Genomic DNA, 72,089 nt, shown 5'->3' with positions numbered 1-72,089 from the left:
CAAATGCTACCAAGAAATACACAGCAAAAAGGCACCTGACGCATGTTCTTTCGAAGGAGGAAGCCCCGGCCTGTGACCGTGATTTGTTTTGCTGAGTGTCAGTATGAGCAGCCAGTGCAGAATACTTACGTAATTTTACGACCTTCACAATGAGCCCCATGCCAAGGCCTCAGGGCACACAGGTAAAGGACATTCAGAAAGGAATTAATAAGGGTAAGGCCTCCCCTAGGTGGCCGGTGATCCTCCCTGTGTCAATCAGATGAAAGCACTGAATTAACTGCTAGGTCCTGTCTACCCTGCAGGCTAAGAGCGGTTTTGAAAGGGTCTGTTGGGAGGTTTCGAAAACTTAGGTCCTGCCACTCGGTACGCTGATGCTGCAAAAGAAAAAGGGTCATCTTTACAGGAAGTGCCATCCAAAACGGCACAACCTGACACAAAGGGTCAACGCTGTGAATTCCCTGTAAGTTGATCTGAGCTGCCTTCCTCAGAATTTACACCTCTCAAGTCAAAAATGCTCAGATACAGAGACCTACCTTCCATAGCAAGGTAGTGCGCGCTCTGTGATTAAAGAACGATTACAACTGTGGTCTTAACTTTGGAAGCACATTAGGATCTCCTGGGGATTTCAGAAAGAGGCAGACATCCATGCCACACCCCAGACCAACTAAATATGAATGTCAAGTTTCCTTTGCGATTTCGTCACGCAGCGGAAGCTGACAAGGACTGCAGGAACTCGAGGAGCCGCACAATTATTTGACACTAGCAATCTTCCCTGAAGTATGTTTAGATGCTCAAATTTTTTTTAATTGTTATTTCCCCAATACAATTTTTTTTTCTGCTATACAGCATGGTGACCCAGTTACACATACCTGCATACATTTTTTTCCCTCACATGATCCTGCTCCATGTAAGTGACTAGACACAGTTCCCCAGTGCTACACAGCAGGACCTCATTGCTAATCCATTCCAAAGGCAACAGTCTGCGTCTATGAACCCCAAGCACCCCATCCATCCCACTCCCTCCCCCTCCCCCTTGGCAGCCACAAGTCTGTTCACCAAGTCTATGATTTTCTTTTCTGTGGCAAGGTTCCTCTGTGCCGTATACTGGATTCCAGATATAAGTGATATCATACGGTATTTGTCTTTCTCTTTCTCTTTCTAACTTACTTCACTCCGTATGAGAGTCTCTAGTTCCATCATGTTGCTGCAAATGGCATGATTTTGTTCTTTTTTATGGCTGAGTAGGCTTTCAATTTTAATTAACAGAACTCTGCTGCATAAAGCAAGAAAACACTGATTCCGTGATTTAAAACTTAGTATTCTGTTTTAGAAGCTAAACAGTATTTTAAATTATCAATTCACTTTTGCCATTAAATTTGTTTCATTACATTTCATTAAGTTTGTTACATAATTTAAAAACGATAAATCTTTATTCCACAGAGTTTGATTTTCCAATTTATCCATAATCTGCCTTCTGTCTGTATCTCGTCTATAGCATTATTCCACCACATTTCAACCAAAAGAAAGGCAAAGGAGACAGAAAACAGGGAAGGAGGTAAAGCGTCCAAACCTCTCCATCTGTTTTTACCTCAAACCAAACAGAATTCAGGAAAGACTGTGTGTTTCCACTCCAAACCTACGAAAGTCCAACTTTTACTCGGGAGCACCCACAGCAGGTGAAGAAACTAAACAGGTACCGCCTGAGTTCTGGGAGCAGAGCCTGAAGCTCCCTGCTCTACGAGCTAACACGGCAGCTCTAGTTTTTAAGTTCATACACGCACACACACATAGCTTATTTACCCTCTGTTCCGGGACACGTCTGTATCGGCGCCAGCATGAGAACAGACTTCCCGCCACCATCCCTTGCGTGCACAGCCTGGCAGAGCACCGTGTCCCCAGCTCCAGAGGCACACAGTTCGGTTAAGTGGAGACGGATGAGCATGGAGTTGGGTGGAGACGAAACGGCCTTGCGACGGCGCATCGGAAGACTCCGTTTATCTGCGCTTTTTGTATCGCGCAGACAGCATGGTCACTCAAGAGACCATGATGCGAAGAATACCACGCTGCCAGCCAAAAACAGCTGCCACAGCAGCCGACGCGAGCAACACGCGTAAAACCTGGAAGAGGCCACCGGCTGTGGGAACACTGCGGATGACCAGGAAGAGCCCAGACGCGGGTGTCCCCGGGCCACAGTGACGGTGCCGTGCACGTGTGTTTACCCTGAGGCGTCTCAGAGTCTGCAAAGTGGGGGTAACAGCGGTGTCCACCCCCACCCCGCCCGAGTCATGAGAAGGGAGGGAGCCGCTGTCTGCACAAGAGCAGTCGGCTAACAGCAACACAGCGTGACTCCTGCCCTTCTCATCGGATGCCCTGTTCCAGGTCAGGAAACGAGAATCCCAAACGAAAAGGAAGCCTCTTCTGTAGGAGGTGACAACTTCAAAACCATTTTTGACAAGCAGAAGCCATGCGAAAATGATGACGATGAAGAGAAAGAAAAGCAAACTGAATGCTTTGATTCTTTTATTTGTTGGTTTTGGATTATCCAAAATAGTGACCCAAAGCAGCTGGGCTTTTTTCTCAAGTTTCTCTCATTTAATAAATTACTTATTCTCGAACACAGCAGGAAGAAACCACATCCACCCAATACAGATGTTGATGAAACCCAATCAATTTTAAGAAGATGATTCAACCAGTGAGGTGTCCAAAAGGCTTCAGGAAATCTTTTCGACATCCTTCTCACACGTAACACAAAGCCTGAAGGAACGGTGACCACCCCAACAACAACGGCCAGTGGCCAGCTGGCGGGGGGCGGTGGGGGGAACCCTTAGGACCAGGCCCTGCCACCCACCCAGCACACTCACCCTCCTCATACAAATCACCTAGGAAAAACTCGGTGCTTTGAGTCAAGGGGCCTTTGCTAAGTGGATTTTCTTGGCCAGAAGCTGTTCCTGTTTGTCTGCTCTTTTGTTTTCTGTTCTTATTTATTAATTCGCCATAAAGTGTAAAACTCTTCAGTACACAGTACTCATGCATTCCCGAAATAATGTTTTAACTTAAATGTACTAGGTATCTGCAGACCAAAGACAAATACTGCTGGACGTAAGTTATTAATTTAATGCTGCAAACTCCAGAGCTGGACTTTTCGTCCAGTCACGCTCTACCTAAATAACAGGCATACACTGCTTTAAGGAACCTTCCATTTGGCGAGCAGATCAGACTGGGCTAAGTCACTTCATGCCTCTGCGTCTCAGCTGCCTTCACTGTAAACGACAGTAACAGGAAAAGGACGCCTGGCTTCCCGGAGAGGGACCTGGGATTCCTTTCAAGGCTGAAGACCCCCGTACATGTGAGATAAGGTTCAATTTTCCAAGAATCGATTTACCAACGGCGTTTCCAGAGCAGTTCTGTATTGGCATAGACATAAGTTTATTGGATCGATGAGCCATCCTACACATTTTATCGAACATTTAGTACCTGGAAAGCCCTGTGTCAGCCGCAGAGAATCAGAGAAGTCGGGGCCCCGCCCTGGAGCCGCGCGCGGGAAATGGGGACGAGGTGCTCTCCCGCACCCCGGGGGAGCCAGGTGACAAGCCAAGGAAGGCCAGGGAGGAAAGCGCCCATTTATTTCCTGTGTCACCGTGACTGGGACAAAGGATGCCCGGAAAGCCGGTCCCCCGGGACTGCTGGGTGCGTCCCTGAGGGTCTCTGGGGAAAAGGCAGCGTCTGGATCGGGGACTGAGTCAAGACGGCCCTTCTCTCTGATGGGGGGGAGCCTGGGACTCGGACCTCCCGTCCTCTGCGGCCGGCGGCTCAGGTCTTGAGCCTCGGACTGGCCTCTCGAGCTTCGGCCCCAGCCCCCCCGGGCTCGGCCTGCAGCGGGCAGACCGGGGGCTTCTCGGCCTCCCTCTCCCGCATCTCTGCCTCTCCTCAGCCTCCTCTGTCCCCCTCGCCCCCGCCCGCTTTCCTACTCTCGTCCCCCCATCGCTCTGATTCCTGGAGGGCCCTAATCCCAGTGCAAACCCGAAATTCTCAAGCCCCCCCCCCGCCCCCGATTCCTTGCTATGCTCCTCCTCGTCGCCTCGGCCATCCGTCTGACGGCTAAATTCTCAGTCCTTCCTCCCCTTAGGTCCAGGAGCAGAGTCTGGGTCAGGACTTGGCTCTTGTGTCTGCACCTATAATATGATCCCACCTCCGCCCTAGAATCCTCCGCTCCCTGAGAGAACCCCGGTCCCCGGGCACCACCCAAGCCCTAACGCTGCCCTGCGTCCCCTGTCCTGCTGTCCCCCTCCTCCAGCAGCAATTACACTGACCGCTAGGCTACGAGGCCAGCTGACGCTATTTGAACCCGCGTTGCCTTAAAACAAGTCTCTCGCGGAATCCTTATCACACCGACCCTCTCACGACTTCTCCCGCACGTGTCACCCTCTGCAGAGGTGGCAGCCTCTCTGCTGCCGCGAGGACTTGCCCTGCCTACACGGACATTAAGAAATCCCCATGACATCCAGATGACAGCGAAGGTGACTCTGTCCTTGGACACTGTAATAAAAGTGTTTCTGCTGTCCTCTCCCACATACCCTGGGAAGTCCAAATCCCTCCTCAATTTTGCTGCTAATCCCCAAGAGACAGGTTCTCAAGGTCACAGCTAAGCCGACTTGCTCCTGCTCACATCTGGGTTCTTCTGCTGCCCATGTCCACCGGCCCAGTACAGCTTAACCCTTTCTTCTCTGGTATGACTTCACTGCTTCCTCTCGGCTCCATCCAGCCGAGACACTGGTCCCTGTGCTGCTGCGCATGGCACATTGAAAGTCAGGGCACAGAGCAGGGGCTCCGCCCTCTCCCTAAGGATGCCCACACCTGCTTCTGTTTTACTCAGGCCCCTCCTCGGGCCAGCCCCACCCCCAAAGTCAATTCCCCCACTTTCTTTAGCAGAGCGAATTCACTCTCTTCCACCCAGTCTGCTCTGGAGCCCGTATTTGCATATTCAAAAGCTCATTCTTATTTCTTCTAAAACAAAGAGCCACCGACTCTGTTTCCTTTAGCAACAAAGAAATGGCAAAGGCCCTGAAATGTCAGTCTTCCCTCTAATCCCTCTGCCACCAATCTGTGAAGGAAGAAGAGAAAAACAGATTTCCCCAAAGACAAAAATTATATCACATCTTTAGAGGCAAAAGTGGCTCTAATCAGTTTTGCTTCTAGTTTTTTTTTCTTGTTCCATCTGCCTGACCCTTTCCTCAACTCTGGATACCATGCTTACTCCTCCACTGCCAAACCTGCAATCTTTCATTATTATTATTTTTGTCTTTTTGCCTTTCTAGGGCCGCTTCCCGTGGCATATGGAGGTTCCCAGGCTAGGGGTCAAATCGGAGCTGTTGCTGCCGGCCAACGCCAGAGCCACAGCAACACCAGATCCGAGTCGCGTGATCCTTAACCCACGGAGCGAGGCCAGGGATCGAACCCACACCTCATGGTTCCTAGTCGGATTATTTCTGCTGCGCCATGACAGGAACTCCCGGACTTCCAATCTTAATGCCCCCATGGCAGCCCCCCTGCACCCCCCGAGGGCCTGAGGCCACCGTTCTGTCACCTCCCCAGAGTCCAGGTATGTAACCAGCACAGGCCCTGAGGCGCTTCTGCCATCCAGACACTCACTGTGCAGCGCTGGCAGTGCTCCTTGGTCCGCTCCCGCCCCTATGGTCGTCTTCTCTCTCGAGAGCCCCTCTCCCTCTTCCTCTCAATGCCAAGACAGTCCCATCTCTCATCTTCTTCTGCTCCCCACACCCCAACACACACAGTCCCCCCCACCAACTTGTTATCGCCTGTCTCTAAGAGACTTCCCCTCACCCCCTTGGCTCTGGCTGCTCCACTCCCAGTTCTGATTCCTCTTTAACCACCTGCGGGGTGCTTCCTCTCCTTGTTCTCCCTACTGCTTGTCTGGACTACTGCGAAGTTGCGCGTGCCCAGGGCTGGGGGCCCAAACCCAGCCCGTGGAGCCATCAGACGGTTTCCCAACAGGACTGGTCTCCAGCGCTCAGGGCAACCTGGATTCTGCCTTTGCCCGGGTCCTCGAGAACGCAGGGCCTGAGGGCAGGACTAAATGCTGACATGCATTTGAGAAGGGCAAGCTAGGGCAGAGGATGCAGAGAAACAGAGGCCTGAGGCCAGGAAAGATGCGACGTGATGGGTCATCTCAGTTGCTGGGATGGCACAGGCGCAGAGACGCGCCCACTCCTCTGGCAGACGTGTCCGGGCACGAGTGACTTCTCTGAAAAGTCCTCAGAGGAAAGCTCACCTTCTCCCACGGAGCGAGAAAGGATGGAAAAGCCACCAGCCTGGCCCCTCCCAGGTCCTACTGATCGACAGTCACTCCCCCCCACCCCTGGTGGCCCCTCGGGAACACTGTCCTGACCCAAGTCCAGCAGGGGAGGGACAACTGGACCAGAACGGAGCCCAGAGGGAGGCCCAGGTGGGAGTCTGTGCCCCAGACAGGAGGGAGCGGCCAAGGGAACCCGACAAGGAGCATCGGTTTGTGTCCCACTCAAGTTTATGGTCAAATACATTTGAAACAGCAGGAAATGCAGTCCCTGCCCAGGAAGTCACAAAGCACAGCAAAGGCACTAAGAAGGCATAATAAAGACAGGCTGGGAGGCCCCATCATGGCGCAGCATTAATGAACCCAACTAGGAACCACGAGGTTGTGGGTTCGATCCCTGGTCTTGCTCCTTGGGTTAAGGATCCGGCATTGCCGTAAGGTGTGGTGTAGGTCGCAGACGCGGCTAGGATCCCGCGTTGCTATGGCTGTGGCGTAGCCCGGCGGCTATGGCTCCGATTTGACCTCTAGCCTGGGACCTCCATATGCGAGGGTGAGCCCTAAAGCGCAAATAATAATCATAAAGACAGACTTATTTCCCAAACTTAGTTAAAGCAGACGACCTCCCCCACCCTTCCCTCGCCACACTCCAAACCAGCTTCAAGAAAACATACTCTGGAAAACTCATTCACAAGCAATTTACTTTTCCTGTTCTATAAACTTCAGCACCGTGCCCACCAACCACCTCGGACTGGCATTTGGCTCCTCCTGGGATGGTGACGGGTGGCTGGTGTGTGTCTGCCCTCACCGGGGTTTCAGCCCATGACGCCAGAGTCTGCTGGCATGGCCTTCCCTGCAGCAGCTCCACGGCCCAGGCCCACAGGCCCCCCCTGCTGCTCTCCTCTCTCCACAGCAGCTCCTCCGCGGGGGGCACCTGCCACCTCCCAGCTACCACTGAAGAAATCCACTGTTGCCACCTTCCCCGTGCCAATGCCTCTGAGCCTGCAGGTGGATGCGGCCTTCCCCGCACAGGCCACACCGTGCTCAGCCGGCACCTAGGACTCTCCACCTCTTGTTTGAGGACTTGTTTTATTTCCTCTTTCAAAGTGGGGAGGTGCACAAGCCAGGGAATGGTTATTTGTCACTCATTTCTGTGCCTGCAGGGACTCCCAGGTGGAGGGTCTCGCACATAAGAGGGACTCAGTGAGTGGATCAGAAAAAAGTGCTGCGAACTGGACAGAGAGACCCTCCCAGGGACAGAAATACGGATGGGGATGCCAGTGTTTTAACGACTGCCTGTGGCTAGCAACAGACTGTGGACTCTCCTTGTGTTTTAAAACTGTTCTAAATGGAATCGGATTTCAAGGTAAATAAAATTCTCTTATGAATCAGTCACCTTTAAGAGCAATCTCGCACAAGAAGAGGAAAGTTTCTAAAGGGTAACGTCATAAATCGAAAATTTGTTTACAAAGAAAGCAGTTTACGCCCTGAAAGATGGAGAATGTTACTCTAGAGCTAGAACTGCCAAACTGACATCCTCTCAGGCATAAGTGACCACTCTCATCAGCCCGAGAGCCGTCAATAAGGCCGCGACGACACGGGGCCCGCGGGCGACAGCCGGGCCTAGACGGAAACACCAGCAGTGGCCTGGAGAACGTGTCCAGCCTCTCTATCAAAATGCTTTTTACGCCCCCCTCCTCTGCCTCCCCCACACCCTCCCGTCCTTTAGGCCCGAGTAACAGAAGGGGGACCGTGAAATACAAGTCCCAGGCTCGCCAAGTCCTGATGCACACCCACCACCCAGGCCAGCCTTGTTGTCTGCCAGTCCCCCCAGTGGGGGCCCTTCTCCCCAGCGCCGCGCAAGTCCTTAATAATAAAGTCCACGCCGCGTGCAGGCCACAGAGCCAATAACCGCGGATAAGAAGCTGGAGAAACAGGCGGCAGGGCCGGGCTGGGGAAGGCGTAGAAAGGCCTGCCCGAGACTGGAGGGACCCTGCTTCCTTTATTGGAAAAATCAGCACAAGGACCAGAACTGAAGGGCCAGCATTGATTTGACTTTCATGGAGCCTCTCTTTTATGGGAATATAATACCAACTTCAGGGAAAAAAACAGAAGACGAATCCAGAAAAGGTGAAGGGAAGTAAAAACAGGAACCTCACTGCCTCCCCCATTGTTATAATCAAAAGGACCACTGCGCCACCTCTCTCGCTCTGTCTTTCTCTGATCATTTCTCTGCCGCTGGAGATTTCTTTCAACTGTATCAACCCGGCACTCCCTGCAGCCCCTCTGTCATCCGGCCATATGAGGGGTCGCCTGGGAACACAGAAAACGAGGAAATTAGTCTCTGCCCGAGGAAGCTTATGACATGGTTGGGAGACAGTATAACCAAACAAACACCTAATGCAAGCTGGTTCCCTCATTCGTGAAATAGAGAAAGCGTGCCTCGCAGGGCTGCTGCAAGAATGAAATCCTGTTTCTTTTGATTTAACTTAACAGACCTGGAAAGCTCTTAGCACAGGGTCCGACCCAGACAGAGTTCGGTAAAGAGCAGGAAAACAGAAGCCTTCGTGCGGCTGCAGCGTGGGGGAGGAAAGCCTGCAGGAGGACCTACTGAGGCCTGAGCCTCGAGGAGCGGGGCCTGGAGAGCAGGAAGGAGCCCCTCCGCGCCGGCAAACGTCCAGGACCCCCGCCAAGTCCCCAGTGGCGGGAGGGCTGTGCTGTTTTCAGCCAGGAGCTCTGCGGTCAGGCAGCCTGGGTCAGGCTGACACCGGTGCCTGCAGGCCGGGGACACTGGCTGGGCCCTCTCCCCTGGGTCTCCTGTTCCTTCTCTGTAAAACGGACCAGCCTCGGCGCTGTTATTACCACCGTTTTCTTCCGGGAACTCGACGGTGATTTGTAGAGCCATGTAAGGGAGGAAACGCAAAGCTGAGGGTGTTGCTGGGGGCCTGGGATTCCAGGTGGAGGAACGGGCTCGGAGGCGGAGGGACGTCTCCAGCACGGCCAGGCTCCAGGGGGTTCTGGCCCTGCCTCTGTGAGGGGGACTGGACGCCAGGCTCCAAGTCAGGAGGTGGCTGCAGTGGTACCGCAGAGACGGTGAGGTCCATCCAAGGACGCGTGGACGGCCACACACCAAGTCTACCCTCGGCTCAGGTGCCCAGCAGCTACCGGGCACAGGAAAGCACTGTCCCCGGAGGCAGGTCTGGGCAGGCCCAGCAAAGAGCAGCTGACTTGGGCTCTGCAGAGACGATGTATGTCTCGTAAGTACACGCCTCCCGCCTGAATCAAGGGAGCGTCAGGAACAAAAGGTAGACGCTCTAGTTTCCAGGGCAATAAAGACATGCTATTTTCAGTGTGTATACGTGGGCTCAAGGCAGACAACACTGAGCCAGGCACGAGGCCACGCATCACTCACACAGGGCTAAGGGATGGCTCCTGCGCTGGCAAAACCTGATAGCACTGGGGACGTGCTCTTTTGCAGCCAGTTAAAGATACCGGCTCTTTCCTACCGTGCAGCCCAAGGGTTCCAGGAAAGAAGTTACTTGCTGGACACCGAGGGCACGGCATCCATGACCCGGACCAGTTCTTCCAAAGACACCAGGGATCTCCAGAGGTCCCCGCTGCCACCTGGCCTCCCACTGGGACGCCTCTGCTCAGTGTTTGCTAGTTTGCTCATCGGTCCCCTGAGGAAGGTGAAGGCTTTCTCTCACCAGGCGTGTGCAGCTCACCTGCTCAGGCGCCCTCGGCTGGTTCACAGTCAGACCAAGGTGTCTGGTGCAATTTCGGGAGCCTTCGCCCCAGGCAGGCCACTGGCTACTGTGCAAACAACAGTGACCCCAAAGGACCGACGCGGGGGTGATGGACATAAAAGAGAAGGCCGTCACTCTGTATTATCCCTAATGATCCAGGAGAGAGCCAGAGCACACCCGGTTTGACGGAGATTTTGCGGAGGGCTGGAAATGCTAACGCAGCTTTCCCTAATGACAATTTTAACTCCGTTCGGAAACGCTAGTCGGAGTCGTGACCTTCCTCATTCTCCCCTTTCTCTTCTCTTTACCTCTGAACATAGTCCAGGTAAACAAACCCTTGCAGGAGAGGCGCGGGAACCCCGACATCCCGGCTGACCGCGGTCACGTGGGGAGGGCTGGGCCGAGATGAAAGGCTTCCTCTCCCGTTTCTCTGGGCCATTCACCGGCCTCACTTTGGAGCCTGCGCCGTTAATAAAAAATAAATACTAGATTTACAGGCTCCTGGTTTGTAACAAGACAAATGCTATTGTGTTTTGGGTTTCAGTGATACGTGATAGACTGGGAAGCCTGTTTTTATTTCATTCCCGTAACTTGAAAGAACAAAGAAAGCCTGATGGGTTTGAAGGCTATTAATAAGCTGATCCCCAAAACTTTCTCTAAACAGAGGTACCGCCTTTTCTAAGACGGCCTGTTTGAAGCTCTTACTTCATGGAATTTTGTTTATCTCTAAGACTTTTTTTTTTTTTTTGATCTTGAAAAAATCAAAAGCCAGCTGAAACCATTATTTATAGCTTAATAAATTTTTTTTTGTCTCCAGAAAATGTATAAATGTATTCTTTGAGCCTAAATAAATGTTAAAATAAGACATTGTTACGGACTGAAGATTTCTGTCCCCCTAAAATTCATGTGTGGGGCCCTAACCCCAAAGCGATGGTGTTTGGTTACCAGGCCTTTGGGAGGTAGCCAGGACGAGAGTGACCCATGAGCGCGGCGTCCTCGTGATGGGACTGGCGTCCTGCGAAGGCGACGCGGGAGAGCCTGCATGGCCTCTCCTTCCCGCTCCCCGCCCCTCGAGGACACGGCGAGAAGGCGGCTGTCTTCAGCCGGGAAGGGAGCTCTCACCGGCAACCAAACGCTCATCTTGGACGTGCAGCCCCCGGAACAGGAGAGACCGTTTATGTTGCCCACGGCTCCCAGCCCGTGGTATTTGGTGCTGGAGCTCGAGCTAAGACAAAGGTCAACTTAAACTTCACGATTTATCTTCTCCAAAGCAAAGGAGGCCTTCCCTGGGCTCCTCCTGTGTGTAAAGCAGGGACGACTCAAAGAAGTCCGATGGGGCTGGAGGGAGCAACTCGGAAAATGATTCCCCTGCACCTGAGATACCAAGAGGCTCCCACGCGAGAGCTCTTCGCCCTCAGAAGTTTTCTGTGATTCAGAGCAAGGCTTTTCCCACTATTAATCTGTGAGCCTGGGAACTGCTGCTTGTCTTAATCCTAGAAGTTTAACTTCTTCATCTCAGCGGATTTTCGTTCACCTTTTATCACAGGTGCCTTTATCTGGTTTAGCAATTGGTGTGCCTCTTAGAGTGAAATGTTTTCCTTCTGATTTTATGAAGCCCAAATATGGAATAAGCGGCTTTAGCTGCATGGACTATGTGTGTGAAGGGAGATGGTACGGGGGCAGCGGAGGTCCTGCTTTGCAAAGGACAGGACCCTGCACTCAGGCTGGTGAGGGTCAAGGGTGTGGGGGAAAACGCCAGGAACCTTCTCAGGTTCACATACTCTCAGCAACAAGCACACTGGCCCCACTGGTTTCGGCATTAGTTAACAGCTGACCCGACGATTCACCAACGAGATCAAACCAGGGGCCGCAGAGTTTGCTTTGGAAGGAGCGCTGAGCCCTCCCTGTGAAGCCAAACCTATCTACGCATCAAAGTAAACTGTGAGGAAGCCAGCAACACATCCTATCTTCACAACACCAGCTCTGCAAAGAATGACACCTAAAGCACAGCCTGTCTTCAGTAAATATTCAATAAATGCATGTAGAATTGATGAAGCTGTCCAAAAAAAGATATAAAAACAGTGTCTAGTTTGGACCTGATCACACACTGAAGTTTCTTTTCCTTTCCTTTCCTTTCTTTCTTCCCTCTTTCTGTCTCTTTCTCGTTTTCTTAATGAGTGATGGAAAAGAGAATGGAAAATGGCAAGAACTGCAGGGGGCTTCAAGGGTCCTCGCTGCCTTAGAAAGAAGGCAGAGCAGAAATCACAGTGCTTAGCGGCCACCACACCAGAGAGCCTTTGCTTTTCCCTTTAGCTTCAGCCCTGAGCTGGTCCTAATAAAGCCCCAGCCCCTGAGGAGCCGAGCTTGGGGTTACTGTTCTATTCGAAGGCGGTTTTGGAGGACGCGCTGTCACCAGGGCCTGGCTGGAACCGAAAGACTCACTGGGACTGCACCTCTTTGGGGCTGTGCAGAAGGCTCCTCCTGGTCTCAGCTGTTCAGTGTCAGCCCATGACCCAGATCCAGCCGGTTCCGCCACTGCCTCTGGTTCTGCAGCAGCTCCTCACCAGCCCAAAGCATGGTGTCCTCTGAGACACAGGACATCCTTCTAAGCATGCTGGCAGATCCCAGCAGTACCTGAGTTAATCCTTAGCTCCCCCACTTCTCTGGGGTGAAGCCCACATGGCCCGTACAGTGCCCAGGGAGCTCTGTACTTCCCTCACTTCCGGATGGTCGCACTGGATGCTGGCTCTGCTGGAACACTGCTCCCCCTCCTGCTCTCACCAACTCCTACCTGCCTCCAGCTGACACGCCCTCCGATGGGAGTCCTCCCTGTGTCCCCTCTTCAGAAGAATACACTCCAAGAGCACCCTTATGTCACCACCATCACACTTACACACTGTTTAGCTTGTGCGCCTGTTGGCACCCCCAGGTTCTGTGGGGGTGATCAGCTGGCCTGCCTAGTTCACAGTGCAATCTTCTGTACCTGGTCCCATGTCTATCACCGAAAAGTGTGGTACCTGGTACCCACTGAGGAAAGGCTGTCCATCTTTACCAAGGAAAATTCTTACTCCTCAGAATAAAGATATGGTAAAAGAATAGTACTAAAAGCCACCATTTATTGAGCTCATACAGTGCCGGGCAGTTTGCTAGGCTCTTTCGTATGCTTGGCTTATTCAGTCTGCTCTTTCTGGCCCATTCCAGTGCCCCCCCCCCGCCCCCGCCGGCTCATTCAGTGATAACTGCACCCTGGAGAACATACACAGAGAAATGACTCCGGTCCAGTCAGACGCGACGTCTACACCAGGCCCAGGTCTCGATGCCCAATGTGAACACCATCTCCACAACCCTGCCCCGCGGGTCTGGAGGATCCTAATCCCCAACAGGCCTCACCCCCTCGCTAATGAGACCTTCCTGCCCAGCACGGCGATTAATGAAAATTCTCTTCTTTACAAAAATACCTGAAATATACTTAAACAAGTGCAGCAGAAACTTCATTTAAACTGGAGTCAGGAGACCTTAACTGAGGGAGAGCTCTCACACCCACCACTCACCCTCAGACGCAGAAACAACAGGCAGAGCTGTACAGCGTCATCTCCAACAGGAAGCAGGTGGTACTTTCCCACCCAGCAGGAGGAAGACTTTCTCCCTGCCCAGCAACAGCCATGCAAATGAGACTGTGACAACTCAGCCAATGAAAAGCTGCTACACTCTCAGTTCCGCCCACAACCTTTTTGTTTGCAACAGCCCCTCCCAGCTCCCCTTTCCCCTCTATAAGAGGATGTGCTTTTCCCTTTGATTTCCAGACTCGCCTGGAGTTCCCTAGAAATCACATGTCCTGAATTAAAATTCTTCGCTCTTCCTGAATAAACCCATTTTGCTGGTAAAAATAACTTTTATTGTTTAGGTCAACAAGGTCTAGCAGAGTAATAGAAAAAAAAACAGGAAAGAAAGTTACTCAAAATTAAAAACTACTGAGTTACTAGTCTCCTATGATCCACAGTATTTTGAACATAGTGAATACCCAGTGTCTGTTGAATTTTTTTTTTTTTAGTCACGTCTTGCTGATCTAACAGTTGAATGGGCTGAGTGCCCTTTCTTTGATGGTCAGGCATTCATAATGAGCAAAAAAATCCCCTGTACTTGGATGTTCAACAGGTATATTTTGAAGACTTTCCGAATAGGATAGCAAGGGAGTAACTTGGGAGGGAATAATATAATAAGCTGAGAGAATGACTGACGGCTTTTTAAGGGGTAGGAAGAGGTTTACCAATTAGCTTAAAAACACAGCAGATCCAACTCAACATTAAGAAAACAGGTCAGCTTACGACGAGTCCTCACAACACATACTAGAGGTGCTCGTCCAAGTTAAAATTTGATCTTATTCTCTGATTACCAAGAATGCTATATTCAGTGAGCACCTCTTACTTCTCGAAGTTAATTTTAAAAAGGGTTTTTTGATAAGGTAATGATCATTTTTAAAAGCTATGAACTTGGGAATTCTCTTAAACTCTAAAATGAAGAGCTACTTCATTAACAACAAAGACAGCCTACAATAACAACAATAACGTCAAAACCAAGATTTTGTAGATTGGTAACATATAACATCTACAAGAGAAATACAGATTTTTCCATGTGAGAAAAAAGAATGTATATATTTATGTGACTGGGTCACTTTGCTGTATAGGAGAATATTGACCCAATACTGTAAACCAACTATAATGGAAAAAATAAAAATCATTTAAAGAAAAAAGAAAAAAAGAAAATAGAGGTACAAATATCACAGCAATTACATTTAAGTAAATAATCAATTTCAATAATCCAACCTACATTAAACTGCATAACACAGAATACTTGCCTGGAATTTCAAAACTAAACATTTCAAAAGGAAGATCCTAATTCACGAAGTAAATATATTTGAGAAAAATATAACATATTACCTCCCAGGAAAATTTAAAACAAATGAATGTTCTGTAAGTATGTTTTATTTATTTTTTTTTTAGGGCCACACCAGTGGTATATGGAGGTTCCTGGGCTAGGGGTCCCATCAGAGATGTAGCCGCCTGCCTACACCACAGTCACAGCAATGCAGGATCCTTCACCCACTGAGCGGGGCCAGGGATCGAACCTGCGTCCGCATGGACGCTAGTCGGGTTCATTTAACGCTGAGCCATGACGGGAACTCCTCAGTACATATTCTGACCGAGAAATGCATACTACAGAAGGTAAACACATAAATCACCATAAATTAAAGCAGCATCCATGAAAAGTAAGCAAACTGTGATTATAATAAATTCTAAGCATTTATGTATTGACAAAAATCACTGGACAAAATAAAGAACATTAATTTGTGTTAAAATAAAGCACTTTGTGGAGCAAAGCTTGAACTGCCTTTAGGGACCCACTGGTGCAGTAAATCGAGTTGCAATCACAGGCCTTGGCATGCCATGCTTCGGGATACGACCGGGCCGCTGCCATCTGTGACTGTGACATAAGTTAATTACCACGTTGTTATAAATAAAACCATCATTAGAAAACAAGAACCATCCCCAGATAAGACAGAATTTGAGAGATGATTAAATGGGAATCCTTACCATCCAGTGAGAGGCAGAGAGTAGTTTGGGGAAATGGAACCATTAATTAAGTGACACTCAAAAAAAAAAAAAAAAACCCAAAAATAACACGGAAAAAAAAGCGGCCTAAGACTTCTCCCAAACCAACTGGATGCTAGAGCTACACAGACAATGAAGGGCCAGGGGTTTCCGTCCCCACCTCTCTGCTATGATGGAGCCGTTGTCCTCAACTTGGGGTTGTGAAGAGAAGAAGAAAATGATGCTCCCACGGCCAGAGGCAGAGAAAGACACTGAGCCTCAAGGAGGCAGCATCGAAGGAAGATGTGGTTTATCACACATAAGACTCACAAAGGGACCCGATTCCCACTAAAATAATAAACCGAGTGCCAAGGGTACTTCACACAGAACAGACCCTAACAGGTTAGGGTCAAAGTCTCCTGCCGCGAGTGACAAGTTTGTAATGACTGCTGACAGAGTAAACCTTTCCTCGGTGAGTGTGACGCAGAAGCTGCTGACTCCTGGCTGCACAGACGTCCTGGGCCTCCAGCAGAGGGTCTCTGAGAACTGCCAGCCTGAGAAGAGATCAGCCAGAGAAGGGCCTATGCCCCTCGTCCTGGCCGGCGTTTCAGGGCGTTTCTCTGTCCGCGTGGAGAGAGGGCACTGGGCACCCCTGGGACTGGGCATGAGGCTTTACAAGGATGCCACTGAGACACTGCTCATTAAACCACAGTGTCCTCCAGGTCAAACGCCTCAAGAAACATATCCTCTGGTCCTAAAACCATGAATAGCTGGGGTTGTTTGAAACAAAGAGTTTGCGTTCTCTGATGAGGCATGGGAACAGGCGACTGGCTAGGACTCCCTCTTTCTGGTGGCTGCTAAACAGCGCGCGACTGCAACAGGCACGGTCCTGGCAGACGCCCGAGGCTCTGCGTCCTATAAGCCTCACATCTGGTCCTAGATGGAGGGCCTACTTTCTTTGTCCTTGTTTTTTTCACGTCTGATATATTTTTTTATGCTCTCTGTATCCTTTTGACCAACTCTAAAACCACTTAAAAACTAAGATATAAATTTTAAATGAGTAAACATGAACAATACAAACTCATTAATTCTTCAAGTGAGAAAATTAAGGTCCACAGAACTACCGAGAGGGGTCCTAGAAAAAAATGTATGCCATGCGTCATATTCGGTAATAAATTAGAGAAGTTAAACTAAAACTGCTTCTTTGTACAGCGAGAAAAGATACGAAATCAGCTTGTCTCTAATTCCTTTGAGAAAGTATTTTCTATTTTATAAACATAAAATGGACATACGCTCCTGTGTAGGAACAAACGTTGTAATACGAACAGTGCTGGAAGGGATCTGGTGACCAACATTAACCATCACAGATACTCCAAGATGAGGGCAATTTGAGGGAAAGAAAAAAAACAAAACTATTTCCTATCAGGGAGCCTCCCAAAGGCCGCATCTCTATGTCACCAAAGGTGGAGTCATAAATTACAAAGGCTGTCTGCCAAGCGTCTGCTCTTCATCGTCGACGCCTCGTGCGAGTCATTCCTGGGGTCCTTTGAAAGGTGGTCATGAAAAACCTTGGCGGGCCATTCTGAATATTTCCCAGAAAGAAGTCCAAAGAATACCAAGAGGGAAGGTCAAAATTCAAGTGAACAGAGATTCCTTGAATGCTAACCACTCTAGGGATTCAGCGATGAACCATCCACAGTCCCTGCCAAAAAGAATCTGAAATCCAGCGAGGGAAAAATGTATATGTGTGCTATAATACAAAGAAGAAGAGTGATCATTGCTGACCGGAGTACAAAGGATTGCGGGCCGCCAAGAAGGAACACACGTTCTTCTGGAAAGAAGCTAGGGAATCAGGAATGGTATGTCAGAGCTGTCTAAAATCAGTAACCAAGGAAGAGTAATACAGTAAATAAGCAAAACCGTGTTTGCCATTGGTGACCCCGGTTCAAACAAGCTTCCTAACCCTCTTGAGAACCACGGAGGAGGTGACAGAGGTAGCCAAGGGGCAGGCATTTAAACCCCACTTCGATGAGGAGCCAAAAATGAGTAAGAGCAGAGCCTAAGGGATTGACCAGCTCTTACTGATGCTCGTGGAACAACAGAATGAAGGACACAGGGAGCAGGGGGCCCAGGTGCTGAGCACACGGAGGCAGAGAGGGCCATGCAACTCTCCACAGCATCACTGTTATCTGACACCCACTGCATGTAACTTACGCTAGATTTCATTTACATTGGTTGTTTGCTGTAGGAGTTTAGCTCCACCTTTGTCTAAATGCCAAGACATATACTGGGCACCCAATATTTATTGAACGATAGTTTAAAAAAAAAAATGTTCACACCATTTAACTCAGTGCTTCAGTTTCTAGAAATGACGCACAGTAATAAACCACCATTTACCAAGCATTTAGTATGTGTCAGAAACTCTTCTAATCCTGTTACAGGTTTAAGCCATTTAATTCTCACAACCCATGGAGGAAGGCAGGCTAAGAAGAGAAAGATCCAGCCTGAGGTTATAGTTAGTAAATGTCAGAGCGCTAGTCTTTCTGAACAGATAACCTGAAGGATGATGAAGTAAGTACTAGCAGAGATGTCTGTTACACTGCTTTTTTTTTTTTCCTGTCTTTTTAAGCCCGCACCCGCAGCACACGGAGATTCCCATGCCAGGGGTCCAATCAGAGCTGTAGCTGCCGGCCTACACCACAGCTATAGCAACACACAATCCAAGCTGCGTCTGTGACCCACACCACAGCTCACGGCAATGCCATGTCCTTAACCCACTGAGCAAGGCCAGGGATCGAACCTGCATCCTCATGGATGTGAGTCAGCTTCGTTTCCGCTGAGCCACGACGGGAACTCCCCACACTGCTTTTCTAAAATCCGAAGGCAATCTAAATACTTAACAATAAGGGGCAGCTTTCACAAATTAGATGATATTCGGAACAGGAATATCACATTAACCACAGGCTATATGATGTTAAACATAAAAAAAAGAACCAAAGTTAAATACACATTGAGACCTCAATTAAATGTGGAAAATAAAAATTAGGGGAAAATGCACCAATTCCTTTTTTTTTTTTAAACTCAGAGCAGAGGCTTCAGGTAATCACGCTCTTCAATCCAGGACACTTTATTAATGGTTGTCAAGGCCCCACTTGTGTTTATAGTATGAGTCGATTTATGCAATTTCCTCCTAAACGCACTCTCCATACCCACCCCACGATCCCTGCCAAAAGCAACAATTCTAATGTGTTTTGTGGTTATCTTTTTATTTGAATGTGCTCTTTCAAAACGCATATTGTTCGGCGGGCATGTGCTTTTAAGGCAAAGAACGATGCTGCTGTGCTATTAATCTCATCCTGTTCCTCCCTCTGCCTCGCACTGTTTTTAACATTCAGCCGTGCATGCAGGAGCTGCAGCTGCTTCTTACCACTCCAGGTGTGCAGCCACCGCATCCTACCCAGCTGCTCTTCTACAGCAGCACCCAGACGTCCCGCCAGGAACACCCCGCCAACCCCTTATTCACTCCCTGACAGCGTCCCTGGGATATACACCTGGGAGGGTAAATGCTGGACCACAGCGTGTGTCCCTACGTTGATTAAGAACTGTTCTCCATCGCAGGGGCCGAGGTCTAGGTTCCCTCCATCAGTGCGCGGAACGCCTGTATCGCACTTCCCCACTGGCTTTTGCTTTCTTCGGCTCTCTAATTAGTATCAGTTAAATGGTGACTTCAACTCTCATTTCTCTGGTTAACTAATGGGTTTGATGGTCTCTTCATACGATGGTTAACCATGGGGGAGGGGTTTACTCTTCGGTGAAGGGCGTGCCCGTATCTCATTTTTTCTGCTGGGAATGCCATCCCCTTCAATACCTTGCCGTTCTGCACCTTGATTTGCTACCAATCTGACAAATTTTGCACACGGCACACATCATCTCCAATTCTGTCATCTGTCCATCTGTCTATGGAGGCCTAAATGAAATCCATAATTTAATCAAATTAGTCAATTTTCCGTATTGCTTTATGTTTTTGCTGAAGTTTATCAAATTCTTCAGAAACATACAACTAAAGCTTTGAAAGTGAATGAACTGAATTTAAAGATTAATGTAAGAAAAACTGATGCCTTAATACTACGTTCAGGAGAAAAACAGTTCTCTCATTCACATGGTCTTCAGCCTTTTTATTAGAGTTTTAAATATTTTCGTAGAGACACATTGTGTCTTTTTTGATTAATTCGTAGATACTATGTAGTTTCTGCAAGTATTATGAATGGTACATTTTATTACATTTTAACTGGGTATTACTAATGCAGAGAAATTACACTGATTCTTGTAGGCTGATCATATATACAGTAGTGTCACCAAACTTATTAGTGCTAATAAAGATTATTACATTCTTTTGGTTAAGAGGACCCGACTGTCCATGAATAACGATGGTTTTATCTATTCCTTCCAATACTTCTGCCTCATTTTTCTTTCCCGACAGCATTTGTCAGGACATCAATGCTAAGAGGCAGCAGAGCTAGCATATATGGTGGATATTTTTCCTTGAATTTTTCCAACTGCATTGTAACTCTCCTATGTGGTTAGGCCTGAAATCTAAAACTGTATTTCTCAAACTCCTTTGTAGCCAAGATTTCGGGTGCAACTTGGGATCTGTCCATCGGATGTACTCTCAGAAGTTATGGAAGGGGAGGTAAGCTAGAGGGTATCTTTCTGTCCCAGGGTATAGTGGAAAGCAAGGCTGGAGAGCTGTGTTTGGAGCAAGAGTCTGCATTCTGGTGTCCAGTCATCAGCGTGCAGGGGTGATGAGCAAAGGGAAGGAGGGTAGCAGCGGCCACATCTTCCTCCGACCTTTTGACTGTAGCTGCAGTGACGTGATCTTGAAATCTGCCCCCAACCTGTTGGTCCAAGCCCTTCTAATAACTTTCAAACACCGGATCCCCGGCCCACTGAGCGAGGCCAGGCATCAAACCCCCATCCTCATGGATTCCAGTCGGATTTTTGTTTCCGATCTGCCACAACGGGAACTCCCATCTCGGCTATCTTGAGTAGTGTTGCTATGAAAACAGGGATGCATGTATCTTTTTGAATTATAGTTTTGTCCAGATATATGCCCCAGAGGGGGATTGCTGGCTCCTATGGTGGTTCTATATTTGGATTTCTGAGGCACCTCCATACTATTTTCCCTAGTGGCTGTACCAATTTATACTCCCACCAACAGTGCAAGAGGGTTCCCTGTTCCCCACACCATCTATTACCTGTAGACTTATTAATGATGGCCATTCTGACCGGTGTCAAGTGGCAACTCATTGCAGTTTTGATTTGCATTTCTCTAACCGTGAGTGATGCTGACAGTTTTTTCATGTGCCCACCTGCCATCCGTCCATTACCAACTTTTTGTGTGTGCGCATGGGCAAAGTGGGTGTTTAAAATCATATGTGTTGAATTTCATCAGATGCTTTTACTACACTATTTGAGATAAACTTTTTTCCTTCATGCTTTTAAGTGTGCAGTATTGTAGTCATACTTTTTTTCCTTTTTTTTTTTAAATCTTTTTAGGGCCACACCCTTGGCACATGGAGATTCCCAGGCTAGGGGTAGAATCAGAGCTGTAGCTGCTGGCCTGGGCCACAACCACATCAGTGCGGGATCAAAGCCGAGTCTGGGACCTACACCACAGCTCCTGGAAATGCTGTTGCCTTAACCCATTGAGCGAGGCCAGGGATCAAACCCACGTCCTCATGGATCCTAGTTGGGTTCATTACTGCTGAGCCACCATGGGAACTCTTTCATAGATTTTTCTGATCACGGTTTCAAGCAGCTTCATAAAATGAGCTGGGCATTCTTCTATTTTGTAGGACAACGTGTAAAAGATGAAAGATAACTTCTTAGGTTCACCAGAAATCACCCAGAAACATTTCCCCTAGCAAGTTGGGAAGAAAAGGTCTCTGACTACGATTTTCATGACGAGCTTAATCGAATATGGGTTTGACCATGTTCTCTATTGCTTCTCATGACAAACTGACATTTTATATTTTTTACGAAAATTTACTAGTTTTTTTTCCCAAAATTTACTAGTACATATTTGTTCCAATACTCTCTCATTTGAAAATATCTTTGGTCTCCACCTATGGTCTCATCTTGCATGCATGCTTTTTTCTTTCCTTCTTGTTCTCTCTCTCAGAGATCTATCGTTCGAGATTCAGCTTTTCAGTTTCTTGACCTTCTCTATCATTTATTGCTATTGCTATGTTTGGGGGGCACACCTGCGGCATCCCGAAGTTCCTGGGCCAGAGATGGAACCAGAGCCACAGCAGTGGCCATGCCAGTTTCTTGGCCTGCTGAACCATGGGGGAATCCCTGTCACTTCTCTTTCTTGTCCTGTGTCTCACTGCTTTGGGTACTTACCTTTATCATTTCCTTCCTTTTTGTTGGCTTGACTTTTTTTTCTTTCAGCCAACTTTTGAGGTGACTGCTTGGCTCACTTATTTTCTAACCTTCTTGTTTACTGACAAATGTATTTAAGACGGCAAAATCCCTTTAAGCAATGCTTGAACTGTAATCCCACAATTCTGACATTTAATGTTTTCACTTTCATTCCGAATATATAATTTCATTTTTATATCCTTTTTAAGCCAAAGGTTATTTAGAAATGGTATTTAACTTGTAACCATATGGGATTTTTTTTTTTTTTTAATGGGAGGAGAGCTTTCATGCTGTTAATTTCTTTTTTTTTTTTTTTTTGTCTTTTGTCTTGTTGTTGTTGTTGTTGTTGTTGTTGCTATTTCTTGGGCCGCTCCCGCGGCACATGGAGGTTCCCAGGCTAGGGGTCGAATCAGAGCTGTAGCCACCGGCCTACGCCAGAGCCACAGCAACGCGGGATCCGAGCTGCATCTGCAACCTACACCACAGCTCACGGCAAGGCCGGATCGTTAACCCACTAAGCAAGGCAGGGACCGAACCCGCAACCTCATGGTTCCTAGTCGGATTCGTTAACCACTGCGCCACGACGGGAACTCCCGCTGTTAATTTCTCATAACACGGCACAATACTGAAGGGACCTACCATACCACCTTCATTCTTGGGAATTATTGAGGCTTCTGTATGGTGTACTATACACCCATTCCACATGAGGTCTCCCCCATCACTTTCCGTGGGTTTTTTTTTTTTTTTGGTCTTTTTGTCTTTTCAGGGCCACACCCAAGGCATATGGAAGTTCCCAGGCTAGGGGTCCCATAGGAGCTGTAGCCACCAGCCTACACCAGAGCCACAGCAGCGCTGGATCCAAGCCACATCTGTGACCTACACCACTGCTCGAGGCAATGCCAGATCATTAACCCACTGAGCGAGGCCAGGGATCGAACGCGCATCCTCGTGGAGACTAGCTGGGTTCGTTCCCACTGATGGGCAGAGGGAACTCCCATGCCCGTGTTTTTGATGAGTACACCTTTGGTGGGTTTGATGTTCCACTGTTCCTTTCATCACGAGGTAGCATCCCACCTTCTCCCTTCTACTTACGTTACTGCTACTTTCTCTAGGATCCTATTTGTAGAGTAAACCTCTTGCACAGCCTTTTATTTTCAAGCCTTCTCTGCCTTTCTATTGAAGTATGTTTCTTACAGATAACTCATTTTTGCCGCTCAGTCTGAGCATTTCTCTTTATAATGGATAAGCCAGTAACATAAACTGTCGTCACTGTCATACTGGACTCTGGCCACTTTTTTCACATTTTTCATCCAGTGTACTTTTTTTTTGTTTTCTTCCCCCATCACACTTTCCTTTCCTAGTGTGTGATTTAGAAAAATCAAGTTTCCTCTGCTGGTTTAAAAACTGCACTTTCTGTTTTCTGTACACACAGTGGCTACTTTTAAGATCCGTTCTTATGTTTATTTATCCTGAATAAATAAGTTCCTTGGTTTCCCCGCAACCCAACAACGTATATAATGTCTAGAATTTTAGTCCTGGGTTATTTTGCCCCATGGGATTTCCCTCTTTTCAGACCTTGACTTTGGCCCGGCCCAAGTCACCGATCAAAACCCAAGTCAGCCTGCACCTACAGGACACATCTGTCGAGGTACCTAAGACACACCAATCGGGGTCCTGCAAACCAGCCTCACCTGACCCTGGCAAACAGGCCCCACGAGCCGTACAAGGAAACCTCCAGCCTCTTAGCCAACCCTGCCTTGTTTCCAGACCTGTTTCCGAAACCCTGTTTTGCTGCTTCGGACGCTCCATAAACTCACGCTCACCCCAAATCCCCTGGGAACGGGGCTCCCGGAATCTGTGGACAATCTCCTCCTGCATGAAGGATACCCAACTGGTGACGCAGCTATTTCTTCTACCCTTTACAGCATCAATACACTTCCCAGGGGACCTGAGTTCTCCTCACTTCCCTTACCCCTCGGAGCTGCTCATGTGCTTCTCACCCTGCACATGTGAAATCCTTCTCCCTATATGTTTCTTTTTTATGACTTTTTATTTTTTCCACTGTAGTTGGTTCACAGTGCTCTGTCAGTGTCTACTGTCCAGCAAAGGGCCCCAATATATTTCCATGGGGGTCTTCATGCGGAACGTTTAGTAAGGCCTTGTACAGCTCAAGATAGGTAAGCCCTCCCATCTGCACGACAATTCGGCTGAAAATAATATCCATAGCTGTGGAAAGGTGAAAGTGGGACTCGGCGTGAATGTACTTAAATTCCAGTGAACTGTACATTTAAAAAATGGTTAAAATGGTAAATTTTATGTTATGTATGTTTTGGGAGTTCCCATTGTGGCTCAGCAGTAACAAATCCGACTAGTATCCATGAGGATGCAGGTTCAATCCCTGGCCCTGCTCAGTGGGTTAAGGATCAGCGTTGCCATGAGCTGTGGTGTAGGTTGCAGATGGGGCTTGGATCCGGTGTTGCTGTTGCTGGGGTGTAGGCCACAGCTGCAACTCTGATTCAACCCCTAGCCTGGGAACTTCCATATGCCACAGGTGCAGCCATAAAAAAAAAAATAAAATGTTATGTATATTTTACCACAATTAAAAAGAGAAAATAGCTTTAAAAAGCTTTCCTCCAGACTCTCATGATGTCTCTGCCTCTCCCACAAAGCACAGCCACATACTTCTGGAACAGAGCACATCCCTGAGGCCACTCCCGGCCAAGCACAAAGGCTCCTCCAAGTCTCCTGCCTCTTGTTTATAGAAAAGCTGAAGTCTCCTAGGCCTTCCTGGGTCACAAAGAGCAGCTCAAATGGCTAATGACGAGGACAACAGAGTCACAGCCAGAGTGCCTGGTGCACATTCCGCAGCTGTTTGACAGATGCTGTAACCTCCACCGGAGGACAACGCCACCTGCATGGCAGCCTGATCCGACTGCGGCCATGACCCAGGCTTCTCCAGCCCCTGAGGGATACGGAGTCTGTGGCCAGCACAGTTCTAAGAACTGGCCTCGAGAGAATGGGATTAACCTAGTTGCTCACAATCTATGATCTTTGTGGGCATCAAAATAATTGTAGCTTGTTGTCCATATACACAGACGGGCAAGTACGACTCCAGCAAAGAGCTGCCACAGATCCACGGCGGCATCTTGCCCTCTAAGAATACGGGCCCTGTGTCAGCATGAAAAAGTCACAGGACAGAGTTCCCGTCGTGGCGCAGTGGTTAACGAATCCGACTAGGAACCATGAGGTTGCGGGTTTGATCCCTGGCCTCGCTCAGTGGGTTAAGGACCTGGCGTTGCCGTGAGCTGTGGTGTAGGTGCAGACGCGGTTCGGATCCCACGTTGCTGTGGCTCTGGCAAAGGCTGGTGGCTACAGCTCCGATTCGACCCCTAGCCTGGGAACCTCCATATGCCGCGGGAGTGGCCCAAGAAATGGCAAAAAGACAAAAAAAAAAAAAAAAAAAAAAAAAGTCACAGGAGCTGGACCTTCGCCCATGAGCCCATGGAAGGGGAGTGATGTTCTGACAAGTGGGGCTTTGTAAGCAGCTTCTGGCAGGAAAGAGGGCTCTGCAGGAGGCCCCCTTCTTTCTCGTCACTAACCTCACGTGAGGCACCCCCACTCACTCATCTCGAGCCCTAGCACACCCTCCTCATCTTTTGCTCACACGGTACTCCGTCTAACTTGTTGGTTCTCTCCGTAGAGCACAAGTGGAAATGAAGATGAGTTAACAGCTGACCAGGTCTCTGCCCCGGCGCCCCTACAGTCATCTCGCACATAAACCGGTCAATGAGACAGCATCTAAAGACCACGGGGAGTCGGGCAGCCTGCACACAGTGGGGATGGCGAGGGCTCTGACCCCCAGGTCAGGGCTTAACGGAGATCACCTGCTTCCCTTCAAATCCCGTCATGGCCAAGCTTGGGAGGCGGTTTGGGGGGACGCCACGTGCCCCATCTCCCTAGATTGCCAGCATTAGGCACCCTTCCTTCCTGTTTTCATTAATTTTGAAAGCACTGAGCAGTGGACCTGATTCAGAAATGCTCCCCCAACTCTACAAAAGTTCATGCAGCCTTCAATCTCCGCAGGGAGGCCTCACGTTTCTGCTGTTGGTTCTCAGCACCCAAATTTCCCTGGAGTTTTTGTACGTCCTCGGAAGCTCATCTGGAAGGAGGAAGTCAGCAGTCTATGCTAGCTGACCACCTTAGATGGGGGACTAAGAGCCTCCATCCTCATTGCTGCACACACAACCCAAAGAAGAGTACGCCAGTGTGTCTCCTGGGACGAGCGCATTTTACTTGAATAAACAGAAAATGTTATCTTAAAGGTGAGGGTCAAAGCCGACAACGGCAACTTATTTTTGGAAACTACGATATGGCCTGAAATCCTGAGAGAGAGAGAGAAAGAGAGGCTGTGGCTCGCGCTTGGAATCACTTTTCACTAGGGCACTCTGCAATTTCCCAAATATCCACACTGCATTCCCCAGGTGGACGCTGGCTCCGAAGCAGCATATTGTAGCAACACGGCACTGCCTTCTGCCCAGATCAACTATGTAAACATAGCTGTGTGTTGTTAAAACACAGAGACCTAAAATATTTATTATGACTGCATATTTTCTCAGTATTTTATTCTCCCACACTGGCATTTTTTGTTAAATTAAACTTTCTCAATCCATTTTAACAAGAAAACAGAAGCAAACGTGACTATAAAAAGAAAACTTTGAAAAGAAGGTAAAATATTCCCAACTTACAGTTTCCTTATTTAAAAAAAAAAAAAAAAAAAAGTGTTTCCAATGCCAGGCCAGACTGATAATAAATCTTGTTTAAATCCCTATTCAGAAAAACGTATTTAGCGTGTTAGAAACAGTACCTTCTAGAAGGAAACACATGCTCTTTGTAGGTTGGCCTCTGCTAATATCTCCTGCAGCTTCAGAATGTAAAAGTGTGAAGGCCCCATATAAATTGTACAGGGAGAAACTAAACTCTTCAAACCTAAGTTTAGGGGCCCCGTCTAGATGCATAAATGATCTGTTCAGCACTTACCATGCGCCACGCGTGAGGCCTGGCCAGTAACTACCACTCAGGAAAACAACCGCATAGGCATCCTGATGAGCAAGTGCCTTTAGGAGCTGTGTCTGCGTGGAGGAATGAGGCGTGAGCACATTCCTGCTCCGAGGGACTTCCAAGTTCCACGACCACGCTTACAGCTTCTGACATGGAGAATGACGTGGGGGTGTCCACCTGGGAATAAGTAAGTGACCACAAAGGTGACAGCGCCTTTCTTTTCTCCGCCAGACACTCTTGTCTCTGATGCCCTAAGCAAGCATCAGCCACAGACGATGGGCGGGTTGCTTGGCAGTACTTCTGACACAAAGCAGGCCTTAGACTCTGAGGGTCAGGCTTAGAGATCTAACCCCAGAAAAGAATGAGGGAGAGTTAAATGCGAACATTCTGATGCCTCTGGAGACGCATCAGGAGTAAAGGAAGCTTTCCCGGGCATGCCCACTGTGTAGCAGGTGCCATGCAAACTGGCTTACCACGATTGTGGGCCAGGAGGGAGGGGGAGAGAAAAATACCCGCAACCTGTAGCACATCCATTACATACGGTGAGTATGGAGAATAAAATAGGAAAGTGGGAAAGGGGGTTGTGCTTGGCAGTACCTGCGACATTTTGGATGAGATGATGGCACTGCAAATGTGACTTCTGAGGGCAGGCACAGCTGAAGTGTGGAGCCAGCCATGTGCACGTGTGGGGGATGAGCAAGCCCACAGAGGGAACAGCAGATGCAAAGCCCTGAAGCGGCAGCAACTCTGGTGTGGTGGAGGGAGAGCCAGGAGGCCACGCCGGCTGGGGCACAAAGTGAGGAGGATGGGGGGACAGCAGGAGTGAGGTTCTGAAAAGCTCGGGGTAGGGCCCCGCAGCTGCTGGTGAGGACACAGCCCTCACTCCAGGTGGCTGGGCAGCCACGGGAGGGGACTGTGCAGAGTGAGGCCATGACCTAACCTGTGTGTTTATGGGATCACGCCCCTGTCAGGGGGACACTGGACAGACAGGACAGGCACACACAAGAGGACTCCTGCACAAACCGAGGAGAGAGACGTTACCAGATAAACAGACATGTTTCAAATGTGGACTTGCCTTGAACAAAACTCGATTTGAGTCATGTAGCCTACCAGGAAGTTGTTAGGAGCAGTCCACCCCAAAGGAGCCAGGGGAGAAACTTCCATGGAGAAAGGGCAGAAGCCAAGGGAATCATTTGACTGGCCACAGTAAGGCCAAGCCGGCTGTTTGTGACTGGCGGTCTTTAGACTTTGGGGTTTGTAACCTTGAGGCATTTCCAGGCCTAGGTTTTGGTTTTCCAAAAGCATGATATTGTGATAAGCAACATGTAAAATAACTTTTGTGATAAAACAAACATGCCTAATATGAAGCAGAATTTAAAATGCGTATGGGTTTTTAAGATAAAACGCCAGACTTCAAAGAAATGTGCTTGTGACAGGTGGCTTTGAGCTACATTCTTGTCTCCCGGGGGGCTGCGTTTCTCTCTTCTGCCACTACATGCTTTCCGTGCTCTTCCGAGCTCTGAGGAGCTCAGTACTTTTTAAGTTTATTCAGCATCGATCATCTTAAAACACTGAGTGTCAAGCACTGTCCTGGGAACTAGGGAGAGTGCAGAGAGTGAGAGTCCCTGCCCTTGTGAAGGGTACAATCTCTGCTGACAATACCAAGTTCATCTGGGCTTGTTTGTGTTTAGGCGAGTTTTCAAAGGAACAAAAACCCAGCATCATCTCTATTTAAACTTTGCAGGGTTACTGTGGCGGTCCAAATATTTATAATGGAAAGAGTAGTTTAAAAATTGTCAACAGACATGCAGGGGAACTGAATCGACACGGCTTTTACAAGAGAGCTTCAGACATCTAAGCACAAGCTATTGCAAGACACTTAAACGTGCATCAGAAAAGAGCACAGATGAATGGCTTACATCTGAGGACGCCAATTACTACATCTGGGTACGAAATTGGTCCCCTACACGTCCTGGTACTAAAGAAAAATTTAAAGCATGCATCCTTTTGTTTTCTGGCAAAAGAAATACAACATTCATCAGCAGAAAAAAATATTTTTCCTAGAAATGGACCGAAGCAGGGTTCACATGGCTCTTCACGTAAGCCATGCTGGACAAAGGAGTGACCAAGCCCGTCCATTACTCTTACAAAGGAGACAACAGCACTGATCACGCGGATGCTCCGGGGCTGCTGGTGAGCTTCCGGCCAGACTGCATAAGAGTAAAGCACTCAGTTATCAAATCCCCGCAAGAGTCATTAATCTGTACTATCTGGGATTTTTGTTTCCAGGTACACATATGACTTTCGTAATATTAATAAAAGTGACTCTTTATAAATCATAGCTAGGTTCAGTATCTCAATTACAGACCAAAAGCTTCAAAGAAAATACCTTCAGTTGGGGAAAACATGCTTTCTATTTAAATTCTTAAAGATTTCAGAAAGATACATCCTGTATGTAGTCGGGAACTTTACAACAGTCAGCTGTTGCTTCTAATACCCCTTAGTCAAAAGCCTGCTTTCAAACAGTCATGGATATGTGACCTCAGATATGGTAGGAAAAAGTGATTACATGACTTTATAGTGGGACACATATTTGCCTAATACAAAAACTATTAGAAATACATAGTGTTCCTGATTTAAAAGCAGCTTTTAAAATATTTTGGATCGTCCCTCATAGAGACTGGTTTGTCATTAACATTAGGGGAACAAGTCCATTGAGCTCAAAAGCTCTTTCTCTATTCATGATTTAGCCATCATTTAGCTATCTCGCCCTGACAAAAACCGCCACGGTGTGCAGCAGCTCGTGGTCCCCAGTGGTCACTCTCATGGCCTCGAGTGCCCTCCCTGTCCTCTCCCCGCCACACAGCAACAAGGCCTGCCTCCCTGGCACACAGCACGCACGATGCCCATCACAGCCCCTTCCGTGGTGACTGGAACAGGGCTGGGCACTAACCCAAACCGGGCTAATCCTCATCTTCCCTGGGGTCACTTCAAACAAATCCTCCAAGACGGAGGCTTCTTTTCCTTCCGACAGAAGGGCTATCAGGTGTGGGGTTTTTGTTTGGCTTATTAGTCAGGAATTAAGCTCTGAGATTTGATCCTCAGAGCCGGGCAGTGATCCCAGGAGGCATTGTTAACCCCTTCTTCTGCACAACACACAGGGAAACAGGTCAGAGAGGGCAGGGACAAACCCTGGTCACAGGGCCCCAGTGTGGCACTGACCCGATGCCAGGGGCCCTTCGGCACCCTCCACAGAAAGGGAGGTGGCTGAGAGGTGCCCCTGTCTGCCCTTCTCAGGACACAGGTGGCTGGACTGTTTCCCATGCTCCTGCACCTTGGCCCATCCTCGCTGGGGGCAGCTGGGGCCTGAAAGGAGAAGCCCCTGGAGTGAGGAGGGCAAGCCCCGGTCTGGGCTGTGGCCTTGGCAGGTCTTTTCCTCGTGTGTTGAGAACCCCATGTCATATCCCCACCGGCTGCAGGTGGTCACGGCAGCAGCACTCATAGATGCGTGCTGGAGGGATGTCGGGGCCCCAGTGCCTGAGTGGCCTCAGAGCAGGGTGCAGCTGGAACCTGGGACACAGTCTCTTTACCCATGTCTTTTCTTCTTAAAGTTTGGGTACTGCTGCCGACGGGCATTTTCCGTACCGCCTACAGTGGCGTCCCGGGCAGCCTCCAGGGTCTTATCCCTAAGGGTCCCTCGGAGCTCTTCTGTCCCTCTATAATTCCTCTGATCCTATTACCTACTGCAAGATCCTTCCAAGAAATCCGTTGTGCTACAGCAATTTCTTTGAACCAAATGAAACTGCCATTTCTATAAATCAAAAATAGTCTAATTTTTGGCAACCATACTGGCAATTTCAATTGGTTCTACTTAACAAGCCATGCCAGGTTTATGCCACTTGGAATCTGAAAAGTCTTCACAATTGCCAGTGTTGAATGGCATGTTCAGGCTGCATGACAGAAATAAGGAAAAAAAAAAAAACCCTATTTAAAATTGATCATTGCTGACAGACACACGCATAAACATATCTACACATATGCAGACTTAAATTTACATGTGGTATACATCACGTGTGATTGCATAAAACTACTAGTAACGCAATGCCTCAAATCATGTGGCAGCGTAGATGTGTCACTGGGAACACAGGTTCTGAAATCAGGCTGTCAGGGTTCAACTTCTAAGGTAACAAGATTTTAGGGGTTTTTTTAATTGAAAAATTTGAGATAATTACTCCAATTTTAAGAAATGACAGACACTGAGTAGCCTTACTCAGTTTTCTGCAACAGGAATATTTTGAAAAACTATAGGATAGTGGGACCAGGATCTGACATAGATGTGATCCTCTGCTTTTACTCAGATTTCCCCCAAGTTAACTTGTTCTCATTGTACGTATGCGAGAGAGAGATTTTCTTTTCAAAGATTTTTACTGTTTTCCTAATTTCATTGACTTCTGCTCTTTACTGTTCCTTCCTCCTGAATTTAGGTTTGTTTCCTCCCCGCCCCCGTTTCTAATTTTTAGAGGTAGGAACTTAAATTACTGACTTGAGACCTTTCCTCATTTTTGAAGTGAAACTCAGTGCTATAAATTTCCCTCTCAGAACTGCATTATCTGCATCCTACATATGTTGATGAAGTGTTTTCATTTCCATCCAGTTCTATGTATTTTTATTTCCTCTGGGATCTTTTTGACCCATGTATTGCTTAGAAGTGTGTTCATTTACACCTGCCTGGAGGTTCTCCTGTTATCTTTCTGCTATTAAGTCTTTGTTTTACTCCACTGTCATCAGATAATATACTCTGCAGGAGTTCAACTGTTTTCAATGTGCTGAGGTCTTCTCTAAGACCTGGGATGTGCTCCATCTTGGCAAAGGTCCCAAAGACTCCTGAGAAGTCTGCATTCTGTCATTGTCCAGTTCTAGAAATGCCAGTAAGGATGCTGGCTTAGAGTGGTGTCCAGCCCTTCTGCAGCCTTGCTGATCTTCTCTCTAGGCAGTTAACCTGTCTAGTTTCAGCATACAGGTCCTGGCCTTTGCAGGCTGTGGTTTCAATGACAGTCTAACTTTCAGAGTCTTTGCAGTGTTCCTTTAGTATGCTTTATTTATCCTTATTTCCCACTGGTGCTGCCTGAGAGGATGAAAGGGTTTCCCCAGGTATGGCTGCCTGGTGTCTCTCAACGGCAGAGAGAGAGTGCTCAGCCTACTCGCTAAAAGAGGTTTCCCAGGCCAAGCACTTACTGCGACAGGTCCCCTCTTAGCTGTGTCCGGCTACCCTGGGTCTCTGGGTAGGAAGGGGAATCTCAGACCTGGGATGACAAAGATGCTACTTGGCTGGGCCATCTGTTGTGGCAGGACCCCTGTGGCAGGAGCTGCTTAATGCTTGGGTATCTCTCAGTCAAACAGGGTGTCTTAGGCCCACTAGGGAAGAAGCGTGCACACCCTGGCCAATGTCTGCTGGAGGGGCTCCTGCAGATCCCCCCTTCTGGTGATGCCAGATTGCTCCTGTTTGATCCAGGGGAGGAAAGGGCCTACCTGAGCTGCCTATGCTGCTAGTTTAGGGCTCAGAAAATGCCAGGCCTATTTTTGTGTTGGCTGAGGGAATGTAACATGCCCTCCCATCATATGGTTCTTCCAGTCCAGAGATCCCAAACCAGTTGCCTGCTTATTGCCACCTTTCAGAGCTCTCCTTTTTAGCCTTTTGCATTCTTTCATTAAAAAAAAGTTTTGGCCACCCCCATGGCATATGGAAGTTCCCAAGCCAGGGAATGAACCTAAGCCACTGCAGCAGCAATATCAGATCCTTTAACCCAGTGTGCCACAAAAGTCCTCTTGCACTATTTCTAAGGTTGATGGCTGTACTTAGTGGGAGGAGGAGGGAGAAACAAATCTATGCCATCTTGTAGACTTGTAACCTCAAGCTTCTGATTTTTTGACATTGAGTAAAATCTAAATCTCAGATGTCTCACTAGAAAATAACTGTCTCATAGATTAGGGTGAACATTAATAACACATGGAAAGCTCTCGGCTCACTGCCTTCTATGAAAAAAGCACTCAGGAAATTTCAACTATTGTTACAAAATAAAAGCAATAACTGTGAAAAAAAAATATGAATAGAAAAGGCCAGAAGAAAACTCATTAAATAATTATATCTCTGGATGGTAGAATCACAGGTACTTTTGAATTTTCTTCTTTTATATTTATCTGCACTTTCCAAATGTTCTATAATTAACAGGTTTTAGTTTGATGATAAGAAGATTTTTTAGGAGTTCCTGTTGTGGCTCAGTGGGTCTAAAGAACCTGACATAGCATCTGTGAGGATGTGGGTTTGATCCCAGGCCTCGCTTAGTGGGTTAAGGATCTCACATTGCCATGAACTGCAGCACTGGTCAAAGATGTGGCTCAGATCTGGCGTCGCTGTGGTTGTAGTGTAGGCTGGCAGCTGCAGCTCTGACTCGACCCCTAGTCTGGGAAATTCCATATGCCATGGGTACGGCGGTAAAAAGAGAAAAAAAAAAACATTTTTTCAAAAGCATAACCTAATCTATACCTATGGTTTAATTCTTATTTAAATACTTTGTGCACAATATTCAGATAAAGTGAGGAAGATGACGAATGGAACAATAAGATCCAAACTTATTTTCCATTTCCGGGTTATGAGACATCAGAATAAAAATGATTGGCCAGGAGTACTAACTGCTACTGCTGTGTTCTGAGAATGTAACGATTACTTCAAAGTCTTTCATTTCCCTTAACCCCTGGAAGGACTTAATTAGCAAACTGCATGACAGGTACAATAAATGGCTTAATATGATTCACAGCCATGAGGAAAGTAGGAGCCTACTTTGTGGTCACTTCAGCTCAGAAACATGGCTCCCAATCAAGCTAACAGAAGGGAGAGCTCCGTAAAACGGGGTCCCGCGAGATGACAATAATCTCTTCCCAAGAAAACACACGTAACACATCCTGCCTCCCTTTGGACTACGGCAACCTGGAAGTGAAGGAGGCGGGGCAGGCAAAGCCCTCGCAGCCCCTGGACGGTACAGGTGCTCAGCGGGCATGCCTTCAGCATCTGCGGAGGGCCTGGGGCCGCACCTCCCAGCGACTGGACGGCCCGAAGGGCCAGCTCTGACATCCTAGGGGTCAGAGCAAACCGAAACCTCCATGAAACCAGTACTTCATTTTCCCAATTAAATTAAAAGTCTTCCAAATACTGATAGCATGATTCATAATGTCTAGGTCTGAATAATTCCCTTAAGAAAAATTTCCTTAAAAAAAAAAATTTAAGATTATCCGTTACATTGGAGTTCCCGTCGTGGCGCAGTGGTTAACGAATCCGACTAGGAACCATGAGGTCGCAGGTTCGGTCCCTGCCCTTGCTCAGTGGGTGAAGGATCCGGGGTTGCCGTGAGCTGTGGTGTAGGTTGCAGACGCGGCTCGGATCCCGCGTTGCTGTGGCTCTGGCGTAGGCCGGTGGCTACAGCTCCGATTGGACCCCTAGCCTGGGAACCTCCATATGCCGTGGGAGCGGCCCAAGAAATAGCAAAAAGAAAAAAAAAAAAAAAAAAAAAAATATCCGTTACATAAAACTACTAAACTCAGGGGATGTTAGGTCAGCTAAACTGCTATTTTTATTTTTGGATAGCTTTACTTCCAAAAAAAAACCAAACAAAAAAACAACTCAAGAGGCATGTAAGCAAGCTCAAAGTTTAACTCACTCATAATCGTGTATAACTATATATATAATTAGCCCATTTAAAAGCAAGAAAATGTCACTGCAGGTTGAGTGCAACTTTAGGCTTGTTTGACCTATAAAGTGAGGGAGAAACACTGCAGCTTATTGCCCATTTGGATTTGAAAACTTTTACCAGGATAATCTTGGCAGATCGCATTATGTATGAACATTAAAAATTCATTTTATTTCGAATACCGTAAAATAGTACACAGATGCTCACTTTAAATAATTCACATACCCGTCAGGTACTGATATATTAAAGTAATATGACCTATATTAATAAATATTGCATTATAAACACAGATGCACCTTTTTTTTTCGGCCAAGTTGTAACTCCTGAAAACATCTCCTTTTCTCCCTCGGCCGAGCCGCCACTATAATAAATAAAATACAAAAGGATAAAAAGGAAAATATTTTTAAATAAAAAAAGAAAATTTAGTTTGCACGATTTAAAAGTAGGTAAGGTCCTGGATTTCCCTAATGGCTCAGCAGGTTAAGGATCCAGTTCTGTCACTGCTATGGCTCTGGTTACTGCTGGGCACATGTTCGATCCCTGGTCCAGGAACTTCCACGTGCCATGGCTGCAGCCAAAAGGGAAAAAAAAAGTAGTGAGGTCCTTCAGCAGGTTGTTCTTTCTGACACCCTGCTAAAAAAAAAAAAAAAGGATCAAAAGCTGCCTGAGTTTATGACCCAACACTCAATTCAACATATTTTTAACTTTTACTTTTTCCCCCCTTCCATTTTTGGCCACCCCCAAGCACATGGAGCTCCTGGACCAGGGATCAGATCCCAGCCACAGTCTCACCTAAGGCGAAGCTGGGGCCATGCTGGGTCCTTAACCCACTACACCTGGCCAGGGGTTGAATCCATGTCCCAGTGTCCCCAAGACAGTTGATCCAGTTGTGCCACAGCAGAAGCCCCAACTTTTACTTCTTTTATCAATCAAGAATGGTAAAGGAAGGTTTAAAATATGCAAATATGTGCATTCCAACTAAGTTCCAGAGCAGTATGGCAAAAAAACGCTGAAATGCTTCTCAACAAAGGAAAACATTTGCTAGAAATACCAAAACATGAAAATAGAAGGAAATAGGATGAGAGTTCCTATAAGGAAATATTTTCTTTCTTAAACCACATCTTGTCATAGAAATACTGACACTGAGCACAGCCCTGTGGGGCTCCTGGGTGCAAAAGCCTTTCTGTGTCCCCCATTTCTTGTTCTTAGGAGATGGGACTCATTCAGCCCCCAGGGCTTTCCCGAATTCCTGGGGTCAGGTTTAGACAGTTGCTGGAAGGGAAGGGAGGAACAGTCAAGCCAGAGAAGTACAGCCTTGGGGCAGGATCCTGGTTCCCTCTCAGGGAATACGCATGATAATATAGGCATCTTTCATACCTAAGAGAAAAGCTCTATTCCTTATGCTTCTTTTAGAAATGAATGCTTTAAAACGAATGGCTCAGAGTCCTTCCTTGTCTTTCTTCCTGGCTTAATTGCCCCCTAAACACAATCACCCATAGTAAACTAAAGATGAGGCACCCTGAGCATAATTGCCTGTGGGTTCAAGATCATTAGCACATGATGTTTTTCAGGAACTTTCCCAGTGCGTTCTCCTCTCTGATCAATGTGCCCTTTCTGCAAGCGCTGCTACTCCAGGCAGTCACCCCAGCGACCACCCTCACGATCAGGCCGCGGTCTCCTGACTCCAGCTTTGATGACTACGATGCCCCCAAAGAAAGAAGCACGCACGTTTGTTCCAATCCTGATTCCTATCTGAAAACCCATTTTTCTCCTTTTACTATAAAACTCCTCGCACTTCTTCGCAATGGGGGGCACAGTCTTTAAAGCATTAGCCTGCTGTGACCTCCTTTGTCTGGCAAAGCAATAAAACTATTTTTTTTTTCCCTTTACCCAAAACTCGGTCTCTGTTTCAATTCCGCACCAGAAGACAGAGACCGAATTCCAGCAACAATATTGTCAGACACAGTATTCTCAATTTTATATCATATTTTAGTGACGGCAACAAAGTTTCAGAACCCATCTGTCGAGTGGATCCAGTCGGCACGAGAGAATTCCTGACATGCTCTACACGTTCTAAGAGTCCTTGTTTACCCGTCCTCCATCAAGTATTAAGGGTGGAGAAAAACCAAACTAATATGCGAGAAACAGGCAAAGAAGTATTCCAATAAATACGACTCTAATATAATCAGACAAGGAATAACAGTGAGTACCCACTGTTTAGTAATAATTGAGGAAAAGGTTTTAAGGTGGAGGGAACATGAGCTACATGCTTTAAACAAGTGGCTGTCTGGACTTCTCTGACCCAAGCCCTGGTAATGGGTGCAGTACCCGCAAGGTATGGATTTCGAGTATATTAATTCATCTGAAGACTACATTAGAGAAGGTAAGAAAAGGCAAATTATTAAAATGTAAAGGTTAAAAAAATCCCAGGCACTGAAATACTGTGAATTTAAACATTACAAGGTAACTAAAATTTTCAGCCTCTTTAATAAATCATTTGCTATGGGAAAATATATATAGTAGATCGAGAGATACATATATGATGAGGTATACAAAAGTACATAAATACATTGACATATGTATGTATGAATGTATATGCATTTACACGTAAAGCTAAAAATTCACATTGACTTTACAAATATCGTTACCACTGTGATGGCTTGTTTATTAAGCATATTATACTTTATAATATATCTAAATACATGGTTTTAGATATAGATTTGACTGTAAATGAAGCTGCACTGCTTTATTTCAGTGTGGCATGTACAAAGACAGGATTTTTTCTCCTTTCTAGCTAAATGTGGCTTGAAGAAAAAAACCGGCCTATGCAAAGAAAAATGAGTCATGATTCAGCTCTCTGTTTGCATATGAACTGGTTTGCAGTAAAAAGAAGGACAAGAATAAAAAGCAGTGCCTTTATGTGCATTAATTAAGCCTGTTACAGAAAGATGGCAGTGTTATTGTTTAGGGCCAATATTTTCACCTTATTTATAGTGTAATACTCTGTCTGAGCCTAAAAGTAAAACCCACACCCCTCACTGTATGGAGGCCAGTAAGTCTGATCACAGGACCCAAACTCTCCAACACAGGGTGTGGGATGTGACTGAGGGCACATCTCCCCCCTATTTCACACTGAATCCTCTAAGACATGAAACCCCCTGCTCTGAAAAGGACTTTTTAATCTTCCTTCAGCACAGCAGATAATATTTAGCACATTAGCTAAAATGTTTCCCTAAAATGGCAACACACAAGGGATTCTTATGTCACCAAACAGTTGGTGAGATGTCATCATTTCAACCCTGTCTCTTGCTGGTTACAGATGGAGGTACAAAAAGTGAGTGGAAGAAAAAATAAATAATATTGCATCATCCTGTGGTGGCTTCAGAGGAAGACCAGAACGCACAGAAATCCCATTTCGTGGCCTTCAGAATTAACTCAGTCAGTTCTAGATTAAAAAGAAATGTAGGCATGAAAGAAAACAGAGGAGCAAGCCTTAAAACAGGACATGATTGTTTCCCGTCTGGAAAAGACTGCACTAGATCATGGAGAAGGACAGGAATCCTGAAGCCCTCCACGGACGGAGGTCAGTAACGCAAGGGCTAGGAAGGAGGAGGGGCTTTGGCCTCCACACAGTTGATACGTTGATTCTACGGAGAAAGGAAGTCCTACTCCTGCCATTGTCTGGGACTGAATCATAACAAGGTCTCTGATTACTGCCAGAAGAAAAGAAATTTGGGGTCAAAGAAGCGCTATTTGCTTCATGACCTTATTGACAGGTTATTCTGCAATAGACGTAACAAGGATAAAAGAACATTAACTCCAGATTCTACAGGAAGCCCTAAGTTCATCAGAAACTTACCAATATAAAAAGAAGATGGGGACGGTATTTCTTCATAACAAATGATGGTCTATGAAGAGAAAAACAGTAAGACACTGAATGCAACACAAGAGCCAAATCATTAAGACGGCACGGCCTTTCTTAAGAGCGATTTGGTAACTCCTTTCAACAGCCTTTAAAAATGTGAGCGTCCTTTGACTCAGCGACTTCACAACTAGGAATCTGTTGTAAGAAAACAGTCGTGGATCCACTTGTCAATTTAGATATGATTTATAAGCATTACTTTTAAGGACCAAAAAAAAAAAAAAAAAGAAAGAAAGAAACAAAATGGGATCAAATAATGAGCAACAGAAAACATTTCTCTACTGTCTCTCCCTCAGGGGAAGTAACGGAACAACCTGAATCACTATTTAAGATGCAGCACAGAACACAACACAGACCTGCATTCAAATCCTGCCTCTACGACTTGTATATTTGGAAATGTTTAGAATAATAAGGTACCTGAGATTTATTTTTGCACATGGTATGAGAAGGACAGCGAAAATTATTTTCTTCTGGAAGTACGGTGAGTTACGCCAATGATGATTTATTTACTAAATAAACCATCTTTTCTGAACTGATTTTTGCAGGTTTATCATAAATCAGATCTTCATATATACTTGAACCTCTAATCGATTCAATAGATCTATTTCAATGTTAATGCATATTGATTTAATTGTGGGAAATTTATAGTACATGGTTTACAGTGGTCCCTCAATAAAGTATTTCAAGATCGGGGAGACAAATCCTTGGATCTGTTATTCCATTGGTTCTTTAGAAATAATAAGAGGATGGTGGGAGAAACTGGTTATGCTTTTTCTCAAACATCCTTCAACAAGAGTGTGTGCACGGACAAGATCAGAGACGGTTCCGAGAAGGAAACGGCCAGGTGGAAGGAAAGGAAGGAAGCAAAAAGCCACTTTCTAAGGCTGAGGGGTATCTGAGTCTTACAAGAGTGTTAAAGTCTCCTTGTATCTTAATTTAATATTCTTTGTTTTCCATCCTTACTTCCTTTAGAGAAGCTATAGTTCTAGCCAAAAGGGTAAGGTTATGAAGTGGTCCAAAAGCAAGTCAAGGGAGTTCCCTGGTGACTCAGTGGGTTGGGGATCCGGCATTGCTGCTTCTGTGGCTCGGGTTCGATTCCTGGCCCAAGAACTCCCACACGCCGTGGCAAAAAAAAAAAAAAAAAAAGTCAGGTCAGGGATTCCCAATCTTTTTCAAGTATGAGGATTCCCCCGCTTTGTTTTAGGGCCACACATGGAAGTTCCCAGGCTAGGGGTCAAACTGGAGCTACAGCTGCCCGGCCTACGCCACAGCCACACCAGATACCAGCCGCATGTGCGAGCTACACTGCAGCTCACATCAACGTAGGATCTTAATCCACTGAGTAGGGCCAGGGATAGAACCCACATCCTCACGGATAGGAGTCAGCGTCATTTCCACTGAGCCACAATGGGACTCCAAGATTCCCCTTCTAACGCCAGGAATCTACCAGAACCCACATGGTAGTAACTGGCCTTTTGGCAGTCATGGTTTGAAAAACATATAATAAAAACTATTATAATCACAGCAAAGCTTTTACATAAATATATCAATCATAACGGCAGCTAGTATATATAGCTATACTTCACTGTCTACAGCTCAATCCACTACTCAGATAGTCTTTGTCCAAGATAAGTTCAAAAAAATCTCAATTTTATTATCAAAAATAATTTTTTTCTTCTCAAATTACTCTGATCTATAAAATTAGTCCATACTTTCTATTCAAATCAATAAATTTTAATGATAAATTACCACCGCATCTAATCTTAAACATTGAGCTATTAAACCACTAAATATGTAATGGTTCTGCATTCAATATTACTTTCTAAACCCACTATTAAGTATAATTTTAAAAAGTCAGGGTTAAATCATCATAAAAATATCTAAAACTCCAAGAATGGACAAGGTCACACACCATACAAGGAAAATGCTGGTGCTCATCAGGTGTATATGAGCTACAGTTTTTTGAGATTTTCGGGGATTTTCCTTACTGTACACATTTGGCGACATTAAGAGTTTGGACAGAACGCTGCAGATAGGCTTTTCATGGTGAGGAGTTCCCGTTGTGGCTCAGCGGATTAAGGACCCAGTGTTGTCTCAGTGAGGATGTGGGTTTGATCCCTGGCCTTGCTCAGGGGGTTAAGGATGCCTCGTTGCCATGGCTGTGGCACAGGCTGCACCTGCAGCTCCAATTTGACCCCCTGGTCCGGGAACTTCCATATGCCACAGATCTGGCCGTTAAAAAAAAAAAAAGAAAAACTCACATGTTGAAATCTGACCCCCAGGGTGACAGTATCAGAAGGCTTGGGCTTTAGGGGTTATTATTTAACAAGAGTGGAGGTTTAGCGCCTTATAAACAGACATGGGAGAGCTCCCTTGTCGCATTATGTGATGTCATGGCCAAAAGAGGGCTACTTATGACCCAGAACTGGGTCCCTCCGCAGACCCCCGATCTGCCAGTGCCTTGATCATATACACTTAGTCATATATGCTGTCAGCCTCCAGAGCCACGAGAAACAGATGTCCATTATTTAGACGCCTCTCAGGCTGCAGTGCTTTGTTTCAGCAGCCTGAACAAGCTAAGAAAATGATTTTATGTACCTTTCTGATATTTATATTTACACTTATCTTGTTGAGATGATGAGTTTTACAGGCTGGCAAAATAAATAATTTCTAAACTCATTTCACAAACTCGAAGAAGGTGGTAACCATGAAAGGATAAACTCCACTCAAAATGTACCAGCACTGCAGACGTCTCTGTGATAAGATGGTTCTACCGCCAAGGACGCCCGGCGTGGACTAGAGAGACGATGGTCTGGACACAGTCGAGTTGGAGTTAAGGTCACCCGAGCAGCCCACTGCAACGATTCCTTCTCTGAGTCCTTGACATCCAGTTCCTGCCTGCGGCATTTGGGACATGCCACGTTTTTGCTCTTCTCTCTTTCCATCTCCGCCTCTCCACTTCCTTGCACCGGGGACCCTGCAGACGTCTGACTGCACAATCAGGATCCGAGGTTCGCAATGTGTGGGAGACTAGAAGGCACTACTTTCACAGAGCCTTACTCCCTCTGTTGGGAAAAACGGCTCTGGTCTACGATCTCATTTGACCCCCGGGGGCAGGGGGGGCGGGGAGGTCAATGACAACCTTCATTTCCCACAAGAAGAAACCAGAGGGGTTGAGTAACTCACACAGTCAAATGCTTATGATGCCGCATCACAGAGAGTCCAGCACACCTATGTTTTTCTCCATTTCAGTGCCCTTTCCGCAACATTACTGCTTGTCACTGAGTGGTCCCCAGAGTAGAAGTCTCATCACCTCCTGGGAACTGCAGATTCTCCGGCCCCAGTCCAGACGAACAGAAAGACACACACTGGGAGGGGGCTCCCCAAGCCCTCCCCCCCCCACCGTGACCCTGACGGCCTCAAGTGGAGACCCACTCCTCTACATCAGGAGGATTCAAAGTCAAATTATTTGTCTAATTCTGGCTAGCCATTTCCTAATTTTAAAAGGTGAAGACGCAAATATGACAAGGTACTAAACTCTTCAAATGACGAGATGGCATTAATTTAGGTTTTCCTCATTCTAAAACACTCGGCATAGAGTAATTCAAAAGAAGAAACAAAAACGAAACAAATTTACTTTTTCCTTTTCACTTTTCAGGTCTCCGAACACAACTTCATCAACCTTGCATGGCCCCCTCCTTCCCAAATTAAGAGAGCAGAGGCCAGAATTTTCAGAAAGGCCACCTGCTTTAGCTGCTCCACCAGCAGCAACCCTGGCGGAGGCTGTGAAATGTGCGGAACCAGCCTCAGGGGGCCTGCAGGCACCTGGCACCAGGAGGGTGGGCTGCCACGTGGTCCTAACTCCGTCATTCAGGAACCATGTACTTCTGTCAACCACGTGCTGGGCACACAGGGCACAAAAACGGCCCCTCGTCCTTGTGGAATTCACGTCTGCCCGGGAAGAACATGTGCAGGTAACTAACTTGGATGGGGACTGAGCCCCGACGGATGAGGAGTCCATCTGCTGAAAGGGCCGGACGCCAACAGCTCTGAGGAAGGCGACGGCGTCATCGGTGGAGTGAGCGCCACACGCGTCTCTGTCTCGCCGAGTCTGCAACGTCAGGCTGGCCTAAGATTGGTCGTTAACACAGGCCGCTTGGCATCCCGCCCAGCTGCGTCTCTGGCGCCCTCCAGCTATCTGTCTAACCCTTCCGTCAACCCCAGGGCATCCGTCTTGCTTTCCACCAGCCACCATCCTCATTCCGCCCGGGGAGGACATGCCTTCAGCAGAGATCTGTGGCCTATCAAAACTCTCTCCTAAAGCGTGCTCGGGTTGGAAGGTCACCCCTGCCAAGTGCAGTTTTAACCCTGCTGCCCGGCCAACGTTCCCGTTGGGTCTGCACCTCCCTGCCCCCTGAACTGGGTAAGGCGCTTTGTGTCAGCCAATGAAAAGCAAGCAAAAGTCAGGGGGGGCTCATTTCCAGGCAGACACATTAGGACCCAGCGAGCTCTACACTGAGGCCAGGCTGCCTTGCCCTCTGGCAGGCATCCGCATTGGAGGTGGGGGCTCCCCTGCCCACCCACACTGCCTTAGGATGTGAAGCCTACGCGTGACACAGAGCCGGACCGGAAGGCTCCCAGGCAGTCCTCTCCGGACACCCCACACTGCCTGTGTGCGAGGCGGCTGGAAGTGCAACGCTGCTTGAGCCAGGACACCTCCTGCACTGCCTCTGCTGACAAAATGCACTCTGGTCTAAATTAAGTCCCAGAGGAAACATGTCTTTTAAGTTTTTCTGGCAGTTATAAACTCTTGGGACTCAAGACGGATACATATGGTCCTTGGAAAGTGACGAATTCTTACAGAACTATACAAGAAAATTTATAAGCAGTCAAACCTGTCTCTGTAGGCATTTAAAAACGAAATGTATGCTGTAAAGGCCAGAGAGTCAAAAGCATTTACTAAAGAGAAAAGCCTTTAGCCAAGGAAAATATAATTTACAAGGAAAATAATTCAAATATAAAAACTATACAATTGTTACGGCTGAGCAAGGAATTAAACAAGTTGAACAGCAGCATAGATGGTAAGTAATATGAGAGAAAAAACTGATCGCTTTTCAGAAATAAAATTAAGCCCATCTTTTTTTTTTTTGTCTTTTTTGTCTTTTTGTTGTTGTTGCTATTTCTTGGGCCGCTCCCACGGCATATGGAGGTTCCCAGGCTAGGGGTTGAATCGGAGCTGCAGCCACCGGCCTATGCCAGAGCCACAGCAACTCGGGATCCGAGCCGTGTCTGCAACCTACACCACAGCTCACGGCAACGCTGGATTGTTAACCCACTGAGCAAGGGCAGGGACCGAACCCGCAACCTCATGGTTCCTAGTCGGATTCGTTAACCACTGCGCCACGACGGGAACTCCAAATTAAGCCCATCTTAATGACAAAGATAAAGTTTACAAAACTCGGAATGTTACTGGTGTTTTTACTATCGGGTAACCACTAACTGAGTACTTCCAGGTATTTTAGGAGCTAGTAGTCATCCAACGCTCTGAAAAGACCATCCTCCAGTAGAGAAAAAGGCAAAAGTGAAACTCCAACCACACCAACACTAACTGAGTTTAAAACGCACTGCGACAATGAAGTACTCCTAGTTCCTGCCCACGCCTATAAACAAGCGTAACACCGTCAGAAATTTGCTGAATGCCATTCCAAACCTTTTTCCTAAGGAGCAAGGAAAAGGCCATGTGTGTGTTTCCAGACCTGCTGTCATGTGACTGTGTGCTTCTTTATTTCTAGAGAAGTGGCCCCTGGAAAGCTTATTAGCCAAGCGCAGTCACTTCCCCCGTGACCTGCCTGGGCCCATGCTGCCCGGACGCCTTTCAGGCTGGAAAGCTCCATCTCTGCGGTAAGCACGGCTGCCCCCACAGGGCCGGCGTCTGGCCCCGTGCTTCACACTCCCCAGCACAGCAGATAATGATCAAATTAAATGCACAGAGGACAACAGGAGGACAAGGGGAAATGGGATCTATTTCTTCAAAAGGTCAAATCTTATCACAAATGTCATCTCGATGACACTTCTTCTATGGTGATGTCTCAATTTTTTCTTGCTCATGGTAGAAATATTAGCTTGTCAATTTAAAAAACTAAAATAAAAATGAAGCATGACCTCAGTTAGCTGGGAGGCATACAGGTTTTGGCAGAAAACGTCGAAACATAAATAGGAGTCACTTCTAAGTTTGCTCGGCATGGAGATGAGAACGGTAGTAGCAGGTGCAAACTTAAAGGCTCACCTCCCCTCAAAAGTCTCCCTGTATCAGAACGAAGGAGAACCACAGCAAGGGCTGCCTCCCTTTCTCTTGCATTCCCCCTACCCCCGGTTGGGAAGCTTCATAAGCAAGCGTAAATCCATTTTTACTTTCCCTCTTAGAAGACTTCCTTTGTCCTGATGTGTTTTTTTCTTTTTTTCTAATTTCTCCGTTACTCTTAAAAAAACGTCCCATTTAGAACTCTGTGCCTTTTCTGAAGGTACTTCTCATGAACAGAGAATAAACTATGCCCACATCTTTTCTAAGAGAGGTTTAAGAAACAATTTCAGGAGTTCCCATCGTGGCGCAGTGGTTAACGAATCCGAATAGGAACTATGAGGTTGCGGGTTCAATCCCTGGCCTCGCTCAGTGGGTTAAGGATCCGGCGTTGCCGTGAGCTGTGGTGTAGGTTGCAGACGCAGCTCGGATCTGGCGTTGCTGTGGCTCTGGCGTAGGCTGGTGGCTACAGCTCCGATTCGACCCCTAGCCTGGGAACCTCCATATGCCGCGGGAGCGGCCCAAAGAAATAGCAAAAAGACCAAAAAAAAAGAAAAGAAAAAAAAAAGAAACAATTTCACATCACCAAGAGCCTGCAAGGTGTTTTTTTTATAAATTAAACTACCTTTTAAACTTTAAAATATTTTTCTTTCAATATTTTTATTGATTACATTACCAATGCCTTTTTTTTTTTTTTTTTTTTTTTCCTTTTTTGGCTGCCCCATAGCATAGGGAGCTCCTGGCCAGGGATCAGATCCAAGCTGTAGTCACAACCAAAGCCACAGCCGTGGCAATGCCAGATCCCTAACCCACTGTGCCGGGGCCAGGGATCGAACCCATGTACCAGTGCTCCCAAGACACTGCCACTCCCACTGCACCACAGCGGGAGCTCCACCAATGCCATTTTAATTAAGCAATACAGCGTAAACATTCACTAAACACTAACCTACTATACATATATGCCAGGCTGGGAAAAACCCATGCTGGATATACCAAGATGTTTTCCAGCACAGCCACCATACACTGATCCTTCTCTCGTAATGACCCAGGGCTCTGCCCTGAAGCATGAGAGCAAGGGCTGTGCTAGCTACACAGGTCTCTGTAAAACAAGGACTCATGCCATCTACACAACAGAGGCTGAAAAGGATCTTTCTGATACACTGGGTCATCTTTCCAACACTGGTGTGGGGAATAATGCAATGTTCTGAGTTGTCTTGTGTGAGACTTTAACAATTAGATTTAACATTAGATTTCTGGATGATGAGTTTTATCGTAGCCTATCGAAACTATGTTCGAATTACATAATAATATGTAAGGTCATTTAAGATCGTCACACTGTTAAGCTAAATATTTAATAACACATCGGGTTAATGGTTTATCTGCCCAAGTCGGGCACTGGAGTGATATCTGCTCTAATGAACGGATTCAATCTAAGTCAACAGTCATTTGCTGAAAAGTTCCCCCATATCAGATACATGCCTAGATGCGGAAATGAATGACAAATACTTTAGGAACTTCACAGTCTTGTCCAAGAGTAGAACACCGAACATATTATTTGAGAAGTGCTATATTCACAGGACGTACAAGGTGTTATGGGAATAACGTTAAGGAGGTATTAAGAATAGCTCTAGAGTGACGTTTTAAACTGTCCCTGCAGCGTGACTAGGAAGTGACAAAAAAGACTAGAAGGACGAGAGACTGGGAATGGTTGGGGCATTCCAGGCAGAGGGAAACACAGGAGAAAAGACGTGGAGGGGAGCTCCCGTCGTGGCGCAGTGGAAACGAGTCTGACTAGGAACCATGAGGTTGTGGGTTCAATCCCTGGCCTCGCTCCGTGGGTTAAGGATCTGGCGTTGTCGTGAGCTGTGGTGTAGGTTGCAGATGTGGCTTGGATCTGGCATTGCTGTGGCTGTGGTGTAGGCTGGCAGCTACAGCTCTGATTGGACCCCTAGCCTGGGAACCTCTGTATGCTGTAGGTGCAGCCCTAAAAAAAAGACAAAAGACAGAAAAAAAAAAAAAAAAAAGGAAAAAGCAAAAAAGACATGGAGGAGCAAAAGTGCAGAATGACCAGTGTGCGGCTTACATTACGCCCTCTTTAACCTCATGATAACCACACATCAACCTGCATGGCTTTGAGCATATGGAAGTGCATGGAAGAAACTCAGTGAATGGGTTTTGTTTGTTCGATGAGACACGTTCTGACTGTACAAAGCACTCATTAGAGTAATTTATAATTAATTACAAACTTTCCATTTAAAAAATGAAAATATCTATTAGTCCAATGCCTTAGGTAGGATACACTTTGTTCAATTTTGACTTCAAATGAATATATCACTTGAAATGTATCGATCAAGTTTAGCAAACGGAAATGAGTGCACTGAATGTTTGAGAGACTTTGGAAATCTGTTTCTTGGTAGATTACATGACAGAAAATTAATACTGACACTTTAACTGGGCTTCCCTCCAATAAAATAAAACCTCTTGGAAGAGGATCTACTGTCATAACTTTCCCCAGACAGACAAGACAAAGGCCCATCCTATCATGGTGAAAAAGAGGTTCCCTTGACCGTTTCATGTAAATTCCTTGAAATATTTTTAATACTCCTTTAAAGTATTATAGTACATGAATAATGGCTTTCAAAAAGTCCAATTGATTAATACGAACTTGGACTCCTTTCTCCTCAAAGCTTTAAGGAAATAACTTTAAAAACAACTCTGATCCAATTGATACCTAAGTCACAGTCTGGATCATATTTATGCCAGACCAAAAGTGGCTGCATAATGTTAGGAGCAGCCTCCCTGAATTCATGAATGATTCACTGTGCTAATTACCTGACTTCTCCGTCGCACATATCATGGCAGATATCTATCAACCGTGCCCAGGTTTCTTGAGAGTCTTCCCTTCTTAAGATTCAAGTTCACGCCTCTCCTCTGGCTCTTTAACTGCCCCTTCTCAACTTTGCTGGGGGATTCTCTTCCTTCTTCCGGCCCTTAAGGAGTCCTGCCACCCAGCTTTCTTGTTTGGTTTTCTCCAAAGAACATACAAATGCTTTCAGATCAAAGCTGACCTATATGTGCATTTTATGTGCACCTCAGTATTACAAATTTACATTTAAAAATAAGAGTTCTTGTTACCATCCAGAGTTGTGCTTACAACTGAAAAACTGGGAGTTCTGTCATCACATCTGCTGGCGGCAACGGAGCAGCAGCTGCCCCATCAGATAAGGTATATGCTCTCCAGCCAGCCACTGTCTACCAGCACTGAGCCAAGCTTCAGCTCCAGCTTATCATCCTAGAGGGGGCGCTCTGCACCCACTGGTCTGAACACTGTCCCCACGGAGTGGATGAGTCCTGTGATGGTGACATATGCAGTAATTCTTTGTAACCTCGCTGTTTCCACGACTCACCTTGGTTCAGACGATCCCCAAGGTGATACCCGTCTCGCTTAATCAATGAGTCTATCATTGTTTATTGAGTACCTGTTATATGCCCTGAACTATGCCAGTGGCCAGGAGTTGAAAAACAAATGAGATGTGGCCCTGTCCTAAATGAATCTGCAATCCAGGGTAGGAAGCCAGGCAAATGCATCAGTCTCTGCTGAGCTCCAGCCCACAGTCTCCAGACCCCAGCGACCTCTCACGTGGATGCTCCAAACTCACCACAAACTCAGATGGTCTGGCCTGAAACTCCGCAAGAAGCCCTCTTCTGGGCACTGCAGGTGGCAGGGGTCCCAGAGCTCCTCTTTCACTTTCCAATTAAGATTCCATAGCAACATTCAAATAATGTTTTAAACCATGCATATATCAAGTCTTTGAAGGAATTTCTTAAAAAGAAGCACCAACAGGATAAGGCCTTCATAGTGATGCCCCAGCTTCTTGGTAAATACAAGTAACAGGATGCCCTAGCCACGCCCCCCACACAAGTCCTAACTTGTGGAACTGGGGGACTTGAGCAAAAAGGCAGGAGCTTCTGGAAAACCTCTCCCTCTGGTCTTCTTGTTTCCCTAGTGGTGGTGGAACATATTCAATTCACAGTAACACCAGAGCCATTTCTTACGAGCTGAGCCACACCAGTTAGTGACTAGATTGTAAAGGCTGAGGGAGAGGATGCCAACTCGGAGACAGGGCAGAAACAGGAAAAATAATCCAGCAAAAACAGCTCCCAAGGAGATCCCCACTGCCTCTTGGTTCCTAAAATCATACAATCAAGCCAGCAGGATAGTGTGCTTTGGGTCGCTTTCTTTTTCCCTCTTTTGCTCTTTAAAACATGATCCAACCACCCAAGTGATTTCTTCTCAGTCAGGGTCCATATGGGCCTTTCTGCCCCTCCTTCAAATCATGACATTCTGAGGTAAGAAGTGTGTTATATTACTGTGTCCCAAGCCTAGCACAAAGCATCTGGGTTGACAGATATGAGGGAGCCGTGTGGGCTTAGTCAAGTTCCACATAAAAGAAAGAAAGAAAAAATCCTTTAGCATGATATACCAAGTCGTTTGCAATCCACCATCTTACTTTCCAGGTAAGGGGGCATGTACCTCAAGAATGAGTAAGACCATACCAACGAATCTGACAACATAGAAGAAGCAGACAACAAGTTTTCTACAAATATACAGCCCACCAAAACTGAATCAAGAAGGAACAGACCATCTGAACAGACCCATCACTAGAAATGAAATCAAATCTATAATAAAAACTCCCTACAAAGTCCAGGACCAGATGGCTTTAGGCAAACATACAAAGAAGAATTTATACCTAACTTCTCAAACTCTTCCAAAAAACTGAAGGGAAGACTCCCAGATACAGTCTATGAAGTCACTGTCCTAATACCAAAATCAGACAAAGATACCACCATAAAAGAAAATTACAGGCCAATATTTCTGATGAATATAGATGCAAAAGTTCTCAATAAAATATTAGCAAACCAAATCTAACAAGTCATATAAATGATCATATACCACAACCAAGTGGGACTCATCCCAGGTTCAAAAGGATGGTTCAACATACACAAATCTATAATGCAATACACCACATAAACCAAAGAAAAGGAAAACTGTACGATAATAACAACAGATGCCAAAAAAAGCATCTGACAAAATTCAAAATCCATTCACGATAAAAACTCTTACCAGAGTGGGTATAGAGGAACCATATCTCAACCTAATTTTATGACAAACCCAAAGCCAAGGTAACACTCAACAGTGAAAAGCTGAAAGCCTTCCCACTAAAATCTAGAATAAGGCAAGGATGCCCATTCTTACCACTTTTATTCAACATTTCTCCAAAGAAATACAGACGGCCAAAAGACACATGAAAAAATGTTCAACATCACCAATCAGTACAGAAACATAAGTCAAAGCTACCAGCTCACACCACTAACAACAGCCATCATTAAAAAGTCTACAAAATCAGAGCTCCTCCTGTGGCAGAGCAGGCTAAGAATCTGGCATTGTCTCAGGTCAATGCTGAGGCACAAGTCTGATTCCTGGCCCAGTGCATAGGGTTAACGATCTTGCGCTGTCACAGTCGTGGCACAGGCTGCAGCGGGACCTTGGATTCAATCCCCGGCCTGGGAACTTCCATATGTCATAGGTGTGGGTGAAGAAGATAAAAGCAAGCCTATAAATAACACATGCAGACAGTGTGTGGAAAAAAGGGAACCCTCCTATGCTTTTGGTGAGAATGAAAGTTGGTATAACCACTATAGCAAACAGTGTGGAGATGCCTCTGAAAACTAAAAACAGAATTACCATATGATCCAGCAATCCCACTCTGGGCATATATCCAAACAAAACTACAATTCAAAAAGATGCATACACCCCTATGTTCATAGCAGCACTATTCACAACAGTGAAGATATGGAAATAACCTCAATACCCAACAAGAGAGGAATGGAAAAAGATGTGGTACGTATATACAATGGAATACTACTCAGCCATTAAAAAAATAATAATGCCATTAGTAGCAACATGGATGCAACTAGAGATTATTGTACCAAGTGAAGTCAGAAAGAGAAAGACAAATACCGTATTATTTGACCGATATGTGGAATCTAAAATAGGACATGAATGGGGAGTTCCCATCATGGCTCAGGGGTAATGAACCCAACTAGTATCCATGAGGATGTAGGTTCTATCCTGGCCTTGCTCAGTGGCTCTTGCTTAAGGATCTGGCATTGCTGTGAGGTGTGGTGCAGGTATGTGGCTCTGATCCCACACTGCTGGGCTGTGGTGTAGGCTGGATGCTGCAGCTCTGATTCGACCTCTGGCCTGGGAACTTCCATGTGCCGCAGGTAAGGCCCTAAAAAGACAATACATAAATAAATGACACAAATGAACCTAAGAAACAGAAATAGATTAACAGACAGAATTCAGACTTGTGGTTGCCCAGGGGGAGGAGTTTGGGGGAGGGATGGAGTGGGAGGCTGGGGTTATTAGCATACGTAAGCGATTACACACAGAATGGATAAACAAGGTCTTACTGGAGAGCACAAGGAACTACATCCATTATCCTCCGATAAACTACAATGGAAGATAATATGTTTTAAAGAGTGTAAAAAAAAGAATGAATAAGGATAAGCTGCTAACAGGGCAATATGAAGGTGCGTGGAGTGGAGTAAAAATCGCATGGAGCTTTCGAAAATACAAAAAATTGGTATTTCTCAACCTGGCTCAGAATTAAGAGACTGAAACTTGTTAATTAAAAGATAAAATTAATGAAAAGAGATCTGTGCCTAGACCACTTTTTAAAAAAGATTTCCAAGATAAAGATGACAGATTGAAAGTAAATATTTTAATTCTCGTCTGAAACTTGATGAAATGACAGTAAAAAGGTTACCTTTTAAGGGTAAAGGGAACACAGGAGAGAATACAAAAGGTGGACAGCAGTGGGAAACGTTACAGCTAATGCAAGGAGCCTGAATCCAGAGTTGGCAGTGGGGAAATTAGCCGCAGATAGGATGCTGTAGAATGCAAGATCCCCAGTGGATTTGGGGGTGCGGAGCTGCCTCAGAAAGAAGGGAAGAGGAATCAAGTAAGATTACTTTCACGGTGGTTACAAAACCACCAGAATCTGGATGCTCTTTCCCAGTGTGCGTGACCAGGTGCCACCCTCGGCCATTCTAAGCAAGCACAGGAGGTTTCTTCTCTGGAGCGGACAGTTAAGGGCACCTGGACTCAGACACTCTGGGATTCACGCAGCCAAGTACCTTCCTGAAAACTGGGAAACAGCCTCAATTTATGCATATACGCCTTAACTCAACTTCCTCAGGGCTGGCAGCCAGGCAATCCTCCTCTAGGCAGGAGACAAACAATCTTCTCTAGAGAAACTAATCTGCTCAAGGGGCAACACTGAAAACACCAACATCTAAAGTCAAGTTCCCTGTGGTACACGGCATGGCTGGCCACCAGGGACCTGATGCATAGCACAGGGAACTCTACCCACTACTCCGTGATAATCCATATGGGAAAAGAATCTGAAGGAGAATGGATGTGTGTATATGTGTAACAATCATTTGGTTCTACAGCGGAAATGATTACAACATTGTAAATTAACTATACTTCATTAAAACTTAAAAAAAAAAAAAAAAAAAAGTCAAGCTCCTTTACTCAACAGTCTGGTCAGATCACCCCGCAGCCAGAGCTCGGGGCCAGTGAGCTACTTAGAATCGAGTCTGATTTACAGTTGTGACTTGATGAACACTTGTGGAAGGAAAACTGGAATTTTTAAAATATATAATAAAGGGAGTCTGTGGTATTTCATAACCCCAGGAAGTACGAGGGTACTGCAGTGGAGAACCTGTTATAAGGAATAAAATGCGCATTCCTCAGCATACCTACCATTCCAGGTATTTCACGAGTTGAGGCTATCCTCCTTCCCAATTTTATTTCCTACCCCAAGTCTAGGAAACCCACAAGCATAGGGTCAGAGCAAAGAGCTCTGGGGTCCCAAAGACCTGAGACCAAGCCCTGGTCCTGGAACTTCCTAGTTGTGCAACTTAGGCCAAGTTACTTGAACATTAAGAAGAGAAGGTATTATAAGATAGTGATGAAGATACATAAAGGTGATATGAGGCACAGAAGAGTACAGAGAATAGGATTTTATTCATATGATGCTCAAAAGAGAGGAAACTAATCTAAGGTGAGAGATACCAGATCAGGGATTGTCGGGTGGAAGGGAGGGATTAATTTAAAAGGGATTTCAGGGACTTTTATGGGATTATTGGAATGGTTTACATTTTACTGTGCAGTGGGTAAAAAACTCATCAAAAGATGTAGTTAAAAATCTCTGTATTTTATTATATGTAAATTGTAGTTCCATTAAAGAGGAAAGAGAATGGGAAAAGTAACAATAAAATATTTTAATGAGGCTATAATTTAATAGTCAATAAAAATATGGTTTTATAATTCAATTAAACTACTGACTGATAATTACTTCATAATAACATGGTACTTTTTATTAAAATGGATTTCCCCCCAATAAAGTGTCAATTTTTAAAAATATGAAATATACAGAAAAGCTTAAAGGAAAAAATTACTTCAAATTTACCACCCAGTATAAGCAGTTAAAAATGGCTTTACTTACCTTCAGACATTTTTCTATGCATATAGTTTTGAAAAATGCATAGACATTTTTCTATGCATATAGTTTTGAATTGTATTCTGCAAATACAATTCAAATGCAGGGGGAAAATTAAGAAAAATGGTAAGTAAAAATTAAATTTCTTATTAATTTATAAACGACAGCTACCAGATAATGATTTATTTATTTATTTATTTATTTATTTTTTAGGGCCAGACATGGCATGTGGAAGTTCCCAGGGTAGGAGGTCGAATTGGAGCCACAGCAATGCAGGACCCCAGACGCGTCTGTGACCTACCCCACAGCTCACAGCAATGCCAGATCCTACACCCACTGAGCAAGGCCAGGGATTGAACCTGCATCTTCATGGTTCCTAGTTAGGTCTGTGACCCATTGAGCCATGATGGGAACTCCAGCTAACAGATAATGCGTAAAAAAGATGTTCAGAAGAAATATGTTTCCAAGACATAAAGGGAAATCATGTAGGGTGCCGAACAGGGTCTGTACTATGATTTACGTGTATATATACCGACACGGGAATGAAAATTCTCTGCAACAATGTACAGGGACCGTTAGCAATTATTAGCTCTGTCACTGCACACCTTTACTGTCTCGGTTTCAATGCGGGTGGCAGCTGACTTTCATTTTTTGTTTTGTATCCTTAAGGTCTGAATTTTGCACCATGACATACACATACCTACATATGTATGTGTATGGTTTGCATTACGTTGTTTTAGAACAAGGGACATTACAAACAGAGGAAACCCAAGGGCTCTCATTTCACAGCTGAGCAGACTCAAAAGCAGAAAAGCTAAGAGACTTGCATAACCTGACACAGCTAAATAAGCTGTCTAACTCAACCTGGAGAACAGGCGTCTTGGTTCCCAGGCCAGTTTCTTTCTGGCCTGGATGGTACACGGAGAGTGTAAGGCAATCCCGTGTTGACAAAATTAAGAATGCGAGTCACCACTTTATGAATGTGACACTCAACACGAATGCATAAACTAGAATCATGTACGCTTTATTTTTGTCTTTTAAGGGCCACACCTGCAGCACATGGAGGTTCCCAGGCTAGGGGTCAAATCAGAGATGTTGCCATCGGCCCACACCACAGCCACAGCAATGCCAGATCCAAGCCACGTCTGCGACCTACACCACAGCTCACGACAACGCCGGATCCTTAACCCACGGAGCGAGGCCAGGGGTCGAACCCGCAACCTCATGGTTCCTAGTCAGAATCGTTAACCACTGCGCCATGACAGGAACGCCTACGTTTCATTTTTAAATTAAGACAACGGATAAGCAAAGGAATTCTTTAAAGTCTGCCCTCGTATGTTTTCATGTAATAAAAGAACTATCCACATGTAACACAATCACACTAATGAAAATTAATGTCCAAGCTTTTATACTTTATTAGCTTTGATAGCTGTGAAATAAATTGGTGCATTTTATTAATTTAAACCATAAGGCTAAATACACTTTTTTTCTCACTTTATAAGATCCTGAAGCATTCCAAGTCTCTCTCAGGGCTCTTTCTATGAAAACACTCAACTTTCTTTGGGATAATTGTATCTTTTTTACAGTGGTTTAAAACACTTAAATTATTTTTACATGAAATAATTTCTTAACGACTAGGTATTTAAGAGTGAAAAGAATCCATTATGTTATCCTAATTAAGGGTCCCAGGAATGAAGTATCGCGTTGGAGGAGTTCTGTACCACACAAGTGCCGAGCAATTCTACCAGAAGGGTGTGCTGTAATTTGTTAGCCTAAACCCAATTTAACCCCCGCACTACTTGGGGAGGTAGAATTCTGACACTCCTGGGAACCCCCCCCCGCCCCCCGCCAGGAAGAGGCAAGGACCCAGCTCTCGACTTCCTCCAGAGAGCCTCCCACCACAAACACGGTACAGACATCACGACGGCAAACCCACAGCAGCTACCAAGCTCTCGGAAGTTAGAGAGCCTTCCAGAATAATTCAAGGCAATATCCAAAATCCCTAGAATTTAAGTTGTTCTTTGTCTTTGGTCTTTTGAGGGCCACACCTTCGGCACATGGAGGTTCCCAGGCTAGGGGTGGAATGAGAGCTACAGCGGCTGGCCTACACCACAGCCAGAGCAACGTGGGATCCGAGACGCCGTGTCTGCGACCTACACTACAGGTCAAGGCAACGCTGGATCCTTATTAACCCACTGAGTGAGGCCAGGGATCAAACCCACAACCTCATGGTTCCTAGTTGGATTTGTTTCCACTGTGCCGCAACGGGAACTCCAGAATTTAAGTTTTTCTTATGCTTCATTCAAATAGCTTCTGAGACTGGCTAAATTAAATGTGGAGAACTTAATACATAAGAAAAGAACTACGGGTACTGACACGTGGAGCACCGCACTGCGGTGAGACACATCACCTCACGCAAAAGCACTTGGATTCCACCCATGCACCAAGAACGTATGACCAAAAGGCACCTTGGGAAACCCTCCAACATGAAGGACAGAGAGCAAAACAAAGGAATGTAAAAAAGGAGGCAAGCGGCTGCAGAGGCCACGGAGACCACAGAAGGAAGAAGATGAAGACCTCAGACAGCTAAGAAAAAACTGTGAAAGCTGAAGGGGGGGAGTCAGAGAGACGGACGCTAGGCCGAAAAACAGATGCAAATAGGAAAATCCACCCAGCAAGTCCAACAGGAAACTAGCAAGAGGTCTAAAGAGAAATAATAAGAAAGGGAGAGAAGGAAACTCTCAAAGAAGTAATACCAGCTTTTTTAAAAAATATCCCAGAACATGAATTTCTACATTTTAAGGACAAACGCAGTACTTGGTACCCTCTGTTTTCATTACAGACTTACAGGGCATATCGGTTTTATGTGGTATGGGGAGTAGGTTGATAAAAATAAAAATATTTAAAATCAAAACTGATTATAATATAATCCTTTACTGTCTAGAAAATATACAGAATCTATTTGGGCATCACCCTCAGAAGAATAAAATTTATGCATTTGTCGCATGTAAGTCACCCTTAGCCTTTCCAAGTCGTAGTAATTCCCTCTCCTTCAGTCTTCACCAGTGCGTCTTATTCAACCTGTCAGTTTATTTCCTAGCGCTCACACCCTTCAGCCCTGCCCACACTTTTTACCCAGTATTTCTTCTTCCTGGAGAGGGAATGCTAATCAGAGTCCAACCAGCGGGAACGTTAATCTTCCAATAGTGCACTTGATCAGAGAGAGGTCCGTTTTACTTACCAGGACGGCTTCAGGGTTTTCACAGCATTTTACTCCCCGTTTAACACTCGGTTTAGGTTGGCGAGAACACCCCGACCACTGTTCTCTCCATACGCCTAACTTAATTCTTTTCTACCCGTACTGGGCTACCGACACTTTCCGACCCAACGGGACTCAATCTCTGCCCCTCGGTGTTCACGTTTGCTCAGGCTCTCCATCTCCCCTTCTCTCCGTATTTTCTCCATTTATTGTCTGCTTATACTGGCCAAATGAATAGTGCTTTTAAGGACAAGGACTCAAGAGGCAGAACAAGGAGAGCAGCAAGACAGAAGATGCCAAAGGGTGGACCAGGCCTATGGAACCGAGATGGAGAGGCGGGGCGATTCCAGAGATGTTTAAACCAGACAAGATGTTGGTGACTCTGGAAGGAGGAGTACAGAGGCGTCTAGGACGATTCTCTGGTTTTTTGTAGTAGATAAGAGGATGAGTCCCTTCAAGAAAGAAAATGCGGAGTTCCCGTCGTGGCGCAGTGGTTAACGAATCTGACTAGGAACCATGAGGTTGCAGGTTCGGTCCCTGCCCTTGCTCAGTGGGTTAACCATCCGGCGTTGCCGTGAGCTGTGGTGTAGGTCGCAGACGCGGCTCGGATCCCACGTTGCTGTGGCTCTGGCGTAGGCTGGTGGCTACAGCTCCAGATTGGACCCCTAGCCTGGGAACCTCCATATGCCGCGGGAGCGGCCCAAGAAATAGCAACAACAACAACAACAACAACAACAACAAAAAAAAGACCAAAAAAAAAAAAAAAAAAGAAAGAAAGAAAATGCCTTTTATTTATCAAGACGGATGACAATGTTCTTTGGGGGGGGCACCCCACAGCCTATCAAGTTCTCGGGCCAGGGATCAGGTCCAGGGATCAGGCAATGCCAGACTCAGTATCCAGCGTTAGCAGATGAGTCGAGGAGCAAATGTGGGTCCTGGCGCTGCAGAGACACCACCTACGGTGCCACTGTGGGAGCTCCCCCAGGACAATATTCTTAGTCATTACCTGGAGGTGAGGTGGTAGTTACTGGAGACGAGGACTGGGCTCAGAGACAGGAGTCTGAGACTTAAACCCAGGGTTCTGCTACTACTTAGTCTGTGTAAGCTGAGGCGACTCCCAGAATTCTCACTTTGGGCTCAACGGACTCAGCTATGAGGCAAAGTGCAGGTGGTAGCAGGTAAGACCTAACATAGCCATGAGCAGGTGAACGCTCAGCCATCAACTCTCGAGGAGAAAGCTCCAAGTCCAGAAGCGCTGAAGAAGCGTGAACGCAGCACAGCAGATGAGAAGAACTGCCTTTAAGCAGCACATGTGCTTCCCGAGGCCCCCACCCTGGCCTCCTGGGCTCTGCTTTACCATCCACAGCCGTTCCTAACAACTCTGGTTTCACAGGCTATGAAGAACAAAAAGCAGAACCACTAAGAGAAAGACAAGAGTTACCAGTAGTGATACAAAAGAAAAAAATGGCAGCTTATTAATAATCTGACCAAGAAGAAAAAATTTTAAAAAAGTTAAAAGTAGGCCTAACACTCAATGACTTCATTTTTTTCAATAATGGTTCTGAGTCATCAGAAGAAGATTAAATTATACTGAGTTTCCTCTGATTAAGAAAACATAGGAAAGTAAGAATGTAGAAAGTGTATAACATATTTTTAAAGATTTCCATCAAAAATGGTTAAATTTAAAAGATTTTAGTCCTTGAAGGTGTAAGATTCAGTTACCTGGAAAACTAATTTATGATCAGTTACCTGGAAAATTCCATCTTATTCTGGAAAATGACCAGATAAATGGTGTGTTACCGAATGGGCTACTTTAGTACAAATAAATGAATCAAGTTTAAAACAAAAGCCTACTTAATTTCTAGACAGCTTATTTTAGCTGAACTGCAAAGTATTTCCTGGGAATTTCTTGTCTATTTTAAACCAAAATCATGTTTTTCAAGAATACACTCTGCCATGTTTCGCTTCTACACGTCAGTATCCAGTACAAATGGAATCTTCAAAATAAATAATACAATTATCTAAACTAACATGAAGAAAAGAGTCTGGATGATCCAAATAATTTCAACTATATTAAAATCACCTATATTTGACTATCTGAGACATAGATAACAACATAAATTTAATTACTTGCACATTAAGTATGTTTGAACCAACCTACATTCCTAACAAGGCTAAGAAAACTTGAGTCTCTATGAAAAAAATCCAAAAGACAAATTAACGCTCCAACTGTCAGTAAACTCATCTTTAATTTTAGGAAAGTAAAAGTTATATTTATCCTCAATTTTAGTCTTCCAAGTACCCATTATTCAAATAAAGATAAAATCTTTGTCCCATTTTTCAGTACCCTTAAAGGAACTTAAGTCAAAATAATCATGAACATTTCAATACAAATTAAGGGTAAATAAAAGGCTTACACGAGCACTAACAACAGGAATGAATTAAGACCACTCCAAAATGGGCCCCAGAATTATCCAAGTAAAAATGTGGCTTATCGGAAGATGCACATTTAATATCACCTGAAAAGCATGTGGGTGGTCTGACAATCAGGAACAGATCCAATATTCAGAGTGGAGTTCACATTAGTCAAATCTTGTTAGACTCTTAAATGAATCAATCATTCACTGGTACATAAAAAAGACATTCTACCAGCATAATTCCAAACGCTGGCCATATCAATGAAACCTCAAACCAATGAAAACTCAACGGAGACGATGAACTATATACAATAAGGATTTTTCTTTGAGAAGTTTTATTTTTATCTTTCATTTTTTAGGGCCTTACCTGTGGCATATGGAAATTCTCAGGCTAGGGGTCGAATCAGAGCTGCAGTTGCCAGCCTACACCACAGCCATAAGAACACCAGATCTGAGCCCTGTCTGTGACCTACACCACAGTTAAAGGCAACGCCCGATCCTTTAACCCACTGAGCGAGGCCAGGGATTGAACCCACATCCTCGTGAACACTGGCCAGATTCTTAACCTGCTGAGCCACAAGGGGGAACTTCAACGGCATATTTTTTGAAAGAATTACTAGCTCCAATTGGACCTGTAGCGTGGTAACTTCCATATGTCACGATGCAACCATAGAAAAAATACGTTATCAAACAAATTTGTTCATGGCTGTAATTTCAAAGACTCACTAGCACTCCTCACGAAGTAAATGAATGCTGATACTCCACGGATGAATTCTGGAACCACAGCTTACGTTTCTCTCACTCATGCACACAAGCTAACTGCATATTCAGGAAAGAGTGACTTGCCGTGAATGCTTATCTATTTGAAAGTAGGTAATACGCTGTCGACAACACCCCAGATCAGTAGCAGGAATACTGGCTTCCCTCTACTGTTCCTTTTATCCATCCACGTTCCATTAAACACAAGAGTGACTCTTCAAGTTCTATCTAGCCCCTCCGTATTTCTTCTGACTTGGTTTCCTTATTTCTCTCATGGGTTTAGTCATTCTAACAACTAGTTATTAGTAGATGTCTTCTATTGGCCATCAGGTATGTCAATAACATGGTAAAAGACAAACTTTCTTTCGCAATTTGAAAAGGACTAAAATTTTAATAAGCATTTAATAACCTTAAGAGAAACAAAATCCGTGAACTTTCACTCCAAGTTTTTAAGCAGGAGGGTGAAGAACACCTGTGCCAAGCAGGTTGGCACAGAAAATGATCTTGCAAAGAAATACCTAATTCCTGCTTGTAGGCAAGTTGAAATGGGTCATTCTAAGACTACTATTATTTTTAACGGCATGCAAATAAACTCATTGCCATTTTGGGTTGATATAATTGGTACTTCCATACAAGTCACTCGTGTCGGTGTAAACTGGTGCTAGGTTTGGGAATGTAATTCCCAAGAGAGTCTTTAAAGGTGCTTACTCTTTTGCCTAGCTACTACATTCTTCGAACTCTATCCCAAGGAACACTCAAGTATAGAATTCTATCCACAAAGGTGTTCATCATACAGTAGTGAAAACTGAAAACTCTGAACCTATATACTGTTGAATTATGACAGTTGCATGATAGAAAACTATTTCTCGACATGAAACAGCTGTGTGCAAATAATGCTTAAAGAAGAGAAAATGGCTATGAGGTACACTACCTTTCAGAAGCAGGACAGTGAATCGTATATATAGCATGATTTAATCTGTGTAAAATTACATCCAATGAAAGCAGTAAAGGAGGAGACCAAAATGGAACACTGATTATTTGAGCAAGTAATTTTTCCTTCTTTATACATTACTGTCATCTCCATCAGGGTTCTTTTAAATTCGGGTAGAAAACAAAGACAATCTTTAATGAATTTGTATGTTTGGTCTTCAACCCTGGTGGTGACACCAGTGCCGTGTGGCTGGGGATGGAAGAGCACCTTGGTGCATCTCTATAACCGTCAGTGTGCCTCTCGCTCCCAGGTGCGAGAGGTGCGACCAGAAGGAGCTCTGCCTGCCGCGGCCCTGGGCCTAGATGCGGTGCCCACCACCAGGTCTGTCCTGACGCCGGGTCACACTGGGCACCATCACCCACATCTTTCTGCAGCAATGCCGTCAAGCCCTAAATCACCAGTTTTGTTGGTGTGCTTGTTTTGTTGCAAACGTCTGCGCACAAATGGCCTTCAAGCACTCGAGTTACCTGAATGTGACTTCTTAACCCCATAAAACTCTCTCCATGCAGTAAAAGGATTCAAATTCCACCTGCCCTGACCTCTGGAATTCACCACCTGCCACACCTGGACAGCCTCAATTTCTTCTCTAAGAAGCCCTATCACCTCGTTAACCGAAACCAGGCTGTGCCCTGAAGTCCCCTCTAAGTGGCAGCTACTTTCCTCCACACCCCATATGCCATTGACCTGCATGGCTGGTTCTAGATCTTTTTCCTCACTCAAACCTTCTGCAAATGTAAAGAATCAGCCTTAAATCATGGGTATTATCTTCATATGACTGTTATAAAACTTAACACAGAATCAGTGGCTTAAAACAACACACATTTATTATCTCACCATCATGGAAGTCTGAAGTCCAAAACGGGTTCCACCGGGCTAAGACCAAACTGTTGGCAGGCCTGCATACTGTCTATGTCCTCACCTTTCCCAGCTCCCGGAGGCCTCTGGACGCCTTGGCTGGTGGTCTTCAGAACCAGCAGCCTCTCCTCCTCAGGCTCCCTGACTCCGCCTCCACCATCGCATCTCTTTCTCCAACTCTAACCCCCGGCCCCCTTCACACGGGGGCCTTTGTGTTGGCACTCAGCCCAGCCAGATAATCCAGAACCATCTCCTACCTCCAAAACCTTAATGTCATCACACCTGCAAGGTCGCTCACATAAGGTGACATATACACAGGTCCCAGGCATAAGGGTGTGGGTATTTGCAGGGGCCATTATTCTGCTTACTAGACCATTCCCCCAGATTCTTGCGAAAACCAGCTTCTCACCCCCTGGTCACCCCTGCCCCTCAGTGATGAAAACGTTAGCACTGAGACACCAGCACGCTTCCTGTCATCGTTCAGCGTGCCCACAAGAGGAGCCAACTTTCGTGCGGATCTCTAGTCCTTCTCTGTCATCGTTTCTGGAGGCCTTTAAAGCCCAGGACCCATCTCTACAAGCATGCCCTTCTAAGCACCCCTAAGCTTCCTGTCCTCTCTCCCTCTATCACAGACACCCAGAAAACCCCAATACAAATTAAACCCAATGCTCTAGCTCCACCTCGCCTGCACACAAACAGCTGAACACGGTTTGTGGGAAAAACAACCAAGCTGGCTCGATCTCACTTTAAATGCCGTCTTTACCATGATGAATCCCAAAATTATTTCCAACCACAACTCCCTAGAAATCTAGATTCCTGAAAGCAACGAGTGTTCCAAGTGCCTGCCTACGTCTTGGTTTCTAAATTCCATCTTTCATTAAAAGAAAACCAACGCGCTTTGAAGGACTAGTTCATTCTAGCATAAATATGTAACATGACCCCAGAGAAATGTATGTATGTCACAAAGTCACAAGGATATAACAGACAGCCAACAATACTGTAGTCACTTTGTTATTAAACTTACTGTTGTGATTATTTCATAATGTATTTGATTATCAAATAACTATGTTAGACCCCTGAAACGAACATAAAATTTGTACATCAAAACTATATTTCAATTTGAAATAAAAAGCTAGGAGTCCCCACCGTGGCTCAGCGGGTTACACACCCGAGCAGCATCCATGAGGCTACAGGTCCGATCCCTGGCCTTGCTCAGTGGGTGAAAGGAGCCACTGTTGCCTAAGCTGTGATGCAGTTTGCAGACGCGGCTGGGATGATGGGAATTTCCACATGCCACAGGTGTGGCCCCGAAAAAGCAAAAAGTAATAAATAAGTAAATAAATAAAACAATTAGAAAATATGAAAAAAAGTAAGGAAGTACTCAGAATGATGGGGGCATGTCCAAAAGTTAAAAGCTTGAAGGGGCTCCCACTGCCCAAATCTTGGGCAATTTGAACATCAGACTAAATTACGATGGTAACAGAAATAAAATAAATAGATAGGAGAGAAGGAACTTTCTTCCTCACAGGCCGTAGGCAGTGCCAGAAATAAATGAGGAAGGAATGACGAAGTAAAAAAATCCTCTGGCAACCACTGCAGTGGCCGATGGAGGTGGGCGGCATCGACGGACAGGAAGGTCTGATGAGGAACAAAGTCTCAGCACAGCCCCGCGCATCTTCCCGCGTCCTCCCCATCAACTACGAAGAGTGATCAAAGCCAACACCGGCAGGGATGGGACCCGGTGAATCCGGTGACGGCGCGTGCCTCCTGATGAGAAGTACCCAGAAGAGATCAGTGAGGCGGTCTTTCTGCGAAATCCCAGCTCCGGTCTGGGAGGGAGGCAGCACTGGACGTGCTGGAGAAGGACAGGGCGACAGACCTCTGCAGACCCGCCAGCACTGCGAAGACGGGAAAAGACCAGGAACCAAGAACGACGCAGCGAGACAGGAGACACAGCAACTCAACGCCCCACATGGACACGGGAGCTGGCAGGATGCTCCGTTCCGTGGACGACAGGGTTGCACTAACACTGACCTCCGGGCCAGATGGTTCTATTGCTGTCATGTCGGTGAGTGGTGGTTGTCTGTCTGTGAAATGCAAACAAGCCCACAGTCCTTCCCCACAACAAATCCTGCATTTTCAGGAGGACACATCCTCCACTTCGAAGAGAAGGTTAAGGGGTAGGTTAGGGCTAAAGGCCTCGGTCAGCCCCACTGCCTCTCCACCTCCACTCCCACCGCGCACCACACCGCTGACCACCGTCCGCCGCCCTGACCTTCCTGCTGTCCTTGACACAGGCCGGGCGAGCGCTGCCCAGCCCTTTCCACATGCGCTCCCTCCACTCACCTGCCCCTCTCCTCGTCTTACCCGTCAGGTCTCTGCTTGAACGTCTCCTCTTCCAAGAGACCCCCCCGACCACACCAAGCTCTTGAGCTCCATCTCTGGACCGGCTCGGAGTGACCCGTAGCAACTGAACGCTATCTGTCGCCCCATGTTAGTACTGACTTGCTTACTGTCTGCCCCCCTAGAATATAACTCGGTGGAGGGCACCCTGGGCACCACGGTATTTCCATTACTTATGTGCCTAACACACTGAGGGCACTTCACAAACAGCAGCTAAACTGACACATTAACAGAAATGTATGCACAACAAACATTTACCAAAGAGCAATGCAATCATCTAAAAATGTGGATTCACTCGAAATGGCGAAATAACTGGAACAGTGACACTCACCACTCGTAATACCAAGAACAGACCACCAAACCAGAGATGTGCCATTCCTAACAGAATTTAGGTAATGGTAGAATACCGAAATTGGAGACAGGTCTATAGCAGTTTAACTGACACCCTGCCACACGAACAGCAGAGAGAGTCACAAGGAAGAAGCCTTTCAGCGCTGCCCAAATGACAAACATCTTCATAAGAACATAAAGCTAAACCTGGAAGACATACGTAGGATTCAAAAATGCACACTCCAGTGGTTTGTATATGCATCAGGAATGAAAATCAAGCAAATAAAAGACCATCCATAGCTCTGTGTGGCAATGGAAAAAGCAAAAGTAACAGAACTGGTACACAAATGAGACAGATTGATGGCATGAAGGAAAACTTCACAAAAATAAATGGAACTCCACGAAACAATCATGACGGTGAAAGAGAGAAATGAAAATAACTCTTTCATGCAGCACGCCCAAGAAAAGCAATATGGGAAAGTCTAACAACTAAAAATAAAAATTCACCTACAAACTACCTGCAGACAACAAAAAAAAATTCTCTTCTGTGTGTGTACACACACACACACATATATATGGAATTCATATACTCACATTACTACATATAAGGAAAATATGATACAAAAATGAGGCTGATGAAATTTCCATCTGAAAACAATGATTATTAAATGGAAATAGATCAAACCAAAGGGAAAATGACTGCCTTGAAAACTTTCCTCCAATGTATGGCAGATATTGCCAATTTACAGTGAAACAGATGATCGCAGCAAAAACCCATGGGAAATCCCTTCACCGTAAAATCGGAGGGTGAGTGGAATTACGTGAGCGCAGGGACAGGCCATCCCATTCATCTCTCCCCCAACCCCGCTTTTAAGTCCTTGGTACCATTTGAATTTAAGTGAACAAAATTACACAGGACAAGTTATTACTTCCCACATGATAGTTTTCTTATTGGTTAGAGAAGAGGGAGTTAGGGAATTCCAAGCAGGAGAAACCTCTACATAGCAAATGAGACGGAAAACGACCGGGCACGTGGGGAAAGCCATGTGGAAAGGCTCCCGAGAACAGGGCTTCCAAGTCAGGCTGCCACCACCTGCCCAGAAGCCAGGCCTTCTTCAGAAGGGGGACCTTAGCAGGAAAAAGAGGTGACAGGAGTGAATAAGCCTGACCCGATACAAGGGTAGAGGCTTCTGCAGTCAGAACAATATGGTAATACCTCCAAAGACACTGTCCAGGTTGCCCGTGCTGGGGACACTGCTCCGTCAGTTCTGCTATCTTGTACACCAGCCGCACTTACAGACGGGGCCATCAACCTCCCAGAAGGTAAAGAAAGTGAGACATGGGGTCTGAGCAACATTAGGAGCCAGTGTGTGTGTGGGGGTGGGTCCCCAAGTACAAGTGAGCAAACCACCCAGTAGAAACTGACTAGATAAAGAAGCGGCAGGAGGCAGACAGGAAATGACCCACTGCCCCCAGAACCCACTCCCCTTGGCCCGAATCCACGGAGAGACGCCGCCTTCGTATACAGAAGCAGTCCGCTCTCTTGCATGTGTGAGCGCATCCAGTGTAGCAAGTCTCTGCTCCCAGGCAGCTGACTCTGTTTGCACAAAGACACAACCACGGCGACGGGGCTCCCCTTAAACTCAAGGTCACAACCCTCCAGGGGGCCTTCCTGCAGTCCTCTGACTGTCGCTTCTCTCTCCCGGTCCTCTAGATCACAATTTTATACACCTGTCCCCAAACCTCTTGCAAGGCCTCCTTCTTCGTTTTCAGCTGCCTCCCGCATCTCTGAGAAAACACACGTGATCAGCAGAGCCCCGCGAACAGCAGCACCTCCTCTGCCTCCCTCCACCTGTCTGTACTGGTCTGCTCTGCCCTGCTGCCTGTTCCGATGGATGCCCTGGCTGTGCACCCAGCTAAGGCCAAACCAGCACCTGCACCCCAAGCTCAAGGACGAGACCCCGGCAGTCAGACCCTGCCTCTCCTATCAGGAACTTTTCCCTCTCCTCTCTCCTCCACTTTCCTTTAGAACATGCTCTGTCTTCACAGTCTCCAGTTCCTCTTTTCCCCGGGGACTCTCAAACCCATTCCAGCCAGGCCTTCACCAGCATCACTTCAGCAAAACTGTGCTAAGGTCTCCAGTAACATCGCGGTGTCTGAACGCAGTGGTCAGGTGTTGGTGTCCTCTGGCTGGACTTGGCAGCACCAGCAGCTGGCACACCACCGCCTTTCCCCTGGGGCTCCCACGATGCCACGTTCGCGGATTTCCTCCTGCTGCTTGCTGGTCCCCTCTTCATCGCCCAGACCTCTAAATGTCCGAGAAGCCAGGATTCAGCTCCAGCAGCCTCTCCTTTTCTCTGTCTACACTTTCTCCCTTAGTGATCTCATCCATTCCCATAATTTTTACGTCTTTTGTTACACTGGTGATGCCCCATTTTTATTTCTAACCTAGACCTCTCGGGAACCTAATTTCAGATTTGCACATCCAGCTGTCTAGCCCAACAACCCCACCTGGATAGCTATTAGACGTCTCAACGTGAACACGTCTAAAAAGCAGCTCCTGACATTGAGCCTCCAACGGAGACTCCATCTCCGTGGACAGAAACATAACTTCTCAGGTCAGAAACCCTGAGGTCATCTTTGGCTCTGTTTTCCCTGTTTCCTTTCTTTTATGGGCACACACATGCACACGTGCGTGTGGGCGTGGACATACCTTCTCTCTCTCTCTCTCCCCCCCCCTTTCCTCCCTGCCTCTTTCTTGCTCCCTTCTTATCCAATCTGTTGGCAAATCCTGTTGGCACAACCTTTAAAATACATCCAAAAATCCTACGCTTTCCACAATCTCTGCTGCTGATACCTAGTCCAAGTGGCTCGTTATCGCTGATCATTTAAGTCACCCCTGCTTCCATCCTGGTCCCTTCATGTTGTTTTCGACACGGCGACCAGAGACACTTGGTTCAGGTGTGAGGAGAATCTTGCCATTTCGACCTTTCCTCAAGGTTTTCCACTGGACGCCAACTTACTCCAAAAAGGCCAAGTCCTCAAAGCACTCCCGGAGGCCCTGCAGGCCTGGCTGTGATCTGGGGCCCTGACCTCATGGCTCCCAGTTCGGAGCAGGTGCTTCTGCTGTTCCTTCTTTCTCAACAGTCTCTCCCTCCCATCTCCGCGGACGTCACTCCCTTCCCTCCTGCAGGTCTTTGCTCAAATGTCAAATTCTCAGACAACATTTACGGAGGGAAGGCATGAGTCAAGGCTGCCAACACATGCCACGTGCGAAGGCCAGAGGCAGCAGGGCTCCAACGCTGGCTATGGAATGCCAAGCCAAGGCTCAGCGCCCAGACTCCAAGCAAACAGGTCTGTCACAGACACTGAGTCGTCAGCTGACAGTGGAGGCCGGAACCGAAATCACAGTAGTATTTTTGGTTCTGAGATGAGTAGAAAACCAAAAGCACAACCATTACAAGATGGCCTGGCGGTGAAAACATCAGAACCCAGAGACCTCAGTTATCTGGGAGAATCCAGAAAAATTCATCGTTCAGTCACAGTGGCAACGTGGTGCTCAAATGTGACCAGCACGGCTCGGTCTGCGTGGCCAGAAGAGAGAGAGCGACAGGCACTTAGAAACTCTGAGGCAACCTGACTTTGCGAGACACCTGGGTGAATCTGATCAGGTTACACACCAGTTTGGGTTCCAGGTGGGGTGGGCGACATACTACCCATGTGTGTAAAGGCCATTAATTAGTCTACAATGGATTAGAAGGTCTCAGAAGTTAAAAAACTTGTCCCTTACCAGACAGGAGGAGAGGCACCACTATAATGACTGCCTTTGTAGCGTATGCCACGTCGTCACCTCCTGTTAACATTTCCTCCTTTAAGTGCACACAAAAGGAGCTCCTGCTGTGTCTCAGCTGTAACGAATCCGACCAGTACCCATGCGGATGTGGGTTCAATTCCTGGCCCCGCGCGGTGGGTTAACGATGTGGCATTGCCACAAGCTGGGGTGTAGGTTGCAGACACAGCTCAGATCCCATGTTGCTGTGGCTGTGACGTAGGCCGGAAGCTGTAACTCCCATTCAACCCCTAGCCTGAGAGCTTCCATGTGACTCAGATGCGACCCTAAAAAGATAAGAAAAAAAAATTCACACAAACATGTTAATGCTTTTCACATTCCCCTCCTCAGGTCAAACGTCTATCCATTTTGTCTTTATATATATATATATATATATATACACACACACACACACACCCATAACAAATCACAATCTGGAGATTTTAAGGTTCTTTTAATGACATTGACAGGTTTCCTACTTCTGGGCGACTACTTTCTGAAGAATTTTTTCTAGAGATCAACACATCCTGCCTTTGGCATAAAGATTCCAGCAAACATTCTCCATGGAGATTTCTGGTTTCAGAGAGTTTCCAAGACAGCATCACCCCCTCTTTTCCTAGCCCCTCAGTTCTCCGGCATGTCCCTAAGACAGTCCCCACCTCACCGCACTGTCATTACTGGTTTCCGTGTGTGTCTTCTCCACCGGACTGTGCCATCTGCAAGGGCAGGCACCACATCTGAATTCTAAACCTGCTTTATCCCCAACACCTACAACACTTTCTGGCTCATAGCAGTTGTTCAATAAATGCCTATTGAACACATGAATAAATCAATGAATCCATCGTATATAGGTGCGTGAACTACAGATGACAGAACATCTGGGGCCATCAACTGGCAAAGGGGAGAGAGAAGGACACGAGTCCTAAGAAAAGAGGACACAAGACAATGGTCAAACGTTCAGTTGTACAGATGAATGAGCTCTGTTTCAAAAACTCACTGTCTATTTTCAGACAAGGCTAGTAAGAGGGACATGGACATTTGCAAGAGAATAGAAAAAAAGGATATGAAAATATTAGCAGGGCATTCCCTTCGTGGCTCAGAGGTTAACAATCCCAACTAAGATCCAGGAGGATGCGCGTTCACTGCCTAGCCTTGCTCAGCGGGTTAAGGATCTGGTGTTGCCATGAGCTATGGTATAGGTTGCAGATGTGGCTTGGATCCTGTGCTGCTGTGGCTGTGGTGTAGGCTGGCAGCTGTAGCTCCGATTTGACCCCTAGCCTGGGAACCTCCATATGCCACAGATGCAGCCCTAAACAGTAAAAAAAAAGTATTAGAAATCCAGTCATTTATGATAACGACTAGTAAAATAAAGTTTCCTTCAAACTGGAAGGGGCTCCCGACAGCCCTCCTGGACAGTCACTGGCCCTGCCAGAGCACAGCACATGGTGGGGTGAGGGGGAAGGGCAGGAGTCAGATATGTCACCATCCCTGGAACAGAGCTGACTCCTGTCTGAGCTAAAGGATTCTAATTTCCCTTTATTATTTTCTAGCTCGATTAAAAGAAAATGTTTTCACATTCACGTCAATCAAAAATCTGCCTGGTTGTTAACAGCTGTCACAGCTTACTTAGTATTCGCTAATTCCAATTTTCTGTTACAAATCCTGCTGCTGCTCTTGAAGACTAGGGACCCCAGGGTGCCCCTCCTGTACTCATCCCGGGGGTGACACCTACTGAGGCATCGTGAGTGCTGTGACAGGAGCCCACCCTAAAGGTGGGAGGGGGCGAAAAAGACTCTCTTCAGGACGCTTATGGGTCTCAGCTAAACCTCCAAAGCTCATAACCACAACCGCGCATCAGGCAGGCAAATGTGGAGGCAGGGTTGTTTCATTCGCTGAGCCAGCACTCAGCGACACCCACCTATGTGCCGAGCGCTTGCTGCTTGCTCTCTCTGCGCCTCTCTCTCTGCCCCTTGGAAACGTGTACGTGTACATGTGTGTGTGTGTGTGTCTGTCTTACCCTCCACTAGACCAGGAGCCCTATGACAGCACAGGTGACCCTGCTGGGTTCCAGGGCCTGGCAGAGTTCCCTGCATACAGAAGACATGAATAACGGTTAACAGAGAAGAAAGGCAGCTATCTCACTTGTGGTTTACCCCTGCTTCTCAACACTCTGGTGGCTCTTTAACAATTACAGCACTCAGATCAACTGCATTCAGTGTTTTTCAGGAGACGGCACTCATTCAAGTTTTTTCAAAAATATACAAATATTGTGATACCGAGAATGTTCCCCCTTATTTAATCCTGATCGACATCACCTGTCTCATGATCCAAATGTTAAAAGGTGTATCAATTTACCGCTTTGTATTGAATTACAAATTTGCCTTGAAGAGGGTTTTTATAAAACTATTACCCAAGTCCTATACGGTATAATTAAATAAGTCAAACTAGCCCTTAGGGACTTCTTCCTCTGCAATCAAATTTTAGAGCCAAAGAGTGCCTGTAACCTTTGCTGAAGTCACGTTTAAAACGCGAGTCTGAATTGCACAAACTAATCACATCTCCTCGGAAAAGGCTGGCCACACGCCCTGATGTGAATACCTGTGACTCTCCTCCCCACCCAAAGGATCAACATGGAAGCCGCTTTAAAACAAGACTGCGTTTCTCGAACACTGCTGTGAGACCTAAAGCGAGCGCCCCGCGCACCAAGCAGCTCAGAGTTAGGATCTGCCAGGCAGTCAACCGGGCCTCAGGCCTCAGGCACGTTGGAAGAAAAAAATACGCCTTTCAAAGGTGAGCTGATGTGATCCCAATCACTGATCATTAATTTCACAAACATCTCAGGGCTCCTTCTGTGAGCCGGTCCCCTAATAAGCCCTGGAGCAGTTGAGGCAGCAAACCTCTATCCAAGGAGCTCCAAAGCATTTATCACAGGCCTCACAGATAAGTTATCTTTTCAAAAGCCAGTACATATATACATATATTTATTTAGCAAGAGAATTATTCAGTTGAGTTTAAGCTATGTATCTGAAGATTTGCTCAACTTATCTTCAAGAGTAGCTGCAAGGAAAGGGCACTGGGTCAGAATTAAAGCCCAGAATTTTGTTTTTACTTAAGACACTGACGTGCTGAATGATCTTGAGTAAATAACCTCAGATTTCTGCATTTCAGCTCTTCCTATCCAACTAGAAAAAGCAATTCTTTCTATCCTGAATGCATTCTGAAGACTGTTATCAGAAAAATAACTGAAGCACCTCAAAGTCTGACACAGGAAGAAGTTTATCATTCTTACTGACATGAATGTCGAGAGAGAGAGAGAGAGAGAGAGATTGAGTTTACTGAATACAACAAACCCAAAAGATGGCATCGTTAATGAAGGAGTTAATGAAGTCACCTCTTAAAGTTTATTACTGTAAAAAAGCCTTATGAAGTTTCCATCATGGAGCATTGGAAACAAATCTGACTAGGAACAATGAGGTTGCGGGTTCGATCCCTGGCCTTGCTCAGTGGGTTAAGGATCCGGCGTTGCCGGGAACTGTGGTGTAGGTCGAAGATGCGGCTCAGATCTGGCGTGGTTGTGGTGTAGGCTGGC

This window comes from Sus scrofa, chromosome 3 (genome assembly GCF_000003025.6).
Source record: "Sus scrofa isolate TJ Tabasco breed Duroc chromosome 3, Sscrofa11.1, whole genome shotgun sequence".
NCBI lineage: Eukaryota > Metazoa > Chordata > Mammalia > Artiodactyla > Suidae > Sus > Sus scrofa.
This window is presented reverse-complemented; position numbering follows the sequence as displayed.